Below are 72,089 nucleotides of genomic sequence, written 5' to 3' on the forward strand. Positions count from 1 at the left end.
CTTTTACCAAATCTTATAAGTCCCTTCCATGGCGAGACTTTAAGCAAAACCGAATCTCCAACCTCAAAAGTCATCGGTCTTTGCTTTTTGTCAGCATAGCTCTTTTGACGATCCTGAGCTGCTAACATCCTTTCCCTAATTATTTTCAACTTTTTAGTAGTTTGATGAACCATCTCCGGTCCCATAAACTGCTTTTCCCCAGCCTCAAGCCAACAAGACGGCGTACGACACTTCTGTCCATACAAAGCTTGATAAGGTGCCATCTTAATGCTCGAGTGAAAACTATTATTATAGGAAAATTCTACCAAAGGTAAATGTTCATCCTAATTACCTAGGAATTCCCAGGTACATGCTCTCAGCATATCTTCAAGCGTTTGTATCGTTCTTTCACTCTGACCATCAGTCTGCGGATGGTAAGCTGTGCTTAAACATAACTTGGTACCCATTTCCTCTTGTAGACTTTTCCAAAACCTTGAGGTGAAACGGCTATCACGATCCGATACAATCGTTAACAGAACACCGTGAAGCCTCACAATTTCCTTCACGTAAGAATTCGCAAGCTTTTCCATAGACCATTTCTCCCTGGCTGCTATGAAATGCGCACTCTTAGTGAATCGGCAGAAAAGTTACGCCGACAAGCGTCGATCCGACTTGGAGTTTCAAGTCGGGGATATGGTTCTCCTGAAGGTGTCGCCTTGGAAAGGTGTCATCCGATTCAGGAAGCGGGGCAAGTTGGGCCCGAGATTCATCGGATCGTTTAGGGTTGTAGCCCGGGTGGGCAAGGTGGCGTATAGGTTGGATCTGCCAGCCGAGCTCAGCCAGATCCACAGCACTTTCCATGTCTCTCAGCTGCGAAAGTGCTTAGTGGACGATTCAGTGGTAGTGCCGTTGGAGGATATTCAGGTTGATGACAGCCTGAATTACATTGAGCGCCCAGTCGCAATCCTCGACAGGAAGTTGAAGGATTTGAGGAACAAGAGGGTGGAGCTAGTAAAGGTGCAATGGCAGCACCGCAAGGGTTCGGAATGGACTTGGGAGCCAGTGGACGAGATGATGGAGCACTATCGCGAGCTGTTTCAGGATCGAGCAACAGACTTCGAGGACGAAGTCTAAAATAAGTGGGGGAGATTTGTAGCACCTGATTCCTGGTATGTATTCGTGGTTATTAAATCTCTTTATTTCGCATAATTAGCCTTGGACTCGGCGAGTTGAAGGACTGACTCGTTGAGTAGAAGCGGGACTAGACGCGGGATCTACTCAGTCTACTCGGCGAGTAGGTCCGATGGACTCGGCGAGTAGACCCTGTTTGGACTTAAACCCTAACCCGGGTGTTTGCACCCTATTTAATCGATCTAACCCAGCCTCCACTTCCCTTAGCACTCCCAGAGACCTGTAGAACGAAACCCTAGCCTCCTTTGTGTCCTTGTGGGTGATTTTAGCATTTTGAAGGTGATTTGGGGCTTGGGAGAAGAAGGAGAAGATTGAAGAGTGCAAGAAGGGAAGAAGATCCGGAATCTACTCTGTGAAAGGCTTCTATTCAGGTAGAAAAGACCCTAACTTGATCTTTAGCTCGTTAGTCCCCTTTTGTCCCTAAGAAAAGAGGTTTTAAGCCCTAAGAACCTAAATCTCTATGTGTTTATGGTTAATGTTCTGCAAGAACTTCGGATGTGGACCTTTTGGACTTCATAGTAGCATAAAGTCTCTGTGGTTGAGGTAGTGGAAGTCCCCATTGAGCATAGGACCTCTTGTATAGCTTGGAAGTGCATGTTTGAGCTCATAGGGCCATGCATGCACGTAAAGTTTACAACTTTACGTGGTAAATGAGCCCTAGGACCATGGATCTGTGGGCTGGGAGTGTTGCATGTCCCAGATCTGGCCTACTCAGGAAGTGGGTCGAAGGACTCGGCGAGTCCCAAAGTGGAACTCGGCGAGTTCTATGAAGATGGTCGTCGACTCGGCGAGTTGGATGAACAAACTCGGCGAGTCCTATGAAGATTGCCTGGAACTCGCCGAGTAGTTCTTCAAACTCGGCGAGTAATATGAACATCCACAGAGCGCGAGGGGTTTAAGCGTCGAATTCGTACCTGTGCACGGAATTAACCGTATAACGTAGTCCCGAAACCCCAAACCCTCGAATGGGGTGTTTTGGTGTGGATTGGAAGCGAGCAGAGGACCTGCTCGAGGAACTCGGCGAGTTGCTCGCAGGACTCGGTGAGTTGGTACTCGAGTCGGCCCTAAAGTCCCGGATAGCGAGTCAGGGGTGACTCAGTGAGTGAAAAGAGGGACCTGGTGAGTGGGACCGGATCAGTGAGGGATGGACTCGGCGAGTTGCTCTCTGGACTCGGCGAGTCCAGTCAACTGGAAGTTGACCTTGACCTGGTCTTTGACTTGGTGAGGGGTAAAAGGGGTCATTTTACCCTAAGAACATCTAGCGTGTTTGACTGATCGTTTTGTGGGAATTACAGCCGAGGGACGTTAGCAGCAGCAGCAGTAGACAGCCAATTCCCACACAGACCAGCAGCCTATTCGAGGTGAGTTACCTTCCAGTAGCAGTGGGTCTATGGCCACAATGCCGGCCCACCAGTAGGAGTCGTATGTTAGATGATTGTCTTTGTGATGTCATCTATGTTGCTACTACCTGATATGTTATATGCTAGCATGATATGTTATATGTGATAATAGTAGAAATCGATTGTTAGGACCGGAGGGTAGTCAAACACCCCAGAAATGTCTAACAGTACGTGATGATATGTTTGCATGCTGGCCTGTAATGTTATATGCGATAGTGGTAGTAGGAGGGGACTAGTCCCCGAGGATCGGTTGTTAGGACCGATGGGTAGTCAGCACCCCAGAATGGCCGTACCGGATAGTTAGGCACCCCCAGAATAGCCTGGCAGTATGTGTGTTAATTGTTTGTATGGTATGTGGTACGATGGGGGAACTCACTAAGCTTTGTGCTTACAGTTTGCAGTTTTGGTTTCAGGTACCTCTTCGTCGAAGGGGAAGGAGCCGGCGCGGTAGCCGCACATCATGCACACACACTGGTTTCTGCACTTACGAGATTCTCTGGGTTTTATACTCTGATATTTTGATGATTGTATGATTTGACTTTCAGAGATGGCTTACGTTTTGTTATGGTTTGATCAAACAATGTTTTTAACTATTAATGTTTTTCTAAAGTAATGTTTTTTAAAAAACGAAATTTTTAGACGTGAAATTTGGGTTGTTACATAGGCACAGGCAATGGTTCTAAAATCCCGTACGGTTTCTGATGTTGTGTCTTGACTCTCACACAAGTCACACACTCAGCCACATACTTTGCAACATCAAGCTTCATCGTCGGCCACCAGTAGTAGGGTTTCAGGTCCCTATACATTTTAGTGCTACCAGGATGAATTGAGTACATGGTTTTATGAGCTTCTTCCATCAGAAGATCCCTAATTCCTCCTGACTTAGGTACCCAAATACGATCTTGGAATACCTTCAGTCCATGACCGTTTGTACCAAACACCAACGTTTTACCCAAACGTTCCTCCTTTCGGTCATTTTTCTCAGAAGCTTCGTCTTGAGTTTTCTTTATACTTTCCACAATGGTCGAGACAACTTCAATTCTCAACGCTCTTGGCCTTTTCCTTTCAAGATTGACTTTCCGACTGAGAGCATCAGCAACAACATTAGCTTTACCGGGGTGGTAAAGTATCTCGCAGTCGTAGTCTTTAAGTAATTCTAGCCAGCGTCGTTGCCTCATATTCAATTCCTTCTGATTAAAGAGATATTGGAGACTCTTATGATCAGTAAAAAGTTTGCACTTCGTGCCATAGAGGTAATGCCTCCGTATTTTCAGAGCGAAAACTACCGCTGCCAACTCCAAATCATGAGTCGGGTAATTCTTTTCATGCTCTTTCAGCTGTCGAGACGCATATGCTATCACCTTCTTTCTTTGGGTCAAAACACAACCCAATCCAACACCAGACGCATCGCTATAAATAGCGAAGTCTTCAATTCCATCGGGTAGAGAAAGTATCGGTGCCTCGTATAGCTTCTTCTTTAGCTTCTCGAATGCTTCTTTATGCTTATCACTCCAAGCATAAGTAGCTCCTTTGTGGGTCAAAACTGTTAATGGAGTAGCAATTGAAGAAAAGCCTTGGATAAACCTTTGGTAATATCCGTCTAATCCTAAAAAGCTTCGAATCTCCGTGGGACTTTTCGGTTGTTCCCACTTCATCACAGCTTTGATCTTCCCTGGATCAACCATTATCCCTTCTTGGTTGACCACATGACCCAAGAATCGAACTTCACGAATCCAAAAATCACATTTGGAGAACTTAGCGTACAGCTTCTCCTTCTTTAAGATTTCTAACACTTCTCGCAAGTGTCTGCCATGCTCCTCTTGGCTTTTCAATTAAATCAGAATGTCGTCTATGAACACTATCACAGATTTATCAAGGAACGGGTTACAAACCCTATTCATCAAATCCATGAACGCTGCTGGAGCATTGGTTAGTCCAAACGACATAACCAAGAACTCGTAGTGTCCATATCTAGTTCTGAATGCAGTCTTCTCGATATCTTGCTCTCTTACTTTTAGCTGATGATATCCTGACCTTAGATCGATCTTCGAGAAATAGCTCGAACCTTGCAATTGATCAAATAGGTCATCAATCCTCGGCAACAGATATCTATTCTTTATTGTTGCCTTGTTTAGCTCTCTGTAATCGATGCACATTCTCATACTTTCATCTTTCTTCTTCACAAATAACACCGGAGCTCCCCAGGGCGATGAACTAGGTCTAATGAAACCTTTGTCCAATAATTCCTGAAGTTGCATCATTAGCTCCTTCATCTCCGTCGATGCTAATCGATAAGGTGCTTTTGCTATTGGCGTGGTTCCTGGTAACAAGTCAATTCTGAACTCCACTTGTCTATCAGGTGGTAATCCAGGAAGATCTTCGGGAAATACTTCCGGATACTCACACACCACTGGAATACTCTGCATCACCTTTTTTTCTTTCTTAGCATCAATCACGAATGTTAAATATGATGTACATCCCTTGGTCAAACACCTTCTGGCTTTCATTAGGGAAATGATTCCAGAATTCACTCTGCGTTTGTCCCCGTACACCATAAATGAATCTTTCCCACGTGGGTTTACTTTAACTATCTTCTTCTTGCATAAAATTTCGGCATCATTGGCGCTGAGCCAATCCATTCCCAACACGATGTCGAAACCATTAAGTTCGATAGGCAATAATTCCTCGTGAAACTTATTCCCATTAAGGTCGATTAAGATGTCTTTCATACGATGGCTAACAGGTACAAACTTGCCACTAGCAACTTCGACTAACAAAGCATTATCTAGTCTATCAATAGGCAAAACTAGCTTTCTACCAAACTCATGCGAAATAAAGGAGAAGTTGGCTCCAGAATCAAACAAAATTTGAGCAGGTAATTCGTTTACGAGAAAGGTACCTGAAGCGACATCAGCTTCATCTTTCGCGGCCTCAAGTGTCATCTGGAAAGCTCTCGCCTTCAACTTTGGTGGAATGTTGGGCCTAGTTGCCTCCTTCTTCTTCAGACAGTCTTTCAAAATATGCCCCTCTTCATTGCAACCAAAACACATCCTTTTGTTGTTCGGACACTCATTGGAAAAATGTCCAACCTTTCCACACTTGTAGTAGGTTACATCCTCGCTACATTTCCCAAAGTGCTTTTTCTTACACTTATCACACCACTTTGCTTCGCCTCCTTTTCCTCCAAACTTTTTCGAATAAGATTTCGAAAATTTGCCTTTCTTACCGGAACCAGATGTTCCCTCAAACTTTCTCTTCTCACCAACTTCAACCTTGTCGGTGGTTCTCCCCTTAATCATGTTCTCAACAGACTTGGCAGCCCAGATAGCTGCCTCTAGAGTATGTGCCTGACGTACTGGCACCTCGTACTCCCATGGAAGTCCCTTCGCATACCGGTCCACCTTTGTCAGCTCGTCTGGGACGATACGCAAGGAAAACTCCATCTTATCGGTAAAGTTATTGGTGTATTCATCAACTGACATGTTGTCTTTCGTCAATGCCAAAAACTCGTTCTCCAATTCCAATAGATTTTGAGCCGAGCAGAACTTGTGCTTGAACTGCACCAAGAACTCTGCCCATGACAATTGCAGTGGCTCATTAAGGCTTAAGGTCTTCCCTAGAGTGTTCCACCAACGAACGGCTCCACCTCGGAACTGACACACTGCATAAATAGTGTGCAACTTGCCTCTGCAGCCACAAGTCATAAAGGCTAACTCCATTTCGGAGATCCAATCCATAACTCCAATCGGATCCTCCTTTCCATTGAAGGTCGATGGTTTGCAAGTTAGAAAGTCCTTGTACTTGCATCCCATTCCATCATTCCTTCCATCATGGTTATCTTGCCTAACTATCGGTGGGTTGGCTTGACCAACAGACCCACTGAAGTTTCCACCTTCCGAGTGCCCTTCATTTAATTCGGGCTCTTCCACACGAATTGACAGTTCTTCACGATTCTGTTGAAGCAACCGTCTAGTTTCATCCATCTGAGGATCCAACATCGTCTGAATCATCATTTGCACACCAGCCATGGTTATTGGCTCAGGTGCTGCTGCTACGACAGGTATTTGTTCAATCACTGGTGGTTGATTCCTGTTTTCGTTAGCATTTCCAACTCCACTTCTTGTCCTCACCATTTTGATCTACACACCGAATAAGGTGAAATTAGATCCCCAATCACGATAGATATTCAAATCATCCTTATCACTCCGAAACGTTTACATGCTAGTGCTAATATCGTAGACGTACGCTTAGAATCCTACACACATAAGGTTTCTAGATCCGGTCGGCAACAGACCATAGATCCGAACAAATAATATCATATATGGCAACATATAACATTTAGCACATAAAGCATTTTAGGCAACTTTCCTAAAATAAACTAGTGCTCGTGTCTAAAACATAACAAACACACATCTCAAAACTTCACTTAGCATTCTAAGTTTAAGTCTAGAAATCCTACAAATTCCTAGTTCGCTTAAACTAATGCTCTGATACCAACTGTGACATCCCCAAAATCTCGGCCAGAAAAGACCGATTTTCATTTATGCTTTTAAAATAATTTCAGAGTAAATCCTTTTGATTTGAAAGAGTTGCATAATTTGTTCCCAAAAACAAAACATGATAAAACAATGTTTACCAAAGCATTTCATAAAAGAAATGTATTTTCATTATATAATTAAAATTCGGGGTGTCATGTTCCGATACAGACCAATAAGCATAAACGATAACATTACAAGTTATTCAACAAATATATACATATACAGACTTGTAAACAAAACAACTTGATGGTTCATCCATCTTATGCCCTCGCGCCACTTCCTGTAATACAAATAAAACTGAGTGGGTCAGGCTTGGGAGCCTGGTGAGCATATAGGGTTTTCAACCCACAATAAATAATCATATTTAATTTTCACCAACCAACAATGACCCAATTACCCATTCCCGTTATTCTCACTTTATGTCCCTATGACAACTAACATAAGGGACCTAGTCTAAGAATATTTCATCGGGGCGACAACACATGCTTCGGGGGTTCCTCAGCAATATAAGTCAAATAAGGCAACCATGAGGGGGATGGAGTACAACGAATGAACACCCAAGTTCATTAACACCTACAGGTGGCGAACCTGCTAATGTTCCACAACACTGTCTAGAAAAGTCCGTGGTCGTCATCTAAACTCCGCTAGATGACTGAATCAAACAACAATGAGGCCTCTCATCTGTTTATTACACACCAACTATCTACCCATGTTCTACCCAACATATTAGTAGATAAAAATATACATTTTTATACATGAATAAAAACCTGTATAGCATGCTTTGATCAATACATATTCCACATAACAGATGAGGCACCCACACATAACACGTATTTCATAGAAAACAAATCAGATCTATGAGATAGAAGAGAGTGAATATACATTCACACATATAACACAAAATATACACATAACGCGTATTTCGTATAAAATACTTCATAATTATGCGTTAGAAGAAAGTGACCACACACTCACACCTATAAACAACAATATACTTAATACACTCGAACCATACTTGTATTATTATCGTGTTTATGAAGGGTAGTATACACTCACTTGATCAGAAGATGATCGGACATCACTATGACTTGCAGAAGTAGTAATCCTCAGCAGATCTGGAAGATCTTCACAAAAATCGAACTTCTCGCGGGCAGAGCTTCGGCTCGGGAACCGCACTTCTTGGGATCTTCGGGATCTCGGGACTTGCTTCGGGGCTCGAGAATAATACTGGGGCTTCGGGGTATTTCTGGCACGCAAATCGATGCAAAACGGGAGAGAAAAGAGAGAAAAATAGCAATTGAGTCGGCTGCCTTCGGATCCTATTTATAGGAGGCTGGAGCCTCGGAGTACACGGGGCGTACTGCAGTACGCGGGGCGTACTGCTCCGAAACGTCATCGCTTACGTATCTGAAGTGCTCGAGTGCAAGTGTCGACATTCCTCGGTGTACGCGGGGCGTACTTCGGATCAGATCGGTGACTCCTTCGGATAATAATCCGAATTAAAGATTAAATTTAAATACAAATTATTTAATAAACTTTGGAAATTCATATATTCTTCATACGAACTCCGTTTTCGACGTTCTTTATATCCACGCGAAGGTGAGACTACGCTCTACAACTTTCGTTTAGACTTCGTCGACTAATTTTAACTTTATTTTTATTATTTATTTTTAATAGGCCGGGACTGAAAAACTTCGTTATAAATTCATAATTTCTTCGTTTGACGTCCGTTCTCGCCTAACTTTTTATCGCTTCGATACCAACAACGAGACATTCGATCCTCGTTTAGATCACTTCGGCTAAAAACCCCTCGATCTCAAATCGAGTATTTCAGGCTGCATACCGTTAAGCCGAAACTTCGATAAATCATAACTTCCTCATACGAAGTCAGATTTAGGCGTTCTATATATATTCGGAAACCTCGTTTCAACTACTACAACATTACTCAAAGATATCAAGTTTATTTTACACTTAAATTTTGACGCTTATTTTTATTCTTAATTAATCAAACTACATAATTAAGCAATTAAGCACAAAACACATAATACTCAAATAGTACAATCTTATTATTTCAAAACGGGTTACAAAGGTTAACCTAGACCATTACATTGCTAAAAATGGCAAGCTCGGAAACACAGACGTTACAATTATTTTGTTAACTAGGCGGAGTTTAGATCCGACAGTTTGGGTGCTAGGTTTTCGTGTCATTAGTATCAGGTGAGTTTCCTCACTTACTCTCACATGTATGGTAGGATAATTATAATATTATGACCAAATGGGTCTAGCTGTTAAGCTATATTATGTTATGTTATGTTATGTATTGATATGATATTTGTCTGTGACTGGGGCTACTGATAGCCAACAGGGGTTGTGGATAACCTCAAGAGCATGCTGTTAGCTCATCGGGACTGCTGATAGTCCTAGGGTTGCAGATAACCCATAGTTGTTTACTTATGTTGTGTTATTTGAGGTATTTTGTTGAACTCATTAAGCTTTGTGCTTACAGTTGTTGATATGTATATGGCAAGTACTTCGCATGACCGCGAGAAAGCAAATGTCTGATTATACACTCGCACTTGGAATTTACTTATGGGACATGATCTTCATGTACTCCGAAAACTATGACATTTATGTTTTGAAATGACTGTAATTGATCTGGTTATGAAACTATGTTTTTGGAAGTTTTAAAAATGAAAAATTTGGTCTAAAATCTGAGGTGTTACATTTATCTTACAATATGGATAAAAGCTATTACAATTGTATATGTCAAATTAGTGTAAGAAATTATTAGTTTACATTTAATAACTTAATATCAATAATCTTATTATTTTCAACATGTGTTTGCCAAAAATTTAACTATTAATATTTACTCTACGCAACGTTTTGATATTCATCCAGTACTATGCTATAAACGAGACATTTTTTCTATCACCATATGCATGTGAAACCTCTACGACTTTTCATTTTCCAACTTAATATCATTAATCTATTAAATTAAAACATGTTCGTTAATACTAAATATTATCTCATTATTGGTAGACTGTAAAATGATTATTATAAATTTATAATAGACTTATTTGTTAATTTAAATATTATGTTAAATCTAAAACATATTTCAAAATATAAAATAAACTTTAAAAATATATTCAAATAGTATTTTTTAAAATAGTTAAAAAAATTTGAATATTGTAAATGTAGAACGTCAAGTCAAATGAATATGTTTTTTTTACTATTATAGTTCATTTTTTCTAAAGTTTTGAATTAATTTACAGAAAAAAATTAAATTGTGTTAACTTACAAACAATAATTCATATATCAGTTAACCATCATGATCGGAATTAAAAGAAAAATTAATAGATAAGTAGTTTATAAATTAATCACTCTTAATGTTAAACTGTAATACTAAATTGAAAACCATTTTTTTTTAATTTAAACGCAAACCATGAGTATGTGCTATTGAATTATATGATTCTAATAAATGTATATTTTATAATATTTTTTAAAGCACTTACAAATTTATACATCAATTTAGTGTAATAGTTATTAGTATTATTGTTTACAATATATATATATATATATATATATATATATATATATATATATATATATATATATATATATATATATATATATATATATATATATATATATACACGAAATTTTTTTTATTCTCCACAATATATGGATATTACCTTAGTGGAGCCTGGGGTGTCCCGAGCCACTGTCCGATTCCGACAAGTAGTGTAAATTTTTTTTTTAAATGTTTTTTCTGTTAGGTGCACCGGCTTAAAATACGAGTGTCACTACTAATTTAGATTTTTTTGGAATTTTTTTTAGTGTCATCCTACTAAAACGTTCTACGTCCACCACCGGATATTAGCCTACTAGTTAAATAACACCAAAATGATTAAATGACTAACACCGAGCTCTAAAAAGGCTTGTATCTTATAAGTTTTTGTTTTCATAAATTAGCTTCTAACTTCCGTTAACCTTAGTATTTTCCCTACGTTCAACTTTTAAATCAATCTAGGAATTTGATAATTAAAATATCCAACCAAAATTCGTCCTTTATAACAATTAAGGTTTCAACAAAATGGCATTGTATTTTCTAAATTTCCAAAATACCTTAATTCATCATAAGGAAGGTTAAAATGAGAATCACACTCACTCCTCTTTTTATTCATTACCACCCGGTTATACAATACCCCAAAACAACTTTTTTTTTTTTTTTTTTTTTTTTTTTATAGAAATTTCACACATAATGGTCCAGACTTTTAGCTCGAAACGTGAATGTTACAAATAATGAATGTAAATTTCCGAAGTATCATGAAATCAATAAAATTTCTTTGTTATGAAACCTTAAGACATTTATTTATGTTATTTTTCCCGTTCTGCGTTAAAATGGACGGGGGAGTAGCTTACTTTGTAATAATAAATAAAATATAATTATTAGTAATTTTTTGAACAAAATAGTATTTCATGTAGTCTTAATAGTTGAATGTAGAGGTGTAGTAAAGACGAAATCGAAGAGAAATAAAATCACTTCTTGAACAAGATATAAGATAAATGGTATATCATTGTCGAAATTTGTAATTTACTCTAATTTAAAAGAGTCTTCAGCAATCAATCAAATGCATGAAATGTTTTTTAAGAAAACTCGTGGATCACAAATCTACCCTAATAAATGAAAATGTTATTGCCATTTGTCATTCTCTTATTTATTTGGCCACATGTCATTTTGTCATAATTTTGAAATATATTTATTTTCCACTTGTCAATTATTTCATTATTCATTTCCACTACATCATTAATTTAGTTTTCATAAATTAAACCTACTATAATAACTATTAATTTCAAATTTCAAATTTGAAATTTCAATTTCAATTTCAAATAAATTTATACTTTAAATATTTGTATTTAACATTTTATTATAATAAATCGTTTAGTGCACGGGTCTAACAATTAAACTCATAATTTTAATTAATTTATTTTTTACATGTTTTTTTTTCATAATTTTCACTTATTTCATATTTCAAATTCAAATAAACTCTTTATTTAATCGCTCATGTTTAACATTATGTTTTAATTAACCCGTATAATATACGGGTTTCACAACTAGTTCACAATAATCATAACAAACTCTCGAACAGTTACTAATAAACAAATATAAAAATTTAAAACTAATCTTAAAAACAATTTAGAACGATCCCATACACAATAATCTTATGATAAACAAAAATTATTAAATCCACCTGTGCCTTGATTGTCTTTTTATTGAGAGTAATAATAAGCAAAGAAAAATTAAATATCTTCTATAACCAAAATATCTGAATTTGACAATATGTTATTCTAGAAGACTTGGCTAGTTATGAACAAGGTACACTTTTTAAAGTTTTTCTATATTTATTATGTTAAGGAGTAAGGAGTCCCGGTTGAAGTTTTGGTGGGAGGTAGACATATGGTTCCTAGCAATCAATGGGTTGAGCGGTTTCTTACGTTTACTCCACTTTGCGGGTTTACGAACCCTTCCATTTTGTTTCATTTGAATATTAACCGGAGGAATAAACATAAAATATTCTTTGCTACTTTTTTGTTTTGATGTATGGGGGTTGATAAAAAATGTTATGTTTTATCTTATTGGTTTTGATTTTGATGCATGTTGTGATAAAAAATGTTATGTTTTATTATATTTTATATTTTTTTAATTTAATTAAATAAAAAAACTAATGTGACAAATGAGTCGGAAAAAATAAAATTTTCATATGTTGTGGATTAGGAGAGTTGGAAGAGAGAGAGAGAGAGATTAGATAGAAAAACTGATATGACAATGATGTGACACTGGATTGAATGAGTTGGGAGGGAATGACTCCTCCTCCTTTTAAGGAAATCTACATATAAAAATCATTATACTTATCATTCTCTTGCAATCGTACATGTTATATATAGTTCAAAAAATATAAATAAGTTGCTATGCATGTATTATTAGGTTTTCGTAATTACATTATCTTTACATATACATGATGCATTATAGAATCATATAAAGTTGAATAAAGAATAGCATAAGAACATCCACAATGTAAGTAGTATAAAAGTTGAAAAGGGTGATAACTATAATTGAATAGGAGTTTAATAGAGTGTTATGATGACATGGAGTAGAGTTGAAAGAAGGAGTTGAATGATCATTGAATGGTTCAATAGAAGAAATAAAGTGGTGATTATGATTGAATAGGTGTTTAATAAGTTGTGGATGTTGTTGTTGAATGATCATTGAACGATTCAATAGAAGAAATAAATGGGTGATTATGATTGAATAAGTATTTAATGAGTTGTGGGTGTTGTATAGATGTTTAATGGATGATGTGACAATCCATTGAAGTCTATAGAGTTCAATGGATTGCAGATGATGTAATAAAGAAAGAATTTACTTGCTATCGAGCATCCAAAAGTGTTACGGTGACTTCATTGACAGAATCCAATGTTGGCGCCGATGACATAGAGTTGATTTCTGTCACAAACCTCTCTTCTGCAAAAAATGCAGGTTGCTTAGGTGGAGGCAAATAGTTCTCATTACCCAACATAAGAACCACTGACGACATCGTGGGCCTATCTTCTGCATGATGTTGCACGCATAACAAACCAATATGCACTGCCCGTAGTACTTGAGAGGCGACACATGAGTCTCGCAGAGATGAGCTAACTAGCTCAACCGACTTTCCATCTTTGTGGAGTTTCCATGCCTAAGTAATTTCAAAGTAGGAAGTTATTAGCATAATCTAGGGAGCTAATAAGCCTTAAGGCTACAAATAACTTCTATCATGCATGGTTTAAAGTTAGTTGATCAAGCGATTAATGGGCTAGACTATAACTTGGGTGGGTGTTTCAGAATATATAGGCCTTGCCTCAGGTTCTTATTTACTTACATGTCCAATAAGGGTGTCGTTGTAATCTTGTTGAGAGAATCCTCTGTTTTTCTTCCCGCTCACCATTTCCAACACTAAAACACCAAAGCTATACACATCCGACTTTACTGAGAAAAGGCCATGCACTGCATACTCCGGAGAGATGTAACCACTGAAATGTAGTTTCACAACTTCATTGATATATGAGAATTTTAAATGAAACTAATATAATCAAATGAGAATAGTATTCTTACTAAGTTCCAACCACTTTGTTCGTGTTAGCTTCAGTCTCATATCCGCTAAACTTTCTAGCAAGGCCAAAATCTGATATCTTGGGATTCATGTCCTTGTCCAGCAATATATTGCCAGCCTTCAGATCTCTATGGACGATTCGTAGTCGTGAATCTTGATGCAAATAAAGAAGTCCTCGAGCAATCCCATTGATAATATGAAAACGAAGAGGCCAATCAAGCATGAGGCTTCTAGATGCATCTGCCAGATAATAGTCACTAAATTAGTTTATATACAATTATTAATGAAGTGTACTATATATCACAAGTGAAATGTGTGCGTCAAACCAAATATAAAGAAGTCAAGGCTTTTGTTCTCCATGTATTCATATATTAACATTCTTTCATCTCCTTGGATGCAGTATCCGAGAAGCTTTACAAGATTTCGATGCTGAAGCTTGGCAATACATCCAACTTCATTCTTGAATTCATCAACACCCTGTGACGAAGTTGCTGAGAGTCGTTTCACAGCTATTTCTCGTCCATCTTCAAACACACCCTAAAGATTCAGGTTACGGATATATTATTAGCTATCTTTCATATGTAAATATTAATTAATGTTTTTCACATAAAGAGGGAATGTATTTCATTACCTTGTAAACTGGACCAAATCCACCTTCACCAAGCTTATTGTCGAGAGCAAAGTTGTTAGTTGACTTAGCAATCATGGACAGGCTAAAGGCCGACAACTCTGTATCTTTATTCCTATCATCATCATTGGTATACTTCTCCTCACGTGCTTGCATCAAAACTACAAGTTCAGATATATAATTAGCGTGTCTGCTAATTTCTAGTAAAAAAAGAATTTGGTTGGGGTACCTTGTCTTCTCTGGCGAGATCTTTTTTTCTTTCTCCATGCTACATATAGTGCTATAACCAGACATACAAGAAATGAAGCAAGTGAAGCTGACACAGCTATGGTGATCGTTGGTTTCTTCTTTCGAGACCCTGAGCCATATTCTGGGGAAGTAGAACCTTTATACAATCCAAATGAATGACAAATGATCGTCAGGATGTTATTTTGTAGATATACAGATGAAATCGGAATCATATATATACAACTACGTACAATTAATTAAGGGTTTAATAAGAGAGATGGAGATGGAGAAGAGAAGCCTTACTTGGTAGTTCGGAAGCAGGCATTCTTAAGTGAAGTTCTTGTGTTTCATCATACACCCGAATATCCATTAGATCACCGAACCATAGCAAGCATCCGCTTCCACCATCTCTGATATCTAAACTTGCATAAGCTGTACAAGAGCAATTCTCTATGCAAGTCGTTTCACATTCACCAAGTGTCATGCTCAAATCATACACTGAACGATTTGTATCTGGGAATTTTACACCTGAAAGTGTACGAAATCCATCCCCATTCCCGCAAGCTAATGGTGTTATCCTTTGACACCCACTTGACCAATCTGCTAAATTCCATTCTTCAGTGCTACGTGGTTCAAAACCATCTAGGCAACTACAAGCAGGGGCATTGCTAATGTCGCAGTTTGCATATGAACCACATGTAGCATAACGTGCACAAGCATCAACACTACTTGCAGTCGAATAGGTAGTCCAATTTTGTGTGCGATTGACCCAAATCAAGTCTTCCATTTTGCCATCCGCACTCAAATGCATCCTCGAAATAAGCGAGTTGTTCACAAGTGCATATTCATAGTATATCTCATTCTCATTGAAAACAAACTGGTGTGTGAATATTGAATTTTCGCCTAAATTAGGCATGCCATTGAATGTAACACCATTCCATGGTCCGAATCTCGACACTGGAACCATATTATGCCTCTCAAAAAGTTGTGGGTACCCATTTGTATCCACCCGAAAGACATACTGACCTGCAGAAGGAGAAGGGTCATCATCGCTCTTCCATGACCTCAAGTATGTTTCTTTTCCTGTCACCAAATCCACGCCGATTCTCATTCCTGAGAGAAGGGTGTCTACAGGATAATCAAAACTTTGCCATATTATACTTCCCTGATCCCTCAGAACAAGATTTCCAGTATCCAAAAGCTGTGCCACCAAATCGCTACCCCTGTCAGATGCGGATGAATTTGATGACCAGATTACTGAGTTGTTACCACTGAGAATTTGGAGTGCACCCTGGCTAATTCTGAGCACACCAGACGTATCATTCAATGGATTCTCTGTGTTAGCAACCCACACCACCGTACGTGTTGATATCATCTTGTACCATATCCCTACGTACCGATTATTTGATGTGCCAGGTCTGAAGAACCCCATTTCAAAGATTTCACCAGCTGAAACAATGGTGACACCATCTGTGATGGTTTGATTTGCTGATATGGTGTCTACTGCTGCTGCAAAAGTTATCAAAATTGAGATTAGAAGAGTACCAAAGCATAAGAAGAGTATGGTAAGCTTCTCCATGATTGAGATCATATGTGGGTTATGTGTGGGTTTAAGCCATAAACGACATGGGTCAATAGAAACAAACTTTAGACCGAGGCAAAATTCAAAGACGACGGTCCCACTTGAGAGAATTAGCAACTGTTCCAAGTAACGCCATTTTTCGACAACACCCACTTGGGACTTGATACTTGATACAAAATGGTAAAAGATTTAGGCATTTAGCGCGATCGACTTGTCACGGAAGTTATAATGATTAAAACCAGAAGATCCCAAGTAGCCAGAAAGATAACATATAAATACTCGGTCACGATGGCCTGAGTGTGACGCGCGGGACTTGTGGGAACCTTGATTAGTCAATGAGTGGGCCCAAACAACCATTGATAGAAAATATCGAATGTATGGCGCATGTTGTTTGTTTCGTTACGTTACGATCTGAAATAAATAATATCATAAATTACCTGTTCGGTCACTGTTAGCCCGGCCCATAGGGTGTCATCCTGGGCCACCGCTTTATTATTGATCACTTGAGGAGGCGGGAGCCGAGCGGAATCGTTTGAAATTCGAAACGTAATTTTCGCAATGGAATTGTGCAATCATGTCGTATGCAATTCATGATCTTTGTTTCGAGTATATAAGCAGGTATGCATCTTTTTCTGATTGAGCTTTGTACTGTGTATTGATGTTTGTATGAATCTTGAGTGCTTTATATGTGTTTTCAATATTTGATTGGTGTTGCCTATAAAAATATACTTAAAGTTATAAACTTATGTGTATTATTGTGTTTAGCACTTTAGCTAATGTATGTCCTCTCTTGTAAATAGTTAATGTGTATTCTCTCTTGTAAATTGCTTTTTTTTGTGTGTGTGTAATGTACGATTTCAAAACTTTCATAGATTTTAGAGAAATTAAATTGATTTCTACGTTTTATCCTTACAAATATTCCTATTCATTAACATTATTATAAGTGTCAACATTCCATATTTTTTTAATCATCTCATTAAAAGTATATTATGAATATATCAAATAAAATAAAATTGAATGGTGAAATAATGACATGTGTAATCATATTAGTAGGTATGAATATTTGTAAGCATAAAAAATAGAAGGTAATCTAATTTTATAGATTTTATGTGGACATACTATTTTTTTGGTTCATTCCATATCATCAAATAAATAATTAATCCCAACAGACTATTGAAAGTAAAGTCTTATTTAAACACTTGGATTATGCAACAAAACATATTTAGGGCCCATAGATTCTACATTATTTTTGTTGATGCGTCTTTAACATATGCATGTAGAAAAGAAAATCAAGTACTTATGATCACAAAATGGATCTTAACATGAACAGATATACATATATTATCGAGGTTCTAATGTTGTCATCGTGATGTCATTTCCAGAAACTAGATAACATTGAGGCACCTTCCCTTTGGCAAAAAATGCAGGTTGTTTAGGTTGAGATAATGCACCTTCTTCACCAAACATCAAAACCACAGATGACATAGTTGGTCTGTCATTTGCATGATGTTGTACACATAAAAGACCGATATGTATTGACCGAAGTACTTCGGAGGCTACACATGAGTTACGCATATGCGCACCAAGCAACTCCATAGCCTTACCTTCTTCAAAGAGTCTCCATGCCTAAAAAAACCATAATACCCCCAACAAAATTAAATTAAATGTATATAGATAAATGATATTTCAAAAATATTTAAGAAAATAATCGTATTAGTGGAAATCCTTTCCATGTTGAGTTCAATAAGTAAAGAACTTACATGTGCAAGAAGATTATCGCTATCATTTTCATGAGAAAATCCTTGATTTTTCTTCCCACTTACTATTTCCAGCACAAGAACACCAAAACTGAAGACATCTGATTTTTCGGAGAAAATCCCATCTAGAGCATACTCTGGTGATAAATAACCCCTGTAAGAAAATTCGTGATTGTGAACATTTAAAAATTTGTCTTGAAAAACATATATATATATATATATATATATATATATATATATATATATATATATATATATATATATATATATATATATGTGTGTGTGTGTGTGTGTGTGTGTGTGTGTGTGTATAAAGAAAGTTGCATGGTTAACTAATGGATTCTAATTACAAAGTTCCAACTATGTTGTTCGTATTTGCTTCGTTTTCATGTTCTGTGAACATTCTTGCGAGACCAAAATCAGATATCTTAGGATTCATGTCAACATCCAGCAAAATGTTGCTTGCTTTAAGATCTCGATGTACAATTTTAAATCGTGAATCTTGATGAAGATAAAGGAGTCCTCGAGCAATCCCATGAAGGATGTGAAAGCGATCTGACCAACCTAGTACCGAACTTTTGATTTTATCTGCCCAATATAAGTTATCAGTATATGATTTACTTTAAGAAAAAATGGATAGCAAGCAAGGAGAAGAGGAATTAATTTAATGTATCATAGAAAGTAGAGCTATACCAAATATGAATAAGTCCAGACTTTTGTTAGGCATGTATTCATAAATCAACATGCTTTCATTCCTTTGGATGCAGTATCCCAAAAGCTTTACAAGATTCCGATGTTGAAGTTTAGCAATGAATTTAAGTTCATTCTTGAACTCTCCAAGACCTTGTCTTGATGTTTTGGACAACCTTTTCACAGCTATTTCTTGTCCGTCATCCAGCACACCCTAAAGATTGGAATATATATTTTTATGTACTTCAAGAAGTATAATCTGTTTTGCAATTATGAACAATAAATAGAACAATGGTTGGTTAATTTGGCTACCTTGTAAACCGAACCAAAACCACCTTCTCCAAGCTTTTTGTCATTTGCAAAATTGTTAGTAGACTTGGATATCTTAGTCAGGCTGAAAGATGATAACCCTGTATCATCGTCTTGGCTTTCCATGATATACTTTTCATCATCGGTTTCTGCCGTTTTATCTGCAAATGATAGCAAACCAAACTAATATGAGTTAATGAACGATTTGTGTTTAATATTGTTAGTGATCACTTTATCAAAAGTAATCATTAGAATTACCTCTGCAAATGATAGCAAACCAAACTAATATGAGTTAATGAACGATTTGTGTTTAATATTGTTATATTAGTGATCACTAATTTATCAAAAGTAATCATTAGAATTACCTGGTAATTGTACTTGGGATCTTTTCCTCTTGCTCCAAGTACCATACAAGATTGCTAAAATCAAAATAAATATAACAAGGATAGATAAAATCGGTACCACCACTACGATCTTTTGTCTCTTTTTGTTGGAATCAGCTTGTTTGGAGGTCAATTGCGGGATTGATGGAACTAGGAACAAAATCATAACAAGTAATTAATGGTGTTTAAAAACCCGAACTAACATGAACATTCAAAAAGGTGTCTTGCATGGTTATCTCTTTTTGATTTAACATTTGTATATTAAAGGCAAATTATATATGTAAATAATCTTACTTGTAATATTTAAGTCGGAGATAGCCATCCTTACGTATAGATCCTGGCTTTCATCCACTGTTCTAATATCTATTAGATCATCGAACCACAGCAAGCATCCACTTCCGTTGATTCTGATATCGATATTTGCATATGCTGTACACGAGCAATTCCGCTTGCATGCTGTCTCACATTCGCCAAGTGTCATGCTCTGATTGTACCATGAACGCCGAGTGTCTGGCATTTTAACATTTTTAAACACTCGAAAGCCATCTCCATTCGAACAACTTAAAGCAGTTCTACGGCGACACCCACTTGACCACTCGGAGGCACTCCATTCGTCTGGGTTGCGTGGTTCGAACCCTTCCATGCAGCTACAAGCCGGTGAGTTCTTGGGGTTGCATCTTCCATATGAACCACATTGTCCAAAACGGCTACACATGTCAATATCCGCGTTCCAGTATAGGAACCACATCTGTGTTCTTTCAATCCAGTTCAGTCGAAACGCGTCACCCTCTGGACTAAAGTAGACACGCGTCACCACTGAAGTGTTAACAAGTGTGTACCCGTAGTACACCTCCTTATCATCTAAAACAAATTTGTGTGTGAATAATGAGTTTGAAGTATGACTAGGCATGCCATTGAAAGTAAGACCGTTCCATGGTCCAAACCTCAAGAAAGGAACAGGATTTTGTACTTCTTTGAAGAACAACTGAGGAAACCCATTCGTATCCATGAATGCTACATACTTTCCTGGTGAAGGATCGTCAAGGCTCTTCCATGATGTCCACCGCCTATCCCTCCCAGAGACCAAATCCTTCCCAAATTTCATTCCGGCAAGAAATGCATCTCCAGGGTGATCAAAACTTTGCCAAATGAAACTTCCTTGGCCACTTTGATCTCTAACAACAAGATTTCCAGGGTTCAAAAGTTGTGCCACCGGATTTATGGTTGTGAGAGATATCGGGCCAGGGTTAGATGACCAGACAGTGGTGTTGTTGCTACCTGCGATAACCAATAGGGATCCGTTGATGTCTACTCTGAAGACACCTGACAAATCGGTTATTGGTTTCTCCCTGTTAGCAACCCACACCACTGTCTGTGGGGATTTGTTTTTGTACCATATCCCCAAATACCGGTTCGTAGAGTTTCCAGGACTGAAAAAACCGAGTTCATACATTTCATCAGCTGAAACAAGGGTATCCCCGTCCTGGATGGCTTCATCGGCTGCTATGGTGTCTTGTGCCCAACAAATTCTCAGATCAGACATGATCAGGAGGCCAAAAATTAAGAAATAATGAAGGACCTTCATTGAAGTTTTGTTTGGAGATTTAAATGTTAGTTCTTTTTTTCTTTGAACGGCTAACTGTTAATTCATTTGGAATATATGCATTTTTTTCAAAGAGTGTTAGATCAGAAGAAGACACTAAGGGTTGACCTGGTGAGTGATTCTCCAAGATTTTGCTCCAGAATTTGGACTTAGGCAGGAGCATGCATTTGGTCGACGGCACTAGCATCAAACCCCACTTGCTATGTCGATCATGACTGACTTTTTTGGAATTCAATTAAATACATTTTTTTTAACGACGGTTCCTCCACGGTTAAAGCTTTTATGAATCACTACTACAAAACAACCATGGTACAGTACCGATTGTTTTTTTTTTTTTTTTTTTTTTTTTTTTTTAAACCGCGTGTGTGGTATGATATCAACTTCTTAAGGTTTGTACACATTGATACTGGACACAAATAATATTTTATTGAGGACAAGATATATAAAAAGAAGAGATATCAGACAATTTAAAGTTTGTCGTCTTGTTTATTTTGAGGGCCATGTACGAAAAATAAAATTGAGCCCCTACACATAATTCATTTTATATATAAGCAAAATCCATTAATACTATGATAAGTCGATAATTGTTAAAAAAACAATTAAATAAACTATAATTGAACATAATTACAAGAATCGCGATGCTCTCATAGCAGTTTTAGCGGTAAAGTTGTTCATCAACTTTTCACAATCAATATTCCCTAGCATATTGGTCTCAATAACTATTATTTCCAAGTCATTAAGTTTTTCTTGTGACATTGTGGAGATGAAGTACAAATTTAACAACTTTAATTTTGAGAAGCTAGTTTCTATAGACGCAACAGTTGCTAGAATAATCATCAAGACTCTATTTGCATTAATAGCATTATTAAAAACCGACTTTTTTCATATATTTTAAAACATCGGTTGTGTTAGTAGTTTCATTCGGTAAGAACTTGTTAACCAACTTTAACTCTAGATAAAGTTAACTGGCGTCAATATCTGATCAACCACCTACTTAAGTATGGTAAGAACTCGTCAACCACCTATAACAACTTGGCAAGTTTAAGAGAAGGAGTAGCATCGTAGCGACTTATGACTTGGATTGGCAAAATTAAGATGTTGAATCGACTTTGGCTTGATGATGATACCTTTTAGTCAATTTTGTTTTCAGACTTAAATTACTAGTCTACTATAACAAATTGTATGCAAAAATTGGCCACCTCCACAACATTGGTCATGTGCGGTTGCCCACCTCGCATACCCTCAAAGACGCCCATGTTGAATGATTTAATGCACAAACAATTTTTGGAGAAAGGGATTTCACCTTACACTAAAAAATAAGACCATTCCTAACACTGAAAAGATTTCACATTACACTAAAAAATAAAAGCATTCCTATAAGACCAAATAACCCAAAAAAGTGACCTTATGCATGGAGATTAGGGATTTGAAGTAAGTTCAAAATTATTATCTCCACAAACATTTAAAAAAAATAATAAAAAAAAAAAGTAAAAAAAAATTATCCTTTACTAAAGGTTTTATTTGTTATTTTTTAATTTATTAACTAATATTTTAGTTTTTATGTTAAGTGTAGTCTCTGGTAACTTTATAATACATATATTAAATAAGTTGGTTGATACAGTATTACTATGATATTCAAAATTTTGTACCATTGTCGTATCAAGATAACACAGTTGATACTGCTGCCAACCAAACATGTTGACAACCAAATATATTGGCTACCAATTTAATTAATTCAGTTCGTAATATGTTGGTTGGTTTTATTTGGTATATATTTGACATCCTTTTATTATTTGCCAACCAAGCATGTTGTTCTAACATATCACATAATCAAATAACTGTATGGTATTTTGGGGTCAACTTACTAGCTCCGGCTAATCATACACCCTGCATCCTCCTTTACTTATTTTGAAAACCATTTAAAAAAAATCATTTGAAATTCTTTTCCCTGATTTGAGACTGGATTCACACGAATGTTCTTCCAATTCACTCAAACCAAGGCTCTGATACCATTTGTAGCATCCCCCTCCGGCACGTATCACAATATTGTCTGCTTTGGGCCACTCGTCACGAGGACTTCCCAAGGGGTCACCCATCCCGATACTACTCCCGCCCGAGCACGCTTAACTGCAGAGTTCTTATGGGATTTGCTGTCCTTACGACTTTAAAACGCGTTGTGTCAAGGAAGGTATCCACACCCATAAGCAGATGTGGGATCAGGTGCAACCCACCTTCACCCCCCATTATAGGGTTTGACGTCCCCGTCGAACACATCGGCCCGTGCCCTAACTCTGATACCAACTTGTAACACCCATAAAATTCATACCAAATTTAAACTTTCAAAAACATGTAAAATACCAATAGTTATTACAAAAGGTTTCCAAAATAGTTTCATATCAGAGTTCCTAGAAATCATAATCATAAATCGAGGGAGGTGTACGATCACGCCTTCGCCTTCCCGCGGTCATCCGCCGAACCTGAAACAATAATCGATAAATGTAAGCTCAAAAGCTTAGTGAGTTACCCCCAAAATACCAACCTCATATAACCATAACATATCATACAACAAACATAGAACAACCATGTATCTAGAGTCTACAGAGTGACTAGTCCACCCGCACCGGGCCTTCAGTCCACCTGATCCACTATCTGAGTCTTCAGTATGACTAGACCGCCCGCACCGGGCCTTTAGTCTATCTGGCCCACTCTCCGAGCCTCGGCACGTCTGGACCGCCCTCGCGGGGCCTTCAACCTATCCGGACCGCTCACCGGGCCTTCGGCCTGACTATGTCCCCTTCTGGGTCTGCAGTCTACCCGTTCCGCCCTATGTATGTTGGTCTACAACACGAAGCAGGACTCGCCTCAACCCAACCCCCATACCAATCAATCATGTGCACATAACAGATAATTATATAACAGTCCATATATAAACAAACCGATCTAACAGATCATATAACATAACAATATCCTAACCAGGATACCGACCTAAACTAGGTCACTAAACATAGCATCATCCTATATACCAGGATACCGACCTAAACCATGTCACTCAACACAATACCGTCCTAACTACCAGGATGCGGATCTAATAGATCAATAAACATAGCAAGCAAATACCAATACACACTTCGAGAAAAGGGCCGACCTTGGTGCCTTAGATCCTGTCGATATAGTGAGGATAACTCACCTCGAAATGCCGATCTGAAGAGATGAGGTCAAAACTCCTGACCACCGCCACGAACACCACCGCCTAAAACTTCATTGAAACCATAACAATCAGAGCTCAAGTTACCAAAATACCCTTTGAAGTCAAACTGGTCAACTCTCGGTCAAAGTCACTGTCCTGGTCAAAGTCAACCTTCCCGTTTGACCCTACTCACCGAGTCAACCTAGGGACTCGCCGAGTTCGTGAACTCAAAAACCACACAATTTGCGACCTGACTCGCCGAGTCACCCCATGACTCGTCGAGCTCTTCAATCCGAGTCCTAGCCTGTCTAACTCACTGAGTCCACTCAACTCTTTGATCTGCATTATAACCAGATGGGTTAGGGTTTGCGACCCAACTTGTCGAGTCCAAGAACAGACTCGCCGAGTCTATTTAAGTCATCCCTATTCAGACGATTTCATACCATCTCACTGCTTCCAACTCATAGATATGGACTCCTAGGGCTAGTTTCACACGTAAAGTTTCCAACTTTACGTGCATGCAAGGCAATATAGGCTCAACACAAGCTAGAAAGAAGGTTCAAGACAAGAATGCTCTCAAATGAGCAAAAAGGCTGATACTTTATGCCTCCATGGACCAAAGATAAGTCTAGATCTGAAGTTGCAACCCCAGATCTAGTCCCAAAACCCAAAATAGATTCCAAACATGCTAAAAAAAACCCCAAATCATCATCCATGAAAAGATATAGGAGGGTAAAGCTCAAGGTAACGACTTGTTACCTCAGAAATGTGCCCAAGATGAAGTAGATTCTAGATCTACACGAGTTCCTTGATGCTAGCCTCTTGATCTACAAGTTTCCTTCACTAGAATCACCTACCAAAGCTCAAAAACTCTCACCAATGGCTCACACTCGATTTTAGGGTTTATTGACTCTCAAGGGTAACAAGGAGGTTGAGGGGAGGACATAAGGTCCTTTAAATAGGGTGCAAACCCTAAGATTTAGGGTTTTCTCTTCCCAGCACTGAATCGTCGAGTCCAACCGCCGACTCGGCGAGTCAGGTCACGTATCACGTGCCCAACACACGTTCCGACTCAACGAGTTAAAGCTCCAACTCGCCGAGTCTACTTTTCCATTTACACATTACACCCCTAAACTCTTGCTTCCGAACTTGGGATGTTACACTGATTCTCGATAACCATGACGTGGTGATCCCACCACGACCTAGTGAATGGAATCTTCACGATTCTTGATGCTGACTTGGAGAATACGGGATATAGTAGAGTACCACATTGCGGTGGAGGTCAACTGTAGCACCTGGTTCCTGGTATGTATTTCATTCAATTACCTTGCATTTTGGCCTTGGACTCGGCGAGTTGAGGTCCAACTCGTCGAGTCGGAGCGTCTTGGACGTGGAAGTTTAATGACCTACTCGACGAGTCGGCGGCCGGTCTCGGCGTGTAGGCGCTGTCCGGAGAAAACCTTACTTTGAGGGTTTGCACCCTATTTAAACCACTTATTCAGCCTCACTTTCATCTCTAATGCTTCCAGAACTCCCCATAGCAAACCCTAGCCTTTTTTGAGAAGAATTAAGGCATTTTTGTGGATCTTGCTAGTTGTGACCATAAAGAGGAAGGTGAAAGACTTGGGGAAACAAGTGGAGACCAGGGGAACCCAAGTTTGTGCATCATCCATAGTTCATTGGAGGTATAAAGCTGTTATCTTGCCCTTTGATTTGATAGATCCCTTTTTGAGGAGATTTAGGGCTTTTATAAGCCATTTTTGGTGACCAACCATGATTGCAAGCATGGTTGGGGGTTGATGCTTCAGAATTAGGTCATTAAGGGAGTTACAAGGTAGTTAGGGGCTGCTTTTGTACCCATGTAAGGTCCCATGCATCATGAGGGCTTATTTTATGTCCTTTTAAGCTCAAAGTCCCATGCATGCATGCAAATTTTGTAACTTTACGTGATAGAACGATTGAAGTAGCTTAGATCTATCTTTTGGTCAAAGAGTTGTACGATAGAAATCGAGAAATGAGACATGGACATACTCGACTCGACGAGTCGTTCTTAGGACTCGGCGAGTCCGAGGCGAGACTCCCCTTTTCTGTTGGAGAGTGACCCAACGTATTGGACTTAGCCTTAGACCTGGAGTTCATGGGACTTGACGAGTGCTAGAACAGACTTGGCGAGTCCAAGGTAATCTCCTATTAGTTGAAGATGAACTCGACGAGTTGTTTATACAACTCGTCGAGTCAAGGACATGGCTTGTTCATCAGAAGAAGGTGAACTCGACGAGTTGTTCATACAACTCGGCGAGTCGGATGAAGGTTCATTCGTTGTTCATATAGATGAAGAACTCGTCGAGTCGTTGCTAAACTCGACGAGCAGAGTCGTGGATAAGGACAAGTAAATGGTTAGGGACTCGACGAGTTGACAGCCCAACTCAGCGAGTCGGGTCAACGGGAAGTTGACTTTGACTTGGATTTGGTTAGGGGTAAAATAGTTATTTTACCCTAAGAGTAGATATCAAATTCTGACTGAGTGTTTTGTGGGGATTATAGCCAGATGATTTCCAGAGCAGTAGCAGATAGAGGTCTCCCGCACAGCTTATCAGCAGCTACTCGTACGAGGTAAGTTACCTTCCAGTAGCGGTGCGTCTAAGGCCATAATGTCGGCCCACCAGTAAGAGTCGTACGATAGGTGATTATCTTTGTGATATTCACCTAGGATTACTATTACCTGATATGTTTATATGCTAGCACGATATGTGTTTATGTAACATCCATAAATTTTACGCCAAATTTAAACTTTTCAATCATAAATAAAAATCAAATAACATTGTTTACAAAATGTTTTCAAATCATTATCCATCAGAGTGTCCCAAAAATCATAACATAAGGATGAGGAGCAGTACGGTCACGCCTTCGCCTTTCCATGATCCCTTGAAGTACCTGAAACAATAAACTGAAAACTATAAGCCCGAGGACTTAGTGAGCTACCCCCAAAATACCAATACCACACTGACAATACCATATCAGTAATAATCAATCAATTAACATGCATACTGGGTCATCAGCCTGACTGGACCGCCCTACAGGGCCTACAGTCTATCTGAATCTATCCCGAGCCTTCGACATGACTGGTCCGCCACGTGGGCCTATAGTCTCCCCGGACTGCTCATAGGGTGTGTTGGCCTACCGCACAAAGCATGAACGCCTCAACCCAACCAACAAGCAAATACTATGTACGCATAACTATCATATACTGGCATATATAAACATCAAGCATATCTATCACTGGTCGTCAATCATAGAATTCTATCGTAACTAGACTACCGACCTAGGAGGTTACTAACTTACCAATCCCTACGGATCATAAGAGCATAGCATACTGTCTACCCTGATTCCGATCTAACAGATCATAACCACATATAGCATACCATAACAATAACAACTAAAGGGTCGGCCTTGGTGCCATAGACCCTATCAATATAGTGAGGACAACTCACCTCGCAGATGTCGACTCGGAAGGTAAGCTCCAACTCTCGGATCACTTGACACAGGCTCCACCACCTATAGAACAATATGCTCGTAAGTCCTTGACCTTATAAGGTACTCCATAACCCACTAGTCAACCCCTGATCAAAGTCAAAGTCCTCAGTCAAGGTCAACAGTCCATGTTGACCTCGACTCGCAGAGTACCCTCGGCTACTCGCCGAGTTCCTTGAAGCACATTCCAACTCACCGAGTCATTAGGGTGACTCGTCGAGTTCCTTCGATTCTCGAACAAACTTTAAGGCCACCCGTCGAGTTCCTACCTTGCAACTCGATGGATACACACATATACATATCCAGGAGAAAACTCATCCGACTCGCCGAGTTGTTCTTCAACTCGCCGAGTCTATGACAATCATAATTGGACTCGCCGAGTTGTTCATCCAACTCATCGAGTTCACGGTCATCTTCATGTGACTCGCCGAGTCAACCTTGCGACTCGCCGAGTCCATTCGGTCCTTTTCCCATACAGACCTATTTTGATCCATGCAGCGGCTCCAACTCACAGATCCAAGCTTCTAGGGCATGCTTATCACGTAAAGTTGCAAACTTTACGTGCATGCATGGCTTTAAATGCTCCAAATGCCAAATCTAAGCTCTTAATGGGGCTTCATGCCCAAGAGGGACCTCAATCACGACCAAAACTGTATCTTTATGCTTCTAGAATCCGAAGAGGGTCCAGATTTGAAGTTACAACTTCAGATCTAACCCATAGCTCATCATACCAACTTGATATTCCAACAAAACCCTAAAACTCAACCAATAGAGGAGATATATAAGGAAAATGACGATTTAGGTACCTCTGGAAGATGATATCTGAGATGAATGTTGATTTCCACACTCTAATTGCTCCAATCCCTCCTCCTCCAAGTCTTCTCCTTCAAAAAATCCTCTTTTCAAGCTTCAACACATACACAAGTCACACACACACACACGAATAAGGGCTCTCAAGGACTCCTTAGAACTGTAAAGAGGTCCAAGGGAGACTAAGGTCCCTTTAAATAGGGGTACAAACCCCGGGATTTAGGGTTTTATCTGCCAGCTCCTACTCGCCGAGTCCCAATATGGACTCGTCGAGTACGTCACTGAACACGCGATCCCACCCCACTGCTACTTGACGAGTAGGGAAATCAACTCGTCGAGTAGAGCTTAACCCAATACATCTTATTTAAAACAATACCTGATAATCGGGGCATTACAACTCTCCCCCACTTGAACTAGACTTCGCCCTCGAAGTCCGCTGGAATAAACAATGTCGGGTACTTCTCGCGCATCTCCGCCTCCGGCTCCCATGTCCACTCGGATCCCCTCCGATGTTCCCATTGTACCTTTACCAAAGCTATTTCCTTGTTCCGCAGAATCTTCTTCTTCCTTTCCAAAAAAGCCACAGGCCTCTCCACATAGTTCAGGCGATCATCGAACTGAATGTCATCCAACGATACCACTGCCTCCTGATCCATAATGCATTTTCGCAATTGCGAAACATGAAACGTGCTGTGGATCCGGCTGAGCTCCTCCGGAAGCTCTAGCCTATAAGCCACCCTGCCGACCCTGGCAACAATCCTGAATGGCCCAATGTAACGGGGGCCCAAATTTCCCCTCTTCCTGAAGCGGATCACACCCTTCTAGGGCGAGACTTTCAGGAGGACCATGTCACCCACTTGAAATTCCAGCTCAGATCGGCGTTGGTCGGCATAACTTTTCTGTCGGCTCTGAGTGGTCTGCAGTCGCTGTCTAATCTGCTGTATCATTTCGGTAGTTTGCAGGACTATCTCTGTCCGACCCATTACCCTGTGCCCAACCTTGCCCCAGCAGACTGGGGTCCTACACTTCCGCCCATACAACAGCTCAAAAGGCGGGGCGCCAATACTAGAATGATAGCTGTTGTTGTAGGTGAACTCTGCAAGCGGTAGGTGGGAATCCCAACTCCCACCGAAATCAATGACGTACGCCCTCAACATATCCTCGAGGTTCTGAATGGTCCGCTCACTCTACCCATCAGTCTGCAGATGGAACGCCGTGCTAAAATGCAGTCTCGTACCTACTTCCTCGTGGAACTTCTGCCAAAAACGAGAAGTAAATCTGACATCCCGATCGGACACAATGGAAACTGGGACCCCATGGCGAGAGACAATCTCACGGACGCACAGGTCGGCCAACTTCTCTACCGACGAACTCTCCCGTATGGCTAGGAAATGGGCGCTCTTGGTCAATTGATCCACGATGACCCATATAGCATCGAACCCCTTTGCCGTCTTCGGCAACTTCGTGATGAAATCCATCGCGATCCGCTCCCATTTCCACATGGGAATCTCCAGAGGCTGCAACTTACCGTGCGGCCTCTGATGTTCAGCCTTGACCATCCTACAGGTCAAGCACTTCTCAACAAACCAAGTGATATCTTGCTTCATACCAGGCCACTAATAACTCAAACTTAAATCATGGTACATCTTGGTGGCTCCCGGGTGAATAGAAAACTGGGACTTATGAGCCTCCTCCATCACTGTCTGTCGGACCCCTCCGGTCATCGGAACCCAAACCCGAACGTAACGGGTCAAGAATCTGCGACTATCCTGAACAAAACGGGCGCTTTCGCCCTTAATCCTTTCCAACTTCTAGTTCTCCAGCCTCATAACCTCAATCTAAGCATCCCTGACCAAACCCACCAGCGGGGAATTCACCGCTATCCTCATACACTTGGCCAGGGTAGAGGACCCAGACTTGCGACTCAGAGCATCCGCAACCACGTTCACTTTACCAGAATTATAAAGGATCTCACAATCATAGTCCTTGACCACATCCAGCCACCTGTGCTGCCTCATGTTTAGGTTTGGCTGATCCATGATATGTCTAAAACTCTTGTGATTTGTGTATATAGTACAACGGACCCCATACAGATAGTGCCTCCAAATCTTGAGAGCGAAGACCACCGCTCCCAACTCAAGATCGTGCGTGGGGTATCTCATCTCGTGCGGCTTCAGCTGCCTCGATGCATAATCTATCACTCGTCCCCTCTGCATGAGGACTGTCCCCAAACCTGTGATGGGCGCATCACAAAGCACCACAAAATCCTCAACTCCATTGGGGAGTGTCAACACCGGCGCCTCGCATAAACATCGCCGCAGGGTCTCAAATGCCCTTTGCTACTCAAGGCCCCACCGGAAATCTACCCCCTTCCTCGTTAGACGAGTGAGGGGTACGACAATCTTGGAGAAATCATGAATGAATCTCCGATAATACCCTGCTAAAATCAAGAAACTCCTTATGTCTGAGGGAGACTTCGGAGTCTCCTACTGCATAACTGCCTCTACCTTGGCCGGATCGACCAAAATGCCCTCCTGGTTAACAATATGTCCGAGGAACTGGACCTCTCGCAACCAAAACTCACACTTCGAGAACTTGGCATAAAGTCGTTCTCGTCGCAAAACCTCCAACAGCTCCCTGAGATGCTCCTTATGCTGCTCTCAGGTCTTGGAATACACCAAGATATCATCTATAAACACAATGACCGAGTGATCCAGCATCGGTCTGCAGAATCGGTTCATCAGATCCATGAACACTGTCGGCGCGTTGGTGAGCCCAAACGGCATCACCACGAACTCTTAATGACCATAACGAGTCCGAAACGTGGTCTTCTCCACGTCTTCCTCCCTCACCCTTACCTGGTGAAATCCTGATCTCAAGTCAATCTTGGAAAACCAAGATGCACCCTGCAGCCGATCGAAAAGATCGTCTATCCTCGGGAGCGGATAACGGTTCTTCACTGTTAATTTGTTCAGCTCCCTGTAGTCAATGCACATCCTGTGCGAACCGTCCTTCTTCCTGACGAAAAGGATTGGTGCTCCCCAGGGTGAACTACTCGCACGAATAAACTGCTTACCCAGCAGCTCCTGTAACTGAGATGATAGCTCCTGCATCTCAGGCGGTGCCAATCGGTACGACGCCTTGGCGATAGGGGCCACACCTGGCACTAGGTCAATCCTGAACTCAACCTGCCTCTCCGGAGGCACTCCGTGTAACTCCTACGGAAACACATCAACAAACTCCCTCACCACCAGGACCTCAGAAACTGAGTCGCTCTCTAACCCCCGTATCTACCACATACGCCAAATAACCGGCACACCCGTGCTGAATATACTGTCGAGCCCTGGCTGCCGGACAAAACCCTGATCCCAACCTGGTGCCCTCACCATAAACTACAAGTTCTCCCCCACTTGGGGTTTGAACCACCACCCGCTGTCCCTCACAGTCGATCATGGCGCCAAACCGGCTAAGCCAATCCATCCCTACAATCACGCATACATCCCCCATGGGGATAGGAATCAAATCTATCGGGAAGGACACCCCGAAAATCTCCAACTCGTATCCCCGGAAGACCGCAGAAGCAGAAACCCCGTGCTCATTGACGATCGAAACTCGCAACGGGCACTCAAGATCATCTATCGGCACACTGAACCCTCTAGAGAAGGTCTGAGATACAAACGATCGACTCGCCCCCGAGTCAAATAATACCAAAGCGGGCAAAGGATTCACTAAAAACGTACCTAATCACAGGTACAATCAATAAGCATAACACAAATACAATAACTAAGACAGAGAATAGAAACGTACCGGCAACCACATCTAGTGCTGACTTGGCCTCCTCGGCCATGAGTTGGAAGACGCGGCCCTGAGCCTTTGGAGGCTCCACCTCCAATCCTCACAGTAGCTGACGCGGAATCCTGCACAGTGGCGAGCTGCGGACAATTGGTCTTCACATGACCAACCTGATGATACTGGTAACCAATCCTCATATCTGCTGGAGGGGCGGACTGAAGGCAGTCCCTGGCATAGTGCCCCTCATTGTTACATTTGTGGCACCCACCTCCCGCTCGATAAACCCCCGAATGAGCCTTGCCGCACTTTCCACAAGTGTGGCTCTGATGGCCCCCAGACTGTGTATCAGCGATCTTAGACCGCTTAGGCACCAGCTGAGAATGTGCCGGTGCCTGACGCTGCTCCTTCAGCTGCAGCTCTATCTCCAACTCACGCCGCCTCGCGGCTTCCTGAAGGTCAAGGAGGGTATCACAACGTTGTGTAGCCACAAACTGCCGTATATCCGTCTTGAGCATACTCAGATAACGAGTCATCTGAGACTGCTCTGACGCAACTCCGGGAAAAACATAGCCCTCTCAGTGAACATCCGGGTGATCTCCATCACAGACTCCCCATCCTTTCTCAATGTCAAAAACTCCTGAGCAAGCCGCTCCCGTTCCACGTGCAGAATGTAGCGGGTGCGAAACATATCCCGGAACTGCTCCCAAGTAATAGCAGCCTGCTGATCATCAGAATATGAACTTGTCGTCAATCTCCACCAGTCCTTTGCCCCGAGCCTAAGCAGGTTCATAGCACACTTGACCTTCTGGTCAGCAGGACATGAGCACGTGAAGAAACAACCCTGCACGTCAGCAACCACCGCATAGCCCTGATCGCATCCTGTGTACCATCAAATGTCGGGGGCTTCGTATTATCGAAGTCCCGGTACTGGAAAGCCCTGTCGGCTCCTCCCACAACCCCTACCGCAGTTACAGCCGAAGTGGCTGCAACGGCAGCTGCCTCTGCTAGAGCTGCATATCGCTCATCAAAGTACTCCACCATCGTGCTCTTAATCGACCCAAACATCTCTGGCAGCTGTGCCTGAAACACAACAACAATCTCATCGTGCATGATCTCCCGGATCCTGGCATCCAACTCCTCGGTCCCTATTTGAACCACGGGCTCAGGTGCTATCGGCACCTCCAACCCTCCGTCTCCCGACCCCGATCCTGATCCTGATCCGGATCCCGAAGCAACATGCCTCGTCACCACCATATTGATATATATATATATATATATATATATATATATATATATATATATATATATATATATATATATATATATATATATATAAGTCATCAGATAAATAACATAATGTCAGGAGACCAAAACACACAAACCCTAGGGGTTGTGATTTCCTCGCTACGCGTATGGATCCTGTGCTTTCAGTAGTACGGGCCCACACTACCTTCCACACCTACCCATATTTGTCTCAAGTATCACCACAACGCCCTAACAATATCATCAACATAGGAAATACGCTCAAACCTCACTTCTAGGGGAATACCAAATATCTTGCATCTAGTCTCACAACTTATCACGACCCACACATCCATGAAACTTCCATCATCCCCTGCAGCGCCAGTGTATGCTAGCTGCACATAACGTTGAACCCAATAGACTTTCGAATATCCAATCCTACCCGAAGGCCGAATCAACCTTCTCAGGCTATAAGGTCTTTATTATGTACAACCGTGATGCATACACTAAACATCTACAGTTATGATGTCAATTCCACGCACAAGAAACCCTAGGTTAATAGGCATTATGTAATCAAGCAAATCTATCATGCAATTCCTGAAGATCCCTAGCCTAGCACTAGCATGTTGTTCTAACATATCAGAATATCAAATAACTGCATGGTATTTTGGGGTTTACTTATAGGCTCCGGCTGATCGTACCCTCTGCATCCTCCATCCGACTCGCCGAGTTGTTCTTCAACTCGCCGAGTCTATGGAAATCATCATCGGACTCGCCGAGTTGTTCATCCAACTCATCGAGTTCACAGTCATCTTCATGTGACTCGTCGAGTCAACCTTGCGACTCGCTGAGTCCATTCAGTCCTTTTCCCATACAGACCTATTTTGAGCCATGCAGCGGCTCCAACTCACAGATCCAAGCTTCTAGGGCATGCTTATCAAGTAAAGTTGCAAACTTTACGTCCATGCATGGCTTTAAATGCTCCAAATGCCAAATCTAAGCTCTTAACGGGGCTTCATGCCCAAGAGGGACCTCAATCACGACCAAAACTATAACTTTATGCTTCTAGAATCCGAAGAGGGTCCAGATCTGAAGTTACAACTTCAGATCTAGCCCATAGCTCATCATACCAACTTGATATTCCAAGAAAACCCTAAAAATCAACCAATAGAGGAGATATATAAGGAAAATGACGGTTTAGGTACCTCTGGAAGATGATATCTGAGATGAATGTTGATTTCCACACTCTAATTGCTCCAATCCCCTCCTCCTCCAAGTCTTCTCCTTCCAAAAATTCTCTTTTCAAGCTTCAACACATACACAAGTCACACAGACGAATAAGGGCTCTCAAGGACTCCTTAGAACTGTAAAGAGGTCCAAGGGAGACTAAGGTCCCTTTAAATAGGGGTACAAACCCCCGGGATTTAGGGTTTCATATGCCAGCTCCTACTCACCGAGTCCTAATATGGACTCGTCGAGTAGGTCACTTAACACGCGATCCCACCCCACTGCTACTCGACAAGTAGGGCAATTAACTCGTCGAGTAGAGCTTAACCCAATACATCTTATTTAAAACAATACCTGAGAATCGGGGCGTTACAGTTTATGTGGTAGTAGTAAGGTGAAATAGTCCCCAGTAGTCGGGTGAAATAGACAGACGGGTATGTCAAGCACCCCATAATGGCTTGACCTGGGTAAGTCAGACACCCCATAATTGTCTGACAGTACATTATGTTATGCTATGTGTTTATTTGGTAGTAGTAGGGGGTGAAATAGTCCCAGGTAGTCGGGTGAAATAGCCCGACGGGTACGTCAAGCACCCCAGAATGGCTTGACCTGGGTACGTCAAACACCCCAGAATGGTTTACCCTGGGTAAGTCAGGCGCCCTAGAATTGTCTGACAGTATATTGTATGGTATGTGGTACGATGGGGGAATTCACAAAGCTTCGTGCTTACAGTTTTCAGTTTTGTTTCAGGTACCTCTCCAGCGAAGGGGAAGGAGCTGGCGCGGTAGGTGCACATCATGCACACACCTCAGATTCTGTACTATGAGATTCATTGGGATTGTACTCTAACATTATCACTATTTTACGATTGGGTTTTCAGACATTATACATTGTTTTATGAGATGTTATGATTCGACAATATTTTCCTACGAATGTTTAATTAAATTAATTAATTAAAACGAAATTTATGGACGTAAAAATTGGGTTGTTTCATCAACCATGATGTGGTGACCATATTTTGGTAATTATATATATTCCGAACATTTGGTTGATTCGATAGGGTAGATGGATTAAGGATGCAATTATTTACGATGAAAGACCCTTCCTAGAACACTTGGAGGGCATAATTCGACTATATATCAAAGGATAAAAGAGATTGGAGCAAGGATTCACATCTACGCATTCGGTTTTCTTATTTTAATGATGTTTAGCTTAGTTTACCTTTTGTTTATGTGTTTTCTAGCTGTGATTATAGGCTAATAACCCTTGCTTTTGTTTAGATTAGATGAACTTTTAATTACTATGTGTTGATTTCTTGTTTAATGGATTGATGAAGTTGGTTTTTGCTTTAAATATTGTTTGATAAATCTAAACCTAGCTTGTTAAAGTTCATATCTTTATTTTATCGTCTCAAGTTTTGTGTAATTAAACTGCTGTTGATTGCATGAAATTGATTTACCTAGTTTTTTATAATCATTAAATTGCTAGAGATAGGATTGGCCATATCCTAGTATATGTGATAAGTTAGTTGTTTAACTGTGTTAGAGAGCTGTATTTGATCATAATATTTGTTCAATTATTATACTTGCCCAAAGAAAAGTAATCTGTAGATTCTATCATTCAGAGTCTAAATTACCTTTAAAATTAATTTAGTGTCCTTAACTTGCATGATCATTGGGGTTAAAGTTGTTAAATTCACTTATGCTAGTCAGTCTGACCATGATGACTGGTTAATTTTATTTGGTAACTAACAGAATTAATCCATTGTCTTGAAATCAACCACAGGAAAAAGGATGGATTCGAATCTAAATAAGAGTATCTTTTATTCTTTGTTTTAAATAATCTTTGTAGTCATTAATTAGGTATTTTAGTTTAAGTTTTTTCTAAACTTGTAAAATTAGATAAAAGCCACACTTTTAGTCGCTTTTAGTAGTTATTTTATTAATTAAATACCGTTCCCTGTGATCGACACATGATTTACCCAAGCTATTCCATAATCTTACTAGGTACACTGCCTATAAATGCATAATTTAGCTAAGTAGTTAAGTTTATAAAATTAAAGCTAGATAGGTATATAAAGTGCACATCCATGCACGATCTCAAAGTGGGATACACAAACCAAATCCCAAATATGCCCTTCACTCCAGTTCTATTTCTCTGATTCCTACTTCTCCTAAGTCAACTCTCCTTGACTGAAACTGTAATTGTGCTATGACCAATGAATTTAATGCTTTACTTAAACAGAATACATTGTCATTGGATTTTTCGACATAAATTTAAGCCAGACATGTCTCTTGAGCGGTACAAAGTTCGTTTGGTTGTTAATGGTAAGTCACAAGAGTTTGGTGTGGACCAATGTTGTAAAAATCGTTTGGCGGTAGCTCGGCGGTCGACTAGCGATAAACGATTAATCGGACTAGGCGGGGATTAATCGGAGATTAATCGAGGACCCTTAATTCTTAATAAAATTATTTAAAAAATTAATATTCTCTAAAAAACTAAGTATTTGAAAATTTAAAATTTCAAAATTTCAAAATTTTGAAAATTTTAGTTTAATTTTTTAAAATTTGAAAGCTTAAAAATTTGAAAATTATTTTTTTTTGAATTTTTTAAAAATTTCCGCCTATGACCGCCGAGACCGCCAAGGGCCGCCAAGGCCGACTTTGACCGATTTTGACCAATTTCCGCCAAGCACCTTAATCGTAATTGGTTTAAGGCCGCCAAACGATTAATCGCCGATTAATCGGCCGCCAAGGCCGATTTCTGCAACACCGGTGTGGACTATGGCGAAACGTTTAGTCCTGTTGCCAAATTTGCAACAATCCGAACAGTTATTATTCTTGCATTGAGTTATCATTGATCTATTCACCAACTTGACGTCCAAAACACTTTCCTCCATGGGAATCTCAAGGAAATAGTCTACATACAACAACCTCTAGGTTTTGTGGATCCAAGTTTTCCTGGATATGTTTTTAAGTTACGTAAGTCGTTATATGGGTTGAAGCAAGCACCACAGGCTTGGTATCAACGATTTTCTCCCTACTTGTTGAGTATCGGTTTTGTTTGCAGTAAGAGTGACAACTCTTTGTTTAATTTTTGAAAAATAATGAATATGATTATCTACTTGTCTATGTCGATGGCATAGTTTACGACTTCTTCCCCTCAGATAAAGGTCCAAATCATATCTTCCTTAAAATCTGATTTTCACATGAATGACCTCTAGTAAACTCACTTACTTCTTGGGTAATCCAGTTAGCTACTCTAAAGCCAATATGTTTCTTTCACAACAAAAATACGCAGGTGATATTCTCAAGAGAGCCAAAATGGAAACCTATAAATCAGATGCTACACCAACAAACACTAACTCTAAGCTCAATATTTTGGTTGGTGATCTAGTTGCTGATCCTAGTACCTATTTCCAGTTAGTTGGTGCTCTATAGTATCTAGCTTTTACTAGACCCGACATCGCCTATGTTGTTCACCAAATGTGTATCTTCATGTATGCTCCACGGGAACCACACTTAAATGCTTTAAAACACATTCTTCGTTATTTAAAAGGTACTCTTCAACTTGGCTTGCATCTGTACTCTAGCAAGCCATCTCAACTTATTGAATATATTGATGCCGATCGGGGGTGGTTGTCCCAACACACATCCTTCGACATCCCGATATTGTGTATTCCTAGGTGATAATTTGATTTCGTAGTCTATTAAACGACAACCGACCTTGATCCGTTCAAGTGTTGAAGCCGAATACCTTGGGGTTGCTAATGGTGTTGCTTAGGCTTGTTGGTTGCTTAATCTTCTTTTCGCGCTTCAAACCCCTCTCAAGATTGCTACTTTGGTTTATTGTGATAATGTTTCCGCTCTCTACTTATCTGGTAATCCCGTACAAAACCAATATACGAAACATATTGAAATGGACATACACTTCGTCCGGGAGAAAGTTGCTCCTAGTCACATCCGTGTTCTACATATCCCTTCTGCTTATCAGTATGCAATCCGTGTTCTACATATCCCTTCTGCTTATCAGTATTCAGACATTTTCATCAAAGGATTGCCTTGTCAACTCTTCTTGGACTTCAAATCTAGTTTGAACATACGTCCTCCTCCCGCTCCAGAGGGGGTCTATTAGACGAGATTATTTCCTTGTTTATTGTGTGTTATATTTGGCATTGATCCCTTTGTATTTGTATTTATATCCACACAATAATGAATGAGAAGACAAGAATTAATTCATATTGTATTAGATTTCATTATGTTGATAGATTCCATGCATCATTCGAGGATGGGGACAAGCTTAGGCACTCGACGATGGGGACACGGATGGTTAACCCCGCCTCATCCCACCCCATTTCCATCCTTATGTGTAACTCCATGGATTTTAACTATCAACTTTAAGGAGTTCCCACATCGGTTTAACAAGGAAGGTCCACACTCCTCATCTTTTATATAATGATTTTTGGAGGCTCTTAGGGTTGGGGTATTCCTAACATAACCATTATTTGGTTGGTGCCCAAATAGCTAATGTCAAAGTTTTCTAGTTTAAACCAATAGGTTCGTTTTATGCATAATCATTTGGAACGATAATATATCTCCACTGCTTGCATAATCCGTATAAAAAAACTTTTGTTGGATAAACAGATCAAGACTTTGTTCAAGAATTGGGATTGTTCCTGAACACAAAAGTGCAAGTTGCTAACAATGGTGGATGGACACATTTCGTGGGGTTTGTTTTTTTATTTCTTATGCGGTTTTCGTGGTAGCATTTTTAAAAAAAATATATATTTTTTGAAAATAATGGTTCATGGAAACTAAAGTCACAGATTCAGCTTTCTAGGGTTTGAACAAATAAATTACAACTGATACACGAGGCAATAGGGTCGAAATCGCAGATTTTGGAAAGTGTTTATATACATTATCCTTAAATTATCCAAGTCAGACTGATATTCGAATCTCAAAATTGCTATGTATGTAGGTTTTCGTAATTACATTTTCTTTACATATACATGATGCATTATAGAATCATATATAGTTGAAAAAAAAAAAGAATACCATAATAAGGGAGGAATTTACTTGCTATCGAGCATTCATAAGTGTTACGGTGACTTCATTGATAGAATCCAATGTTGGGGCCGATGACAAAGAGTTGATTTCTGTCACAAACCTCTCTTCCGCAAAAAATGCAGGTTGCTTAGGTGGAGGCAAATAGTTCTCATTACCCAGCATAAGAACCACTGACGACATCGTGGGCCTATCTTCTGCATGATGTTGCACGCATAACAAACCAATATGCACTGCCCGTAGTACTTGAGAGGCCACACATGAGTCTCGCACAGATGAGCTAACTAGCTCAACCGACTTTCCCTCTTTGTGGAGTTTCCATGCCTAATTATCAAGATAAGAAGTTATTAGCATAATCCATGGCGTTAATATATAGTCACAAAATGCTATCTAATAATCCATTTCATATTGATAGAGAGTAAGGATTATTAGCCACTTATAAGCCTTAAGGCTAAAAATAACTTCCATCATGCATATATGGGGTGTTTCAGAATAACTTCCATCAAGCGATTAATGAGCTAGAGTATAATTCGGGTATATATGGTGGGTTTCAGAATATAGGCCTCATGTATTTATTTACTTACATGACCAATAAGGGTGTCATTGTAATCTTGTTGAGAAAATCCTCTATTTTTCTTCCCACTCACAATTTCCAACACCAAAACTCCAAAGCTGTACACATCCGACTTTACCGAGAAAAGGCCGTGCACTGCATACTCCGGAGAGATGTAACCACTGAAATATAGTTTGACAAATTCATTGATCATGTATGAGAATTTTAAATGAAACTAATACAATCAAATGAGAATATCTTAGATTCTTACTAAGTTCCAACCACTCTGTTCGTGTTAGCTTCAGTCTCATACCCGCTAAACTTTCTAGCAAGGCCAAAATCCGATATCTTGGGATTCATGTTCTTGTCCAGTAATATATTACCAGCTTTCAGATCTCTATGGACGATTCGTAGGCGTGAATCTTGATGCAAATAAACAAGTCCTCGAGCAATCCCATTGATAATATGAAAACGAAGAGGCCAATCAAGCATGATACTTCTAGATGCATCTGCCAAACAAACTCACTAAATTAATTAGTGTATATACAATTAACAAACTAATTACTATATATATATCGCAAGTGACATGTGTGTGTTCGAACCGAATATAAAGAAGTCAAGGCTTTTGTTCTCCATGTATTCATATATCAACATTCTTTCATCTCCTTGGATGCAGTATCCGAGAAGCTTCACAAGATTTCGATGCTGAAGTTTGGCAATACATCCAACTTCATTCTTGAATTCATCAAGCCCTTGTGATGAGGTTGCTGAGAGTCGTTTCACAGCTATTTCTCGTCCATCTTCAAACACACCCTAAAGATTCAGGTTACGGATATATTATTAGCTATCTTTCATATGTAAATATTAATTACTGTTTTTCAAATAAAGAGGGAATGTAATGTATTACCTTGTAAACTGGACCAAATCCACCTTCACCAAGCTTATTGTCGAGAGCAAAGTTGTTAGTTGACTTAGCAATCATGGACAGGCTAAATGCCGACAGCTCTGTATCTTTATTCCTATCCTCATCATTGGTATACTTGTCCTCACGGGCTTGCATCAAAACTACAAGTTAGGATATAGTATATATAATTAGTGTGTCTGCTAATTTCTAGTAATATATAGACCCGAAAAACAGAACTTGGTTGGGGTACCTTGTCTTCTCTTGCGAGATCTTTTCTTCTTTCTCCATGCTACATACAGTGCTAGAATCAAACATACAATAAATGAACCAATTGAAGCTGACACAGCTATGGCGATCGTTGGTTTCTTCTTTCCAGACCCTGAGCCATATTCTGGGGAAGTAGGGCCTTTATTCAATCCAAATAAATGACAACTGATCATCAGGATGTTATTTTGTACATATACACACGAATCATATACAACTACAATTAAAGCTTCAATAACAGAGATGGAAATGGAGAAGAGAAGCCTTACTTGGTAGTTCCGAAGCAGGCATTCTTATGTGAAGTTCTTGTGTTTCTTCATACACCCGAATATCCATTAGATCATCGAACCATTGCAAGCATCCGCTTCCACCATTTCTGATATCTAAACTCGCATAAGCTGTACAAGAGATATTCTCTTTGCAAGTTGCTTCACAATCATCAAGTGTCATGTTCAAATTGTACACCGAACGATTTGTGTCTGGGAATTTTACACCTGAAAGTGTACGGAATCCATCCCCATTCCCACCAGCTAATGGTGTTATCCTTTGACACCCACTTGACCAGTCTGCTAAATTCCATTCTTCAGGGCGCCGTGGTTCAAACCCTTCCAGGCAACTACAAGCAGGGGCGTTGTTGATGTTGCAGTTTCCATATGGACCACAGATAGCATAACGCGCACAAGCATCAATGTTACTTGCAGTCGAATAGACAGTCCAATTTTGTGTGCGATTCACCCAAATCAAGTCTTCGATTCTGCCATCCGCACTCAAATGCATCCTGGAAATAAGCGAGTCGTTCACAAGTGCATATTCATAGTATATCTCATTCTCATTGAAAACAAACCGGTGTGTGAATATTGAATTTTCGCCTAAATTAGGCATGCCATTGAATGTAACACCATTCCATGGTCCGAATCTCGATACTGGAGCCATATTTTGCCTCTCAAAAAGTTGTGGATACCCATTTGTATCCACCCGAAAGACATACTGACCTGCAGAAGGAGAAGGGTCATCATCGCTCCTCCATGACCTCAAGTATGTTTCTCTTCCTGTTATCAAATCCACGCCGATTTTCATTCCTGAGAGAAGGGTGTCTACAGGATAATCAAAACTTTGCCAAATTAAACTTTCCTGATCCCTGAGAACAAGATTTCCATTATCCAAAAGCTGTGCCACCAGATCGCCACCCCTGTCAGATGCGGATGAATTTGAAGACCAGATTACAGAATTGCTACCAGTGAGAACTTGGAGTGCACCCTGGCTAACTCTGAGCACACCAGACGTATCATTCAATGGAGTCTCTGTGTTAGCAACCCACACCACCGTACGGGTTGGTATCATCTTGTACCATATCCCTACGTACCGATTATTTGATGTGCCAGGTCTGAAGAACCCCATTTCAAAGATTTCACCAGCTGAAACAATGGTGTCACCATCTGTGATGGTTTGATTTGCTGATATGGTGTCTGCTGCTGCTGCAAAAGTTATCAAAATTGAGATTAGAAGAGTACCAAAGCATACGAAGAATATGGTAATCTTCTCCATGAATGTGAACTTGTCCCTCGTTCATATGTGGATTATGTGTGGGTTTAAGCCATAAACGACATGGGCAAAAAGAAACAAACTTTCCTGACCGGGGAAATTTAGAGGCAAAATTCAAAGATGATGGTCCACACTTGAGATAATTAGCAACCGTCCAAGTAACACGCTGTTGACCAGCTATTTTCAACAACACCCACTTGCTACAATGGTCGATCGACTTGCCACACAAGTTATATTGTATTAATTAAAACTAGAAATCCCAAGTAGAATGATAGAACACATAAACGCTCGATCACGATGGTATGAGAGTGACGGGACTTGTGGGTACCTTATTTAGTCAATGAGTAGGGCCAAACGATGGTTTTCACCAATCACAATGGGTTATTCTTATTCGGGTAAGAATTTTCGGATTTAAATTTTCTTATATAACTATACGGTAATAAATTTACACTTTTAACAATAGTTAGTTAAATAATTAAATGTTACTTTATTTCCATCATACTTATAATCATTAAATATTTTTCTCCAATTTTTTTAATATATAGATTAATTAGATATTTCTCTATTTTTTATACTTTAACTATTTATTTATTGTTTATCTTTGTTTTTATTATTTAGAATATACACATTATATGTTATGATTTTCTATTCGAATACATTATCTAATGTTTTTTTTGGTTGAATAATTTTTTTAATGTTTTATTCTTTTATATTTTTTTGACATTTTGTTTGAATAAAATTTTCTATTTTTTTTATTATTTTTGTCAAATATATTAATTTTGTCTTTTTTTAATGTTTTGTCTGTGTATATTTATTCAAGATTCCATGGTCATTGTAATCCTAATTTATAACTTAATTCAATTTTGCGACTTGAACTTATTTTTAGTTTGCTTTGATTGTAATCTATTTTTTTTTGTGTAGATCTAAAATTACAATAAAAGAATTGAAAATGATAACTAATTTACTTTCTAAATAAATTTATGATGATTAAATAAATTCCAAGGTTATCGATTTGTATAGTCCAAATGAATATTGTAAATGGAAAATCAATGAGGAAAAATATGATTTTAGAATGAATGAGAAAAATCTTTAAAAAAAAAACCAGGAAAAGATAATTCAAGCTTCAAAGCTAATGAAAAGATAATTTAAGCTTCAAAGCTAATGAAAAGATAATTTAAGCTTCAAAGCTAATTAGACAATGCATTCGAATAAAACTTCAAAAAAATAATAATTCAAAAATCATAAAGATAACTAAAGCGTGGAACCAAACATAAAAATTTAATAAAAACAAACATAATTAATAAGATTATATTAAATAATCAAACTAAAATAATAATAAATAATAATGATTGTATTACTGAACTTATTTTAAGATTAAAAAAAAAAAAACATATATAAGTAACAAATAGTTATTATATATAATAAAGCAACAAATGTATAAATAATATATTTTTGTCTTTTTAACTTTTGTCACAATAGTTTTGGCTTTTAGTCTTTTTTTTTTTTTTACAATAGTTTAGTATCGGTAAGTAATATACGATTCCATTCCCTTTCCTTACTTTGGATTATGTTGTTGTTGTTTGATTGTTCAACAAGAACTCAAAAGGATTATCATATTCTAAACCTATTGTAGTTCCAATCGTACCTTTCTGTTATTGCATCACGTTCACGCATCATATGTTTGAAGTTAATCACGATTGAGCCTGCTACTCCCTGATACTTTCGATCGCACTTCTGATCGCTGCTTCCCCGGTGTCACACACACTCAGGTGACTAAATTACCCCTTGGAAATAAACTACGTAGGCTCACCATTCACCAAATTTGTGGGATTAGTTCGCCTTCTCCCTCTGTTCAACATTGAATTTTGGAGCTATGTTCCACCCACACATTGCATACTGGATCTGTAGGCAGAGTATTCAATCATCTGTAATGCAAATTCCTATTTTAGGGTTCCTAGTTTCAAATTTTCAAATTCTTTTTACAATTAACATAGTAATGTTGTATTTAATAGATTAGTTATGTTGGATTTGAGCTACAATCAAGGTAATCCTAGAAAGATTGGGTAATCCTAGTCGATGAACATTTAGATTATACTTCAACCTTCACATGAGAAAACAAAGATTTACTCAAAAGTCAATGAAATCTTTTCTATAAAGATTGGGTAATCCTTGTCGGCTAATATATATATGTGTGTTATAACACAAGACATGAGGACTATAAAGCTACAACTTTTGAGTTCTTGTTGAACAATCAAACAACAACATAATCGAAATTAAGGAAAGGGAATGGAATCACATATTACTTACCTGATGTGTGTTTGTGTGTGCGCGACAACAGGGCACGATCAGAAGCAACAACGATTGATTGGAAGCTGTGATTGTAGGCAGCTATCGGAAGTATCAGGCAGGAAGGCTCGATTGTGACGGGGAGAAAACGTGATATGTTAGGCTTTAGCAAGCAGGGGCAATATTGTACATTCAAATTGTATTTTAATTATAATGATTTAATATTATGAAAAACAATTATAAATCAATAAAAATTACCAAAAAAATAGATTTGGGTATATATGATATTAAAAAACATTAGGAAGGGCAAATACGATATTTGAAGTTTAGTCCGGACAAATACAATATTTAGCTATTTAGGAAGGGTATATACGATGAAACCCACCTTTTTATACGTATCAGAGCCCAATCCAAAACCAACTTTATATTAAATTATTATGATACCTAATTATTTTATATTCATGGTAGAATATGAAAGTAAAAAAACAAAAAAGTTTAGCTTCCAAACAAAAGTAAATCGAGCAAAAAAAAAATTTTGTCTGGAGAATGAAGTTTGTAATTTTTAAACTAACGAAAGATGGTTTGAGTTAATTTTTTAAAATATAGAATATACGTGCTTTTGACACATGCACGATTTCGTTTAATGCATTATTAGAAAATCGACGCTTAAAAAGGAAGATTTAAGGAAGACTTTTGTCATCGCTATAGAAGGAAATATTGCAAGGACTTGTCCTGGTTAGAAGATTGTTGAATCATTTTGAAATTTTAACCCTTTAGCAAAGATTTACACCGTTGAAAGAGAGAGCGGGTTAGACAATAATATTTGATGAATATGAAATCCAATATTTTAAAAACTGATTTGAACCAGCCGGTCGAACCAGTTGGACCGAAAACTGGAGAAGGAAGCGGTTCAACTATTACGATTTTATGTCTATTTCTGAACCGGAACGAACCGGCCAGTTTTTAGAAAAATCCGGTTGAACCAGTTAAATTAAACTTGTTGAACCGGCTAAATTAAACTGGTTGAACCGATTAAGTTGAATAAAAGTACATTAAATTGAAATATTTTGCATAATAAACTTTGATGGTTTTTTCATATCTATTAAGATTTTTTTAATAAAGGCAGATGATAAATGTTACGAAGTTTTTTGATGTGTTTAGATGACTTTATTTTATTTGTAATGAATGTTGATTGATATAAAACTTATGGTTATGTGTTATTTTAATGTATTCAGATTGATCTACAACTTATTTTCATTCCTATTTTTAATGTTTGAATTTGTGGATATCAGATTCTTATGGATGTGTAGGAAAATACGAAAAAAATATGAGAATTATACAAACCAGTTTACTCGACGGTCGGATCGGTTAAACCAGTTGAATCGGTCACTATACTGGTTTAACTAGAAAAACGGTTTTTAAAACATTGATGAAATCTAAATTACCTGTAACAAAGATATGTCTAAGCAAAAACTTTTCATCACTAAAATTTTAGTATAGAAAAGATATGTCTAAGAAAAAACTTCTTTGTCACTCAAAATTTTACTTCAACTAATTTTTAGATATTTTATATAGTTAAAAAATAGTTTTCGTTACTATTTATCATAATATACTTGTTTTCTCACGCTGAACCCAGCCCTGAGGGTGTTATCATGAGCCACAGCTAAAGCCCAGCTCAATGGTCCCCGAAATTAACCAACACGTTATTGCTTAGCCACAGCCAATATGAAGAGAGACCGATCGGGAATAGAATGGACTGAAATTAGTAAAAGTAACTTTCGCAATGGAATTGTGCAATCATGTCGCATGCGTTCTTTGTTTCGACTTTCCAATATATAACCACGTATGCATCTTTTTGTGATTGAACTCTTTATACGTGTTCCATCCGTTCGTCTGTTGATGTTTGTTTCTACTATTATGCGTTTTTATGTAGTGATCCCCCTGAATGTTAGATTTCAGAGTTGCAATGGAAAAAATAACAATGGAATATGAAAAAGATGACTTTCTTCATTAATTTACTTCTCTAATCATTCTATCATATATACATGAAAAGAAACGTAACAGACTAAGCTAACAAACTAACTTCTCATAACAAAATATAGTGGAAAAGACTAAAATACCCTTCTAACTATATTATCGGTAATAACAGTCTAACACCCCCTCTCAAGCTGGAGGATAAGGAACAAATCCCAGCTTGGAAACAGCTTCCAAATGCAAATTTGGTTGAAGAGATTTAGTAAAGATGTCAGCTTTTTGAAGAGAAGTATGAACATGTGATAAAGAAATCAATCCCTCTTGTAATTTCTCCCGAACAAAATGACAATCCAGCTCGATCTGCTTCGTCCGTTCATGAAATACTGGATTGGATGCAATGTAGATTGCAGCCATATTATCACATTTTAAAGGTATAGGGGTTATATCCTTGACATCAAAATCAGTGAGAAGTCTAGATAACCATGCTAATTCAGTACAAACACGTCTCATTGAGCGATATTCAGCTTCTGCTGAAGATAGTGAAATGGTAACTTGTTTCTTGGACTTCTAAGAAATTGGACTGCCTCCAAATAAGATGAAGAAACCACTCATTGATCGTTGAGTGATAGGACATGAAGCCTAATCGAAATCACAATATACTTCAAGAGCATAATGGGAACTACTGTTGAATAAAAGACTTTGACTAAGAGTTCCTTTTAGATAGCGTAACACATGTAAAGCAGCACTGTAATGCTCTATAGTTGGGGATTGGTTGTGATGACTCAAGAATTGTACTGCAAATGAAAGGTCTGGTCTTGTGTGTAAAAGGAAATTCAACTTTCCAACCAATTGTCGATAACTTGTAGGATCAGTGAGTTTTTCTGTGGTAGTAAATTTGATATTATGTGGTAATGGTGTAGATACCGAAGGAACATCAACTATAGAATATGAATGTAACAACTCTTTAATGTATTTTTGTTGATGTATAGCCATTCCTTGATTAACCTTATCAAATTGTAAACCAAGAAAATAGTGAATGGTCCCCAAATTTTTAATGCGGAATTGATCATGAAGAAATGATTTCAGAGTTGAAATTTCTTGAGGATTGTTACCGGTAACTAATATGTCATCAACATATACATCAACTATAACAATTGGATCTTGAGTCGTCTTTAAAAAGAGAGAGTAATCATTCAAAGATGAGACAAATCCTTGAACTTGTAAAGCGTGAGATAATTTTGCATATCATTGTCGTGATGCTTGTTTCAAGCCGTATACAGACTTACGAAGTTTGCAAACAAGATTGGGTTTTGTGATGGAATGACCAGGTGGCATCTTCATATAAACATATTCGTGGAAATCTCCGTGAAGGAAAGCATTGTTAACATCGAGTTGTTGAATGTCCCACCCTCTTTTAACAGCCAAAGAAACAAGACATATGATGGTGTTAAACTTGATAACTGGAGAAAAAGTCTCGTGATAATCTCTTCCTGGTTTTTGAGTAAAACTTTAGCAACAAGTCGGGCTTTATACCTGTCAATAGAACCATCAGATTTGTATTTAAGTTTGTAGACCCATCTACAAGAAATTGGTTTCTTTCCTTTGGGTAATTTGACAATATCCCATGTTCGATTAGCATCAAGAGCAACCAATTCTTGTTTCATAGCATCCTCCCAATTAGGATTGCCTTTAGCTTCATGAAAGAAAGCAGGTTCAACTATAGATGTTGTAACATTGAAGACTTGAATGGGATGTGTTGAATTGAGAAGTGGTTGATCAACCGAATTGTGAGGAATGCAAAGATTGGTGATAGTGTGACAACAAACATGAGATGAAGAATCAACAAAATTGCATATATAATATTTTAAGTGTGAAGGAGGTTGCCTAGTTCTTGAAGGACGAGAAGTAGGGACAGAATCATGGATAACTGGTGGATTGGGAGCAAGGGTAATATCATCATTCTGTGAAGAATCAGATGGATTCGGGTTATTTGCTACAAAAGAAGTAGAGGTATCTTGAGAATTAAGTGGAAAATGAGATTGGGTATTTGAAATTGGTGAAGTTGAAAGAGAGTGTAAAGGAAATATCTCTTCAAAAAACTTGACATCTCTAGCAATGTGCACATTCTTGGTTACCAAATTGAGAACCGTGTATGCTTTCTGATGTAAAGGGTATCCAAGAAGAATGCAAGGATGAGCACGTGGCATAAATTTATCTCTGTGAACAATTGAAGTGGTAACAAAGCACAAGCAACCAAAAGCTTTGAGATTAGACAAATCAGCAACCTTGTTATTCAACAGCTCAAAAGGTGTTTTGTTGTGTAGATTTTGTGAAGGAATTCTGTTAATAAGATAGACTGCAGTCCTGACACATTCAGTCCAATAACTATTGCCTATACCATATTGAAAGTATCAAGTGCGTGAAACTTCAAGAATGTGCATGTGTTTCCTCTCAACAATTCCATTTTGTTGAGGGGTAAATGGTGTTGATTTTTGATGAATTATCCCCATTGATTGATAAAAAGTAACGCCTTCTTTGCTGACCCCAGTTCATAAGCATTATATGTTCTTATAATCTTGATTACTTTATGAAATTGAGTTTTGATAAAGATCACAAACTGTTTTATGACAGCAAGAGCATACCCTTTGTGTGTAATCATGTGAACCCAAGTATGTTTGCTAAAATCATCAACAATGGTCACAAAAAATTTCTACCCATCATAAGAAATATGTTTGTATGGTCCCCAAACATCAATATGAACCAAATAATTTTTTTTTGGTAGAAGATGACACACTAGTAGGAAAGCGTAAACGATGATGTTTAGCTTTGAAGCATATATCACAAGATTCTATTGAAGGATCATGATATTTAGAATTAACCAAAGACAATTGAGAAAGTTTGTACAAAGGAATGTGACCAAATCTCCTATGACATAACATAGAGAATGAAACTTTATCAATTACAGACCCTTGATTATTGAACAAATGTTTAACAGTAGAAAAACAAAAAAAAAGGCTTTGCTGAATAGATCTATGATAAAAAACATAGAAATCATGAACTCTTTTGCCAAAAACACCAAGAGCAAGTTTATTCTTTGACAAAGGCTCCTGCAACATACAATTGTGATCAGTAAACAGAACAAAGGTGTTTAACTGAGAAGTGAGTTTTGGAATGGAAATGAGATTATACTTAAAACAAGGAACGTATAATACTCCTTCAAGAACAATAGAATCATGAAGTTTGACAGTAACAATAAATGATACAGAAGCATCATTGCATTTGGTAATCCAATAAATTGTGGTTGAGATAATTTGATCAAAGAGGAGAAAAAAGACTTACCGGAGCACATATGATCTGTGGCTCCTGAGTCCACAATCCAAGAAAAATGAGTGTGTAAAGAATTAGCAGACTTATAGACATTAGCTGCGAATTTCTTGAATGAGAAAATACCTTCAGGATTCATTGAATCATCAATAAGATTGACATTATTTGCTTAACTGGTTGATGAAGAACTGATATGACTATTGTTCAACAGTTGACGCAAGTGATGGTATTGATCTTGAGAAATAGAAGCATTAGAACTGCTATTGGAAGAAGAGCCACCAGTCTTGGAGTCGTCCTTTTTGGATTTTGTAAACTTGAAATTAGCAGGAAATCCATTAAGACGATAGCATTGAGCCTTTGTATGTCCCGGTTTCTTACAGTGATTGCATACAAGAGTCTTCTTAAGAGCAGATTGATCAGTTGACACATGCATTGCAATTGATTCAGATGTTATACCAGAATTGATAGTGATACCTCTTTGGCGCTCTTCTTGAAAGATGAGTGAATATGCAGTTGAAATAGTAGGGAGAGGCTTCATCATTAGTATCTGTCCTCGAATAATTTTATAAGAATCATCAAGTCCCATGAGCAGTTGAATTAACTTTTGTTCTTCAAAATATTTGCTGATAGCAGTTGAAGCTCCACAGGAGCAAACAGGAATTGATCGAACCATGCTTAATTCATCCCAAATCCGTGTCAATTTTGTGAAGTAAGAACAGAAATCATCAGATCCTTATGATAGAGAATAGAGTTGTTGATGAATTTGATATATCAAAGCTCCATCAGACTGTTCATAGCGTTGAGACAATTGTTTCCAAATCTCATGAGCAGTAGACAAGAAGAGACCGCTATCAACAATGTTCTTGGATAAGGAATTGAGAATCCAACTAATTACCATAGAATTAGCACGATGTCACGATGAATAAGATGAAGAAGTGATCGCAGGAACAACAATTGAACCATCAATAAATCCAATTTTGTTCTTAGCTGATCGATAACGAAATTGTCATAGATCGCTTCCATGAAGCAAATCCAACACCAGTAAATGCATTGGATACAAGAATTGAACCAGAATTATCAGATGTACTGATGTAAAAAGGATCAGAAGAATCAATTGCATTTGTGGAATTAGGTGTTGATTGAGGCATGATGAGCAGAGATGAACAGAGTATGAAGAATAAAGAAACCCTAATCTGATACCATGTTAGATTTTAAAGTTGCAATGGAAAAAATAACAATGGAATATGAAAAAGATGACTTTCTTCATTAATTTACTTCTCTAATCATTCTATCATATATATACATGAAAAGAAACGTAACAGACTAAGCTAACAAACTAACTTCTCATAACAAAATACAGTGGAAAAGACTAAAATACCATTCTAACTATAATATCGGTAATAACAGTCTAACACTGAAGGATCGTTGTTTATATAAATGTTTGTTTCTAGAATGGTTGATGTTGGGTCCCATAGCAAAGATCATTTATTGGTCTATGTGGGCGTGGTGTGGGATATGAAAGCAAAGATTGTTTTTTACGAATATTACTCTGATAATGATCTTGGGGTAGGTAATTATACGAAAAGAGGTCTTTGCATATTGAATATCAAATTTGTTTTTGTTTTGATGTCTAGTAAGTGGATTTTATAGATAAATCTCTTCATGCATGCCATGTGTTTGATTAATTGTTTTTATGAATCTTGAGTACTTTATATGTGTTTTCATGATTTGTTAGTGTTGCCTATTAAAATATACTTAAATTTATGCACTTATGCGTGCTATGTGCTTATCTAATGTATGTCCTCTTTTGTAAATAGTTGGTGTACGTACTCTCTTATAAATTGCTTTTTTGTACGTGTGTAGTGTATGACTTTGAAATCTTCATATATTTTATGCAGACATTATTTTTCTTGTCATTCCGTATCATCAAATAAACATAATGCATGTATACATAATACATTTCAACAGACTATTGAAAGTAGGTCTTATTCAAACAATTGTAGTATGCAACAAAACATATTTACGGCCCTAGATTCTACATTATTTATGTTGATGCGTCTTTAACATATGCATGCGAGAAAGATAATCAAGGACTTATGATCACAAAATGGACCTTGACATGAATACATATACATATTATCGAGCTTCTAATGTTGTCATCGTGATGTCATTGCCAAAAACTAGATAACATTGAGGCACACTCCCTTTGGCAAAAAATGCAGGTTTTTTAGGTCGAGGCAATGCCCCTTCTTCACCAAACATCAAAACCACAAATGACATAATTGGTCTGTCGTTTGCATGATGTTGGACACATAAAAGGCCTATATTTATTGACTGAACTACTTCTGAGGCTACACATGAATTACGCATATGCATACCAAGCAACTCCATAGCCTTACCTTCTTCAAAGAGTCTCCATGCCTAAAACATAGTAACCCCCAACAAAATAAAATAAAATTTTTATATATAATTGATATTTAAAAAATATTTGAAAAATAATTGTATTAGGGAAATAAAAGAAAATAAAAATATAAACAAATTATGACACAACACTCATATATTGGTTGGTGGAAATCCTTTCCATATATATGGAGTTCACCGGTGAAAAAACTTACATGTGCAAGAAAAAACTTACATGTGCAAGAAGATTATCACTGCCATTTTCATATGAGAATCCTCTATTTTTTTCCCCACTTACTATTTCCAGCACAAGAACACCAAAGCTGAAGACATCTAATTTTTCCGAGAAAATCCCATCTAGAGCATACTCTGGTGATAAATAACCCCTGTAGAAAAAATTGCGTGAACCTTTGAACATTTGTTTTGAATATATATATATATATATATATATATATATATATATATATATATATATATATATATATATATATATATAAAGTTGGATGATTAACTAATGGATTCTTACAAAGTTCCAACTATGTTATTCGTATTGGCTTCGTTTTCCTGTTCTGTAAACATTCTTGCGAGTCCAAAGTCTGATATCTTTGGGTTCATGTCAATACCCAACAAAATATTGCTTGCTTTAAGATCTCGATGAACAATTTTAAATCGTGAATCTTGATGAAGATAAAGGAGTCCTCGAGCAATCCCATGAATGATGCGGAAACGATCCGACCAACCTAGTATCGAACTTTTGATTTTATCTGCCCAATATAACTAATTGTCAATATAATTTAACTTAAGAAAAAAATAGAAAACAAGCAAGGTGAAGAGGGATGTGCCATTGAAAGTAGAGTTTACCAAATATGAATGAGTCCAGACTTTTGTTAGGCATGTACTCGTAAATCAACATACTTTCATTTCTTTGGACGCAGTATCCCAAAAGCTTTACAAGATTCCGATGTTGAAGTTTAGCAATGAATTTAAGTTCATTCTTGAACTCTCCAAGACCTTGTCTTGATGTTTTGGACAACCTTTTCACAGCTATTTCTTGTCCATCATCCAGCACACCCTAAAGATTGAAATATATATTTTTATGTACTTCAAGAAGTATTATCTGTTTTGCAATTATGAACAATAAATAGAACAATGGTTGGTTAATTTTGCTACCTTGTAAACCGGACCAAAACCACCTTCTCCAAGCTTTTTGTCATTTGCAAAATTATTAGTAGATTTGGATATCTTACTCAGGCTGAAAGACAATAACTCTGTATCACCGTCTTGGCTCTCCATGATATACTTTTCTTCAATGGTTTCCACCGGTTTATCTGCAAATGATAGCAAACCAAATTAATATGAGTTAATGAACGATTTGTTTTGTTTAAAATTGTTATATGAGTGATCACTTTATCAAAAATAATCATAGTATTACCTGGTAATTTTACTTGTGATCTTTTCTTCCTCCTCCAAGTACCATACAAGATTGCTAAAATCAAAATCACCATAACAAGGATAGATAAGACTGATACCACAGGTACAAACTTTTGTTTCTTTTTGTTGGAGCCAGCTGGTTTGGAGGTAGATTGTGGGATTGACGGAACTAGTAATAAAACCATAACAAGTAAATACTAAATAGTGTGAAAACCCGAACTAACATGAACGTACGGTTATATTAGATTAGCTGAAGCCTGAAAGGAACGATTAGATTAATTGTCACAAATACACAATAAAAACCCAAATTGGAGTTTGTTATTGTAAGGTTTCATACCTTAATGATTTTGTCATATTAAATAACTAAACATTACTAATTAAAATAGTTAAAAGGGTGTGATATAGAGTTTTTTTTATTGATTACTTGTGCTTTGAAAATTGTTTACCGTTTAGATAAACATTGTAGTTTTATTAATAAAATAACCTAAGACTCCTCAGGCGTTGGTTTCTCACGCTTTTAACCCTCGCTGACGCTCATCTTCTTCCGTAAAGGTTACACGACCTCGCTTTCTGCTTCTGGTCTCCTTTTTTTCTTTCACTCTCCATCTGCGTCATCTTTGTCTAAGTCATGATATATAACGGCCGGTCAATATTAGTAGTTTGAAGGAACAGCCATTTGAGCGAGACCTATCTTACAAATTTGTGCGACGACCTTTTAGGTAATCAAGAGGAGAGTACATTTGCATAACCGCCAACAGGTACTAATCAGAAGATGTGATTTGCATATTGGGTTAGACAAAATTTTCAATTTGATTAAAGGAGGCCGTTGGATTAATCACAAGATGATCAAGAGAATGTATTTTATCAAGACTCATGTCGACAGAGATTCATCGGAAGAGATGATTTTCATACTGGGTTGAGTTTGATTGATGAAACCCACACATTCGTTGAGTTGATTAAAGGATGCAGTTGAATTAAACCTTCAAATGATCGATTTAGTAATGCAATACACCATAAAAGACATATTCTTATTCTTTCCAAAGTTGTAATCTTGTTTTCCATTGACAACTATATCTTCCCTACAGGGGTATATATATATATATATATATATATATATATATATATATATATATATATATATATATATATATCGATTTAGACATTTAGTTATGCTAATATCATACATCTCAACTTCATCTTTGCCATATGTACCTAAGTCTTCATCTCATTGTATATATGTCAAGTTCATCTTTGCTTTGATTTATCTTTAAAGTTTCATCTTTACCATTCCTTCGCACAAATTAAACCCATGTCTTATATGGTTCTCTCTTCTTAATTTAACTTTTTTTATACCAAAGTGTCTTTAGTGACTCTCTCAAAATGAGAGGACTGGGTTCATGTCTCACTAGTAGAGAGATATGTGGTATTTAGGAGTAGGTTAATTTATGGTTTATAAAAAAAGTTTAACATATGTAAATAATCTTACTTGTAATATTTAAGTCGGAGACAGCCATTCTGACGTAAAGATCCTGGCATTCATGATCCACTGTTCTAATATCCATGAGATGATCGAACCACAACAAGCATCCACTTCCGTTGATTCTGATATCGATATTTGCATATGCTGTACACGAGCAATTCCGCTTGCATGCTGTCTCACATTCGCCAAGTGTCATGCTCCGATTGTACCATGAACGCCGAGTGTCTGGCATTTTAACATTTTTAAACACTCGAAAGCCATCTCCATTCGGACAACTTAAAGCAGTTCTACGGCGACACCCACTTGACCACTCGGAGGCACTCCATTCGTCTGGGTTGCGTGGTTCGAACCCTTCCATGCAACTACAAGCCGGTGAGTTCTTCGGGTTGCACCTTCCATACGAACCACATAGTCCGTAACTGCTACACATGTCAATATTCGTGTTCCAGTACAGGAACCACATCTGTGTTCTTTCAATCCAGTTTAGTCGTAACAGCACACCCTCCGGAGTAAAGTAGATACGTGGCGTCACGACTGAACTGTTAACAAGCGTGTACTCGTAGTATACCTCTTTATCATTCAAAACAAATTTGTGTGTGACTAAGGAGTTTGAAGTGTGACTAGGCATGCCATTGAATGTAAGACCATTCCATGGTCCAAACCTCAAATAAGGAACAGAATCTTGTACTTTTGTGAACAACACTTGAGGAAACCCGTTTGTATCCATGAATGATACATACGACCCAGGTGAAGGGTCGTCCAGGCTCTTCCATGATGTCCACCGCCTATCTAACCCAGAGACCAGGTCCTTCCCCAATTTCATCCCTGGAAGGAACGTGTCTCTGGGGTGATCGAAACTTTGCCAGATGAAACTTTCTTCGCCGGTTGTTCTCACAACCAAATTTCCGGTGCTCAATAGTTGCGCCAGTACTGGATTTACGTTTGTGGGAGATATCGGGCCAGGGTTAGATGACCAGACAATGTTGTTGTTGCTACCGGCGATAACCAATAGGGATCCGTTGGTGTGTACTCTGAAGACACCTGACAAGTCAGTTATTGGTTTCTCCCTGTTGGCAACCCACACCACTGTCTGTGGGGATTTATTTTTGTACCATATCCCCAAATACCGGTTCATAGACTTTCCGGGACTGAAAAAACCGAGTTGATACATTTCATCAGCTGAAACAAGGGTATGCCCGTCACAGGTGGCTTCATTAGACCATCCGTTATACCCACCACTAACCACTATAGTGGTGGGTGTCACCTCATCACCACATTCAATTACTAAACCTATGGGATACCCACCATTATATGCTTCTTATTTTTTTATTTTTAAATTAAAAAATATATATTTTTTAATTAATTAAAATGTAGAGAGAGGTAGAGAGAGATAGAGAGACATGGAGAGAGAAAAAAATTGATTGGATGTTGTTGTCCGTGCTCCCCACCACATTTGACCACGAATTTTTCCACCACTAGCCACCACTAAAAGTATGGGATGGTGTTCATATTTTTTGTTCGTGGCCACATAGACCACGAACATGTTCGTTATGAGCATACCAGAAGGTCTTAGCTGCTATGGTGTCTTTTGCCTTACAAATCCCTAAATCATGCATTAGTAGCCCAAATGTTAATATTAATAAATATTGAAGGACCTCCATTCAAGTTTTCTTTGGAAAATTGTTAATTCATTTGGAATATATATATATATATATATATATATATATATATATATATATATATATATATATATATATATATATATATATATTCAGTTTTCCAAAGAAGTTGTATGGGTCGGATCAGAAGACGACTTTAAGACTTGACCGTTGACTTGATGAGTCATTCTCCAAGATTTTTCTCCGCAAATTGGACTTTAGATCTTCCATTGGTGAGATGTCATTGAAATATAGATACTTTCTAAAAAATGGACCCTCTTACGAGTCAACAACCAATTTATATCTTTTAATCAACACGGCACATTTGGTCTACGACGACACCAGCACCAAAACGGCAAAACCCGTTTTCTACGTTGGTCATGAGATTACGAGCAGCGTATTGGGTTGGTCCTGAACATGTGTAAATGTCTTGTGTTTTTTAGTAGACTTAGTCCACAACTCGACATACAATACACATGTTACATATATTGTAATATTTTTAGGCCCACAATTTTATTCATTACAAATAAAAACATATAATGGATTTCAAATCATTCAAACTCTAAATCCTACAGTTTCTAAAACCTTTTTTTATTAGAATCCAAAGCCAACAATGCAAACACACCTACCAGAGACTATTTGCCTCCTGGTTCACCAATTTAACCGGCCTCAAACCGAAGCTTTACTATTATTAGCTTATATGTACAACTTGAGCTGCCAATCAGGAGTCGCAATCAAGCCATCAGATAGATCTGATTTATCCATAAAAAATAATTGTTTGATGAACTGTTTTAAATAGGCTTGTACGGCGCAACCATGAGTTGAAAACTATGAAAAATTGTCACTATGGAAGTTGCAGTCCCTATTTCTTTCCACCATGTTGTCCTTTAAGTTTTGCCCCATCTTTTACCAGATTCACATCAGTAAGATCATAAGCTGGCATTTTCTTTAAAAAAATATCAAATTCCCTGCCAACAAAAGGATTTAATGTGAAAATGATCATGAAGATAAAAGGATTTGAGCAAGAAATGGAAGCATGTAAAATTACCAAGTTGAAAGGGTGTTTGATGAACGTGAAAACAATAAAAAAGATTGGTTAATCGATAAAACGGACGTATATTGTAATTAAAAAAATTGAAACTAACACTTAGAAAAAGCATAAACCCTATTAAGATTCTAATCACGTAGTCTCATAAGTCGTTTATATTTGAAGTAGAAAGTCATAACTATCGATAAAAGTAACCCACAATTTCTTGCATTTTACCTAAAAAGATGCTCAAACCATCCTTTTATTTATTGGTGTATTATAACATATTATTAAAAAAATTGTGGTAAAAAACTTCCGGTTTTTCTTATGGAAGTGAGATCATTAACCAAGTCAAAAATGAAAAATAAATCATTTTTATACATTTAAGGTGTATATTTGACTAAATCATATGATATCCAGTCATGATTGATGTTTTTGGCAAAACATTTTAAGTATGATGTTTATTATTTATAAAAATGTTACAATTTTATGTAACATGTCATGATTTTTTGTACACCAGAACCATCTGCATCATCTTAATATATTAGAACCACGGTCTATTATCATACTTTCAACATTTTTCTCATCCTAATCTTCAACCTGTGATGTACACCTACATAGAAAATCCATAATAACTCCAAAGGTAGCTACTAAGTTAACTGAACCGAAAGAATTACCTTGTATCTAAACCAAGCACTACAAAACCATTCCTCGAATAACACGCATGACGATTTGGTGTTTTGCTCAAAACATGATCAAGATCCTCCTTAGCCTATATACCAACACAAACAATCGCAACCAGTTATATATAAAAAAAAACTTTAGGAACAGAAGAAGGTATTAAGCTCAAAAACTAAAAAACCTAAAAAAGATCTAAGTAAAAAATATTAAATTGGTCTTACATATTCCATCGTAATATTGTAGTTGCTTGTGTCTCTCATCTGCTTTGCTCTGCCTCCAACTTAGGTTTGAGTTGATTTAATTAATGGTGTTCTAAAAAAAGCTCCAAATTACCATTTACCTAGGCATGGTTATGCCCCTGTTAGAAAACAATTGGTCAAAAAAATCAACAAACACATATAGATAAACAAAATTATAATGTTTGACTGTGGAAATAAGAATAGAATATAGAAGAGAGGGTCAAGGTGCGGTTAACCCGTGAATTGTCTAAAAGGACAAAATCAATTCCATTTATGAGTAATCAAACATCCCCATAGTGGAAATAGATATGAGTGTTTTAATGATTATAATCCTATTTAATGTAGTTATTAACCAAAAAAAGGAAAATTAAATCTGCAAGAAATAGAACTTATTTTGTTTTTCAATTATTTTGAAATAAGGTGATTGTTGTTTTAAAAAATCTAGAATTTAGGATTTTCTTAAAATCAAATGTTTTTGGCCATTTATACTTTCGAATGTATCATTAATAAATAGCATCTACATCCTACGTTTCAATAACATCCTAATTTCATTCTTTTATAAAAAAAGGAGCTAGGTTTGGACAAAGACACAAAGATAACAATAATTAAGGTGATTTAACTCATCATATGTTAGAAATTGGGGTTGTCCACAATAAAGGTAGTGATTATTGTTGTTAAATAAATGAACATATGACCAAAATAGGTAAAACAAAAACCAGATATGAGAGCATCCAAATTAAGGCAACTAAGAAACCAATGAAGGCCTTCAAGAAAAACTTACATAACATGTCGATACCTGGTTCCGATTAGAAGATGGACTCATGAGAGAATGATAAGGTAAATTTGGAGATAAGTAAAGGGAGATCCATCCTATTCACACCTATGGCAGTTTACCAAGATGTAGATACATGAAAGGAAGACCAAGGAAGTGATTATGCTAGAAATTTACCTAGGCAGAGAGAGACAATTTGGGTGCAAAATAGATTTCCCCAAAATCGATTAATTCATAATTACAAACATTTAAAGAGTCAAAACTTACTTTTCCTAATTTTAAACTCATTTTGAAACCAAGTGATCATAAAAATTCATGTATAAAACCCATATAAATTGTTTCAATAAAAACATAGTTCTTACCTTGATTGATAAAGAGGAAGAGGGGTGCCTGAATAGCATGCCAAATAAAAACCTAAAATAAACATCCAACATAGATTGCAGAGATAGGAAACCCACCACCGTCGGATCATCAACAAAAAGAAATCACCATCGTGAGCCATAATCGAACACATTCACTCGAGCCACTACATAGCCACGTATTATAGAAGGGAGAATTGGTGGTGGTGATGGTGGTGATGGTATCGGGGGTTGGCGGCTGTAAAGGTTTTCATTCTTCTGGTTGAATTTTAGGGTGGATCTCCAAGGTGGGTGGCTGATGGAGGAGATGATGATAGATGTTCTTAGAGAGAAGATGGATGAAAGGGAAGGAAGCATGGCTTGTTGCGATGTTTCACAAAAGCAAGAAACAAGAACTCAACATCAACATGTTCTATTTTTTAGAGAGTGTGTGTGAGGTTTTTTGGGGATGACATATGGGGCAAAGAGAATAGGTGGTACATATCATGCGAGAATCGACAGATATTATGCAAGATATCAGGATTCAACATTGACTCCATTGGAGATTAAAATGGCTACGTCAAAAGAGATAAGAGCTAGAGACCTATTCAACACATTCCTAATTTGGTGACAAGAGCTATCTCAGGATTCAACTTTTTGATCGGATAATGCATTGTTTATTGTACATTTAGCTTAAAGCATTGGATGTCTTAAATCTATTTATATAAATAGTAAGGTATGTATAATAATATACTAAGATATATATATATATATATATACATACATACATACATACATACATACATACACACACATGTATATGTGTGTGTTGATATATTATGTAGGAAGTTGAGGGCGGACCAACCATGTGCTGAAGGCCAATAGGCACTGGCAGACTAGCTTTATGCTAAAAGCCAAGTAACGAACCAACTTTATGTTGAAGGAAAAGTAGCGGACCAACTTTGTGATGAAAGCAAAAAGGCGGACCAAATTTATGCTGAAGGCAAAAAGGCGGATCAAATTTGTGTTGAAGTCCATTATATGTTTTATTGGTGGATCGACAAAGAAGTCGCGAGCCATTATATGTATTGTGGTATATGCTATTCCGGAAACTCACTAAGATTCGTGCTTACCCAGTTGAATATAAATGTTTTTCAGGTACTTCCTCGGTACGTGAGAAAGGCAAGGATTGACTATACATGTGCGCATTCACATCATGTTTTCTGCATATTGTAATTATACAGTGATATATTTGAATAAATAAAAATGAAAATTTTGTGTTGTAAATTGGGATGTTACAAGTTGGTATCATAGCCTTGGTGTAACATCCCAAAAATCATAAGTAAAAATTTCATTTTTATTTCAACCTAAACACCATCAAAATCTCATATCAACCCTTCAAAAGTATGTCATAGTAAAATAGTTATCATAGTACAATTCCTGAATCATATAAGTGAGGAAAAACATGGTTGGATGCCCTGCACTCAAGCCGGGTCCTTCCCTTTCGAACTGGAAGTACCTGAAACATAAACTTAAATCATAAGCACAAAGCTTAGTGAGATCCCCAAATACCACATACCATACGTATCATACTTACATCATATATATCCATATCATAACAAAACATTCACAGGTCTATTTTACCCTTGAGTCCTTTCCGACTCCGTGAGTCCCTTCCGACTCCTTCAGTATCTTTCAACCGGTACAGGTCTATTTCACCCCCTACAACTAAGCATACAATCATACCAACAAGAGTCACAAAGACATCAAGCTCATACATACATATCAGTAAGTGCCACAAATATCACTATTATCCTACTACATAATCCAGTGGGCTGGCATTGGTGCCATCGACCCACAAGTATAGTGAAGAGACTCACCTTAGTTTGAAGGTAGACAAATCACACTCCCGGGCTACTGCTACCATGACTCCTCACATTGAACATTTCAAATTAACATTAATAAATAACCAGGGTAATAACCTATAAAAGGTCTAGATTACCAACTAACGTACTTAAGGGCTAAAAGACCATTTTACCCTTCCCTTAATGGGCACCATCAACCCATGGCCCAAGCCTAACAGACCTAAGGCCCAAGAGACTTAAGGCCCAACAATGACTCAAAACCTAAGGCCCATTAATAGCCCAAAAACCCAAGGCCCAATATTGGCCCAAAAGACTTAATGTAACAACCCAAAATCCAAATAAAAAATTTCATTTCAAAAAGGAAATTACATCCATAAATTGTTTCCAAAATCCATTACACCTTAAATATGTTCCATTATCATAGTAACAATATCTGTAAGTGCGAAAAATAGTGGAGAGTAAATGTTGTGTCATCAAGATGGGCCATTCCCCTTAGTACCGAAAGTATCTGAAATCACAATTCAAATTGTAAGCAGAAGCTTAGTGAGTTCCCAAAAATACCACATAACATACAATAACAAAATACCATGCAACATACATGTGATTTCCATGGGCTACCCCCATGGTCTTTCCCCTGGAATGACATGGACTACCTCTGTGGCCTGACATCCAAGTGTCATAGGCTACCCCTATAGTCTTCCATGCCATGGGCTACTCCCATGGTCTTTAATACAAGTGTCATGGGCTATCCCCAGGGTCTTCATACAAGTAAACACATAGACAACTATCACTTCCACATGTCAAATAATGGGCCGGTATTGGTGCCTTCGACCCATTAGTATAGTGAGAGACTCACATCAAACTGATGAATCACACTGAAAGATCTCTGGCTACTGGTCCGAAAAATCCCCGAGCTATCAATACCAAATAGCATCCCATAAATATTTGGATTTCAAATCCATAACCAACAGTCCGTAAGTAGGGTAAAAAGACCTTTTTACCCCTTACCTAGTTTGGTCTAAGACTAAGGCCCAAACCTACAATCTAAAGGCCCATTTACCAAAATAATAATCCAAGGCCCATTCATGGCCCAATTTTCCAAATTGGGTCCAAAACCTTACATGGTCCACACCTTAAGGCCCAAAAATATTCCTAGTCCGAAACACTTGCATTTAGATGGCCCAACAGACCCCTAAGCATCTAAGCCCAAAAGAATGGCCCAAATTGAAACCCGAAATATCCAAATCCCACTGATTTAGTACACGGGGCGTACTTAACTGTACGCTAAGTGTACACGCTTTAGGGCTTATACGCCCAACGTACTTTCCCATTCAACCATCTTCCATTTTTAACCCTTAATCCATTAAGACATTAGTCCAAAATGTAGATTGGACTTCCTTAAGCTAGATTATCACATAAAATTGCTAACTTTACATTCATGCATGGCTAAGTGAAGCTCTTAAAGCTCAAAATGACTTAATAGATGACTTATTGCATGCATGAGCCCAAAAACCCCCCACAAAGTTTGCACCTTTATGCTTAAGAAACTCCTAATAAGCTCAGATCTAAAATAATAATCCCTTCAAACGTCCTAACTCATGAAACCAACCCAAAAAGGGAACGAAAGCATAAAAACTAAGACATGAAGAGATATAAGCATGGAGAAGATAAGGTTTGGACTTGATACCTCTAGAAGCTTGCAAAATGAGTGATGATTCTGGATCTCTAAACTTCCCACCAAGCAAAGCACCTTCACCTTTATTTAAATCCTTCAAGATGAGCAAAATAAGCACCAATTACTTCTCAAAAGCTCAAAGACACAACAATGGAGGCTTAAGGTTGATTTTAGGGTTTAGAAGATATGGGGATTGGTAAAGAGGCCAGCCCTAGGGAATTAAGGTATTTATATAGGGTGCAACACACTAAAATTAGGGTTTCTTAAACTCTGAGTATGCTAAGTGTAACCCTCGTACGCCCAACGTATAAGGCCTCGCATCCGCAACCAGCATCACGTTAGTACGCTAAGCGTACCGTCTGGTACTCCCCGCATACTACTCCGAGGACCAATATTGCAACAAATTAAACATAAAGGGAAAATAAGGAACATACTAACATCCAAGTGTTACACTTAAAGCCTAAAAAGGGTTTCTGGTGAGTATTCTAAGCGTACCACACATGTACGCCTGACGTACAACTTACACCACAAAGGAAAATTGGGGCTCAGACGCGTCAGCTTACACATGCCCCACGTACGGTCCAGGTTACCAAAACCTCATAAACACTTAATACTTTAAGTCAAATTTCCAATTGCAGATCTAGCTCTTAGGGAATGTCTTAAACGTTAAAGTTTAACATCCCAAGAATTGTAAGGTAAAATTTTCATTTTTATTTCAACCATTAAAACACCGTTTAGTATTACCAATCATTCAAAAGTATAATAATGTAAAACAGTTATCAGAGTAAAATCCTAAAATCATAAAGTGGTGGAAACATGGGTGGATGCAGTGCAGTCATACTGGACCCTTCTCTTTTGTACCGGAAGTACCTAAAACCATAAACAATAAACCGTAAGTGCAAAGCTTAGTGAGTTCCCCCAAAATACCACATACCATACAAAATTAAAGTCAAGCATATCTAGGTGCTTGCATTGCCATTCAGACTCTTTCAACCAGATACTGTCAAGCATATATGGGTGCTTGCATTTCCTTTTGGTCTATTTCAACTGGATACCGGGTCTATTTCACCCCTATCACTACCACATAATATCATAGCAAAAGAATCACAAAGACATCAAACAATACAGACATAACAAATGATTATCACGAAGACCATCATCACACTACAAGCATAAAATAGTAGGCCAACATTGGTGCCTTCGAACCATATATACAATGAAGGAAACTCACCTCAACCTGCTGAATATCTCAAATAAAAGCTCAGACTACCGATCCGGAAAATCCACGCGCTAACATCATGAATTAATACCCAATTAATAATTAGCCCACAACCCATAGCTGGAATCCTAGTCCGATAGCCCAACACTCAAGGTAAAAGTCTATTTTATCCCTTTCCTGACTTGGCCCAAAATACGAGACCCAACCAATATTACCAAAAACAAAATATGGCCCAATTTCCTAATTAGGCCAAAAACACATCATGGGCCTAACCCAAGAAGGCCCAACCTCCTAAAAGACACCCAAAGCTCCAAATGGGCCCAAGAACAAGAAGGCCTAATGACAAAAAAATAGGGCCCAAAAGGCCCAAAAGACAAAAATCACATCTCACGTAGTGACCAGTCCTTGGTCATCTCAGGGGAGATCAATCGATCAGGTCCCAACTCATCCCGACTCAACCTTGCCAACTCAGTCAAGAAATAACACCTGAGCTGACCTCACGACATGAGCAGAGTATCCTCATGTCATGAGCCTTAACAAGCTCATCAGAAACAGGACCAAACGCTGCTCACGTCGTGAGAACACTCTGAGGCTAAAAATCCAACTTTTAAGTCCTTAATCTACTAAGTCTTGAACTCTAACTTTCCAGAAGGTCTTATAACTTCTTAATACACTATAAAGTCGATGGTTTTAAGACATATATATCGAATATATGCATAAATCTCATTTAGGTCCAAAGTTGAAGAAAAGACATCCAACTTTCGTGAAATGCTCCAAAAACTCAACCATTTACTAGATCTGAACTCCCAGACATCCCTAAGGCCCTCATAACCCATAAAGTTGCCAACTTTATGGTTTCCATTCATTCAACATGCTTAATCAAGAATTAAAGTGGGACAAAACTTAGATCAAGCCTTATATAACCATAAAGGTAGGATCTATATCACTTACAATGGTCCAAAACAATGTAAGGTGATGTTGATGATGATTCCTTGCAAGCCATAACACAATACCACCTTCTTTTCTTCTTTCCTCATTCTTCTAGTCCAAGAAAAGCTCCAAAACCACCAAAGATCAAGCAAGGATGGGTGGGTACTAGGGTTTTGATGAGGTGAAAGAGGGTTTGGGGCTAATAAGAAACCCTAACATGAGGTTAGAGGTGTTTAAATATGAAGGAACCCGTACAAGATCATGGGCTTGGGATGTAGAGCTCCTCATGTCGTGAGCTCTTATTACTCACGTCGTGAGCCCAATCCCGGATAAAATCTTTATGCATCCCATCTCACGTCGTGAGCCTCCATGCCTCATGTCGTGAGGATCATTTTTCTCCAAAATCCAACCTGTGACTCCTTAAAACCCTAATTCGATTCGTCTTAGAAAAACAGGTGTTACAACTCTCCTCCACTTATATTAGATTTCGTCCTCAAAATCCCTCCTTACTATCTTCCAGCTACTCTAGACAACTTGGACACTTTTTTCGCGACCCAGATATGGACGGAGGAAACAACTCAAGCATACAACAACATTCCAAAACTATAACCTAACCCAACCTTAGCAATACTCTTGACGAACGGATCTAACCCCGCTAGCGTTCACCCTGAAGAAAACCATTACTACTCTACCCAAAATCCAAAATCCTAAAACCCTGTCTGACTCCCCGATGGTCAACCTACTTTGAATCACTGCCACTTTAACTCCGCTCCGTAGTCCAACTGACCATAACAATTCCATCCCCTAATTACCTTGTTGTTTCCACTGAAAAAAGAATCACTGGCCATTCCTTGCTGCGGAAAACTTTTCACTTGATAAAAGGCTTAGATAATCCTTCGAATAAAAGACTCATCCCTACAACGATTAAACTCATATGAGAGTTGCGCAGTAGGGTCAAATCAATTACTCTAAGATTATTTTCCCCATGCAGCAAGTGACTTACATATTCACTTAATAACAAGCGACTCCTAACACGAGTCCCAATTACCAGTACCAGTTCAAGCTCATCTTGTTTCCCCATAATTACATTCCAGATGCAACTGAGACCTCCCTAGTCTCATACTTGCCTACCAATTAACGAATATACCATATTTTCAACCGATTGTTGAGACTAATAGTCTCACACAGTCGCACCTTGCAACTTCCAAATGAGGGTCTTATCGGGGATGAGTTGACCAAGATTGGAGTTTATTCTTTATTTCTTATTAATGGGTTAAATTTAGAGTTGAATAATTGTTGTTACTCGTCGGATATGGCGAGAAATATTATTTCTTTTTCATGGTTTTTATAAACAAGGTTTTAGAGTTTCATTTGATAATGAAATTGGTTCTATTAATGGTTTCTTTAATGGTGTATTTTATTTTAAAGCATTGCCTGGTAATGGTATATATGAAACTATGATGGTTATAGATAACTTAGGAAATAGTGTGTTGAATATTGATTCGTCCAATGGTTTAGACAAGGCATGCTTGTGGCGTTGTCATCTTGGGGTTGTGTGGCTTTCGTAAGACGAGAGACTCACGACAAGCTCGAACCTCGTAGTGAGCGATTTATTTTCATCGACTACTTGCAGAAGTCCTTTGGGTATCTCTTCTATAGACCGAGTGACAATGTTGTCTTCGTTACGAGGAGAGGGGTTTTCCGAGAGAGAGAACTCATATTCTAAGAGGACAGTTGGAGGCAAATTGACCTTGAAGAGCTTCAAGAGTTAAGTGATGAAGGAACCTCAAACTCTAGCGCTCAACCCGAGGAGGAAACTCCTGTTGAACCGATTGACGAGTCCGTACCTCTGAGACATACCGGTAGACTTAGTGTTTCGCCTGTGTTATATAGTTTTCATATAACAGCTGAGGGTGATACATTTATCAGTGATAGTACATTGATAAATCTAGATGAACCTAATAACTCCAAGGAAGCCATGGCAGGCCCCGAGTCTGCAAAATGGAAAGATGCGATGGACAACGAGATTCAATCTGTGTATGATAATCAAATTTGGAACTTGGTTGACAATGTGCCAGGTCATAATACAGTCGGGTGCAAATGGATCTTCAAGAAGAAGACCGACATGGATGGGAAAGTACACACATATAAGGCGCGGCTGGTTGCGAAGGGCTTTACTCAAACCCATGGAGTTGACTATGATGAGACCTTCTCATCAGTAACGAAGATTAAATCTATAAGGGTTATGTAATCCATAGCTGCATTTCATTATTATGAAACATGGAAAATGGATGTCAAAACCACTTTCCTTAATGGAAAGTTGGCTGAAGATGTTTACATGTGTTAGCCAGAGGGTTTTGTCAATGCAATGTACCATAATAGAGTGTGTAAGCTTGAGAAATCCATATATGGATTAAAACATGTATCTTGCAGATGGAATCTTTGTTTTGATGAGAAAGTCAAAGAGTTTGGATTTTAGAGAAGCGAGGATGAGTCCTGTGTATATGTCAAAGCTAATGGGAGTATACTTAGTTTTCTGGTATTGTATGTAGATGACATACTGCTCATAGGAAACGACATGCCAACCTTGCAGGAGGTGAAGTCCTGGCTTGGGAAGTGTTTCGCTATGAAGGACCTTGGGAAGCTGCTTGTATTCTAGGGATAAGGATATTGAGAAACAAGAGTAAAAGACTGATAGGACTTAGTCAAAGTACCTACTTGGATAAGGTGTTGAAAGGTTTCAACATGGAGAACTCCAAGAAAGGTGACTTACCTATCCAAAGCAATACCAAGCTGAGTAAGACTCAGAGTCCGAGTATAGAGGCTAAGATAGAAGAGATGAGTCGAGTACCACATGCTTCTGCAGTTGGCTCGATCATGTATGCTATGACTTGTACTCGGTCTGATTTGGTCTTTGCTTTAAGCATGGTCAACAGATATCAAGGGAGTCTTGGTAAAGCTCACTGGACTGCAGTAAAGAACATTCTCAAGTACCTACGGAGGACTAAGGACTGGGTCCTTACCCTCAGTGGGAGTGATGACTTGAGAGTGACAGGGTATTGTGACGCCGGTTTTCAGACCGACAGAGATAACTTGCGCTTTCAGTTGGGCTGGTCGTTTACCCTAAATGGAGGAGTAGTAACATGGAAAAGTTCTAAGCAAGAGATTATAACTGATTCAACGTTTGAATTAGAGTACATAGCGGCAAGAGAAGCATCGAAGGAGGCGATATGGTTGAAAAGCTTCATTGGAGACCTTGGAGTTGTTTCATCCATAAAGGAGCCTATGGAGATTTTCTACGATAATGAAGGGGTGGTCGCCTTAACCAAGGAACTGAGAGTTCATGGAAAATCTAGGCATGTCGACAGAAAATACAATTTCATAAGACATCAAGTAGAAGAATGACACCTCATTGTAAAGAGGGTATCGTCAGAAGACAACCCAACATATCCCCTTACGAAGGGGCTGAGTAAGGTTAAGCACTTGCAGCATGCAAGGGGCATTCGCTAAAGGACGATATTAGTTTTAGTGATTAGATAAATATTTAGAAACTTGTAATAGCAAAATTGTAATTGACATTTGATGATTGAATAAAAGGAGTTTAATTTATAAGTAAAGTTACTATCTTGTGTCGATTATTTAATATTGTTTCACTTTTGCATGTTTTGACTTCCGGAATAATAAGATTATTCAAACTATCCATAGTCGATCATACTTTGGAAGTAGGTTATGAGTCTAGACTGTCATGAATTGGCGTGTAGATTGTCTAAGGTGTTAGATATAGAAAAAGTTTGCTACAACATTCATGAGTGCTCTTGAAATAAGATTTGAGTATTGGATTAAACCCACGTTCACATAAATCACTTCATGGAATTTATCACGAGTTATTATGAGACGATAATATCATATAATATTCAAACCAAGATATATGAGTTGTTGACTACGAGTTGGTTGTGCATTAATGGTATGAAAACGCATCAGTAACTTGATGTTATAAAACGTATCGGTGTGCATGATTTACGAGTAGTTAGTACAAGCATATAAGTCGAAGTTTATTTTTTCCTTTTATCCCAAGAGGATTAAAAGCGATATCTTGGGCCCCTCAATGATTTTGTTTTGGCTTATGTGTCAGGCCCGGTCAAGACTCAATTGATGTGTTCAGTTAAGTTCTATGTCAAAAAAATCGGAAATCAGGAAACAACTGCATGAAAATAAGTATAACTATGTTCCATGTATTTGTCCGCACGATATTTTGTAGAATAGAGGATTATACAATCCCTTTTCTAAAGGATGCGTCACTGACTAGGTCAGAGTTCGACAGCGGCTTTTGAGAGCTACGATTGCTAATCAGATTTTGAAGTTGCATTGGCAATTATAGTTATTAGACTTATACAAGTGGGAGACTCTTGGATTAGGTGTCTAATCCCATAACTATAATTGGTATGTACTTAACTCGATAGTAGCATGGTTCTTTTGGGTTTCCTTTACTAGAGCAATTTAATAGGATGGACTTTTTGAGAAAAGGTTATTTGTAGTTTATTAATATATTATAAGTATAATATACTAATTGAGAAATCATATTATTTAATTAGTATTGATCAAGAATTAATTTGGAATTAATTTAGTGATCAAAAGAGACTGATTAAATATACGGGGATTGATTAAAGTAAATCAATAATACTTATAGTTGCGCTTATGATCCAAGGTTGATTAGGGTGGGCTAAACCTATATGATAGTCCATAAAAGTTTAACCCATGTAACCTAAGAAATATGAAGGGTCATGTGAATTAGGGTTTGCATGGATGTAGCCCTAGGCTTTGCCACACTATAAAAGCAACTACATAGTCACCAAAATCGGTCCCCATGTATTCTAAGAAGAGTCCTAACCGATTTTGAGCTACCTAGCCACTTCTCATAAGCCTCCTTTTTCATTTGGTGTTTGTGACACATTAGAGGCATCACACTTAAGGTGCTAAATCTTTCAAAGCCCAAGAACTACAAGTTACATCAAGAGGTATTCATCTAACATGGTTTTTATGTTGTATATCCTCAATTGTATGCTAGTTAGGATGTATGCTTTAGAAAATTGAAATTGCATGTATAATTATAGAAAAATTAGATCCAAAGCATCTAGGGTTGCATGTGAACCATAGGAGTGTTATAGTGCTCAAAACCCAACAGAAAGTGTTGTAAGACTACGGGGAAGCCGTAGCATTCACTAATGGTCAGTTGGGG

At 38.1% G+C, this 72,089-nt stretch overlaps 4 protein-coding genes and 1 long non-coding RNA gene across 10 annotated transcripts; 1 reads left to right on the forward strand and 4 right to left on the reverse strand.

The window, feature by feature from the left end:
- Positions 1-13,065: 13,065 nt before the first annotated feature.
- On the reverse strand, positions 13,066-16,915 carry LOC111917959 (G-type lectin S-receptor-like serine/threonine-protein kinase At4g27290). The gene is made up of 7 exons (XM_023913598.2): positions 15,419-16,915; positions 15,117-15,272; positions 14,891-15,048; positions 14,586-14,796; positions 14,262-14,499; positions 14,029-14,179; positions 13,066-13,845 (listed from the first exon to the last, which is right to left on the reverse strand). Exons 1-7 carry the CDS (start codon positions 16,704-16,706, stop codon positions 13,537-13,539), a joined length of 2,511 nt encoding a protein of 836 aa, XP_023769366.2. The 5' UTR covers positions 16,707-16,915; the 3' UTR covers positions 13,066-13,536.
- A 950-nt stretch (positions 16,916-17,865) lies between these two features.
- On the reverse strand, positions 17,866-21,661 carry LOC122196537 (G-type lectin S-receptor-like serine/threonine-protein kinase At4g27290). The gene is made up of 7 exons (XM_042899466.2): positions 20,131-21,661; positions 19,819-19,986; positions 19,457-19,614; positions 19,148-19,358; positions 18,805-19,042; positions 18,458-18,608; positions 17,866-18,323 (listed from the first exon to the last, which is right to left on the reverse strand). The coding sequence occupies exons 1-7, from the start codon at positions 21,419-21,421 to the stop codon at positions 18,039-18,041; spliced, it is 2,502 nt and encodes an 833-aa protein (XP_042755400.1). The 5' UTR covers positions 21,422-21,661; the 3' UTR covers positions 17,866-18,038.
- An 18,444-nt stretch (positions 21,662-40,105) lies between these two features.
- Positions 40,106-45,340, reverse strand: LOC111917960 (G-type lectin S-receptor-like serine/threonine-protein kinase At4g27290). Of its 6 annotated transcripts, XM_042899471.2 has the most exons (9): positions 43,140-43,265; positions 43,005-43,057; positions 42,282-42,790; positions 41,999-42,154; positions 41,752-41,909; positions 41,447-41,657; positions 41,116-41,353; positions 40,876-41,026; positions 40,106-40,615 (listed from the first exon to the last, which is right to left on the reverse strand). In XM_042899471.2, the coding sequence occupies exons 3-9, from the start codon at positions 42,787-42,789 to the stop codon at positions 40,307-40,309; spliced, it is 1,731 nt and encodes a 576-aa protein (XP_042755405.1). In that variant the 5' UTR covers position 42,790; positions 43,005-43,057; positions 43,140-43,265; the 3' UTR covers positions 40,106-40,306. The 6 variants fall into 6 exon arrangements, with proteins under 6 accessions (XP_042755405.1, XP_042755403.1, XP_042755401.1 ...); XM_042899469.2 differs by adding an exon at positions 45,200-45,340 and having other exon boundaries at positions 42,282-43,487; XM_042899467.2 differs by having other exon boundaries at positions 42,857-43,725.
- Positions 45,183-46,118, forward strand: LOC122196538 (uncharacterized). The gene is made up of 2 exons (XR_006188525.2): positions 45,183-45,323; positions 45,893-46,118. It is a non-coding gene; the product is annotated as an uncharacterized LOC122196538 (long non-coding RNA).
- A 6,877-nt stretch (positions 46,119-52,995) lies between these two features.
- Positions 52,996-61,542, reverse strand: LOC111917962 (G-type lectin S-receptor-like serine/threonine-protein kinase At4g27290). Its single transcript, XM_023913603.2, has 11 exons — positions 61,316-61,542; positions 61,189-61,240; positions 59,812-59,906; positions 58,984-59,075; positions 56,456-57,739; positions 54,971-55,138; positions 54,709-54,866; positions 54,400-54,610; positions 54,065-54,302; positions 53,774-53,924; positions 52,996-53,559 (listed from the first exon to the last, which is right to left on the reverse strand). The coding sequence occupies exons 1-11, from the start codon at positions 61,540-61,542 to the stop codon at positions 53,275-53,277; spliced, it is 2,961 nt and encodes a 986-aa protein (XP_023769371.1). The 3' UTR covers positions 52,996-53,274.
- Between the last annotated feature and the right edge of the window lie 10,547 nt (positions 61,543-72,089).

Source organism: Lactuca sativa, chromosome 2 (genome assembly GCF_002870075.4).
Source record: "Lactuca sativa cultivar Salinas chromosome 2, Lsat_Salinas_v11, whole genome shotgun sequence".
NCBI classification, from domain to species: Eukaryota; Viridiplantae; Streptophyta; class Magnoliopsida; order Asterales; family Asteraceae; genus Lactuca; species Lactuca sativa.

Excerpts from the sequence above, each read along its gene's own strand:
- LOC111917960 (XM_023913599.3), bottom strand. The coding sequence starts at position 43,557 with ATGGAGAAGATTACCATATTCTTCGTATGCTTTGGTACTCTTCTAATC. Across the intron at positions 41,910-41,998 it reads ATCTCGCAAGAGAAGACAAG|TTTTGATGCAAGCCCGTGAG; the intron begins GTACCCCAACCA and ends CCTAACTTGTAG. Across the intron at positions 41,658-41,751 it reads GATTTGGTCCAGTTTACAAG|GGTGTGTTTGAAGATGGACG; the intron begins GTAATACATTAC and ends CTGAATCTTTAG.
- LOC111917962 (XM_023913603.2), bottom strand. The coding sequence starts at position 61,542 with ATGCTTCCTTCCCTTTCATCCATCTTCTCTCTAAGAACATCTATCATC. Across the intron at positions 59,907-61,188 it reads CTTCCTCTTTATCAATCAAG|GCTAAGGAGGATCTTGATCA; the intron begins GTAAGAACTATG and ends GTTGGTATATAG. Across the intron at positions 59,076-59,811 it reads GTGCTTGGTTTAGATACAAG|GGAATTTGATATTTTTTTAA; the intron begins GTAATTCTTTCG and ends TTTTGTTGGCAG.
- LOC122196537 (XM_042899466.2), bottom strand. The coding sequence starts at position 21,421 with ATGAAGGTCCTTCATTATTTCTTAATTTTTGGCCTCCTGATCATGTCT. Across the intron at positions 19,987-20,130 it reads CTCCGACTTAAATATTACAA|TTCCATCAATCCCGCAATTG; the intron begins GTAAGATTATTT and ends TTTTGTTCCTAG. Across the intron at positions 18,609-18,804 it reads AACAACATAGTTGGAACTTT|GGGTTATTTATCACCAGAGT; the intron begins GTAATTAGAATC and ends ATTTTCTTACAG.
- LOC111917959 (XM_023913598.2), bottom strand. The coding sequence starts at position 16,706 with ATGATCTCAATCATGGAGAAGCTTACCATACTCTTCTTATGCTTTGGT. Across the intron at positions 15,049-15,116 it reads ATCTCGCCAGAGAAGACAAG|TTTTGATGCAAGCACGTGAG; the intron begins GTACCCCAACCA and ends CTGAACTTGTAG. Across the intron at positions 14,500-14,585 it reads CCTTGACTTCTTTATATTTG|ATGCATCTAGAAGCCTCATG; the intron begins GTTTGACGCACA and ends ATTATCTGGCAG.